The sequence below is a fragment of the Adiantum capillus-veneris genome, chromosome 5, assembly GCF_014529385.1.
Source record: "Adiantum capillus-veneris isolate H3 chromosome 5, ASM1452938v2, whole genome shotgun sequence".
Classification (NCBI taxonomy): Eukaryota; Viridiplantae; Streptophyta; class Polypodiopsida; order Polypodiales; family Pteridaceae; genus Adiantum; species Adiantum capillus-veneris.
Window position 1 is genome coordinate 167,492,042 of NC_140935.1, and position 72,089 is coordinate 167,564,130.

Genomic DNA, 72,089 nt, shown 5'->3' on the forward strand with positions numbered 1-72,089 from the left:
TTGCTAGACTTAGACTTGTAGTCAAATTTGTGGATGACAGATGTACAGTTCATGATCTCAGTTTTGGTGATGAAATTGTTGTATCTGGCCTTTTGTGCCGTGGATTGTATAAGCTTACTTTGTATGACAAGTGTGGACAAAATTTTGCAAATGCTGTGCAGATTCAAGGGCTATTTCAGATGCAAAACTTTGGCATGTACATTTTGGTCATCTGAATTTTGCCAGTTTGCTGCGTTTGCAGAAATCTGATATGGTTGCTTCTTTGCCGCCTCTTGAAGCACCTGTCAAACATGTTTGTGAAGGTTGTATTTTGGGTAAGATGTAGCATTCTAAGTTTCCAAAGGATGGTTCAGTTCGGGCCACATGCAGGTTGCAGCTTGTGCATAGTTATGCTTGTGGGCCGATGCAAACTCCGTCCTTGGGCAATTACCTTTACTTCGTGACTTTCATTGATGATTACTCCAGGCATGCATGGGTATTTCCAATTAAAGCAAAGTTCACAGTTTTTATGTGCTTCAAACAATTTTTGGAAAAACACCAATGTACAGTGCCTTATACACCTTAGCAAAATGGTGTTGCTGAGAGGAAAACATGTCACTAACGGAAATGGCACAATGTATGGTCAAAAGTCAAGCTTTTTCTGCATTCTTTTTGGCTTGAGGCCATCATGTGTGCCACTTATGTACTTAACAGGTGTCCTATGAAAGCTTTGCAGTCTATTACTCCATATGAAGCATGGCATGATAAAAAGCCTTCTATTGAGCACATGCGTGTTTTTGGCTATTTGGCATATGCTTTGGTGCCACTGTTGGCAGATACGCCGCGACGGACGTCAGCACAGTGAGAACTCACCTAACAAGATTTGTCAGCTAAGGAAGAAGCTCGACCCGCAGGCGCATGGAAGCAAGCATAGGGTGTCAACCTACACTCGACTGACTCTCGACTACTTCCTAGAGAGGTCTCTACCCAATGTCTAAGCTACAGCCTTCAGGAGTACATAAGAGGAGATTTCCTACAATGCTTTCAAGAGCCAAATACCCATCAAACGTTCTCGAAACGCTACGGAACTTGAAGGGAACCCTATTAACATCAATAGGTCACTCTCCCCAAGGTCCATGAACCAAAACCCCAGCCCTAAACACCCGGTGCAAAATAACGTAGGATGTCTAGTCCAAATTTGCAGGTCGTCGTTTCTGAAAACTAAAGTGCCTAATGTGTAGTTCTACTCAATGTGAACGCGTGGATATGCTGAAAGGCAAAAACAGACAACGTATGCTCACTGAATCACCAGATATAGCTCGTGGGTTGAGCTCGCAAAGCCAGATTGTACACACGCAATGTAGGTACTGGCGTGTAGCTCTCTTCGAGGGCAACACGTTGCACTTCTCTGCACTCGATTTTGACCATCGGTGCACGCGTAGCGTCAAGATAAAACTCTCACTCTCTCTCGTACACAGAGTACGCTCACTCACACATACAAAACTTAAAAATGACAAAAGGTTTTTTTGCATTAAGGTCAAAAGTGGTATAAATACCTTACAATCTCAAACCCTAATGTTCCAATTTATTCATTCACTTAGTGTAAATGTCAAAAATGGGATATAATCTTGGAGCTTCTGCAAGCCCCACTATTTACAAAGGTGAAATGACGGTTTTTCTCAATTAAAGAATAATTACAAAAAATAATATCCTGTCGGGCAATCATCCTCCGTTGGGCGTGTCCAGCCGCTAACACTCCCCCCCTCCTAGTTCATGTCGTCCCCGACATGGCAGTAGAGCTACTTCTTTAGTGTAGGATTTCGTGCATCTTCAGAAGAGACTCATATCGCGCATGCTGAGCCAGTAATGTCGGGCCGAATATTTCTGTATTGATGATGAAGAAATCGGTGTAGAAGGATTTTTCAAAGGCCTGGAGGTGATACGAGGGCAAAAACATGATTCTCTGATAAAGGGCATGTATCACCTCATGAGAAGACTGAGCAGACAGACCATATGCACATTTATATGTGTCTTGGAAGAAGAAGATGTTGTCCGTTGCCTGTCCAGGTTTAAAGGTTTCAAAAATCGCCAGAATGGTTTTACAGATTTTTTGAGCATGATGCAAGAGAGGTCAGGCGAGCCAGTGAACAATTTAATGGCACCCGTTAGGATTTTCACCATGTATTGCTCACTCATTCTCTCGCTTACCTTAAGCCTGGAAGCTTTGGGTAGTTGAGCCATGTGGGTTGGCTTTTCTGCAGTAGCTCTTGTGCTTTCCAGGTCCGCATCCTTGGTAGAGGGCAAAAGCTAAGGTTGTCTCTGACTCTTTTAGGAGCCTCTACCAGATGAACTAAATACTGCAGGTATTTGGTTAGCCATGCCTTTCTCCACTTTGGATGAGAGTCCACAATCAGCTTAACTCCTTCTGGTTTGGAGATGTCTGCTTTGTATAGTGGCACTATTGACTCCTCTTTAATCCGTTTGTTTAGTGTAGAAGCTTCATACTTTAGAAGAGGATATGGGAGAGAAGGTTGTAGCCATTCATGCCGAATGATATTGGCATCGAACTTCTGAATGGTCATAGACTTAAACACTCTCTGCTCCCATTCCATTACTTCTTTGGCCGTGTCTTTTATCGCCGCTTCTATTGCCTTCTGTAGATTTTCTTCTTCTTATTGTGTCAGATCCTGGGGTTCTTGTGATGGTCCCACAAAGATGTCCTCTTGCATAGTGGTGTCCACTGGATCTGACACATTTTCTATGTCAGTGCCTTCCATTGTTGTTGGCCCTGTGCTCAAGTGTTGCTCTTCAGTCTACTGTTGGCCTTTCAGCTCATCTATATGCTTCTGATATACCTTCTTTTCCTGTTGAGCTTGATCTCCCATGTTTACTAAGAGGTCGTTCAAATTTGCATTGGTTTTTTCAGCCTCTTCTAGCTTCCTCTTGGTGTCTTCATTTTCTGTTTGCAATCTCTCTAGTTCCTCGTCCATCTTCTTTTTCAAGGCTTCTAGCTCATCTTTCATGGCCTTGTTCTCATCTTCCAAACGGTTTTGCATTACTAGGGAGCCCTCGACCAGTATCAGTATTTGTCTCTTCTCTAGTGTCAACTCCTTTTGGAGTTCCTTCATCTGTTCTTCATATAGATCATTCTCTGAAGCAGTGCCAGTCGAGGTAGCAGCTTTGACTCTGGCCGGAGATTCCCTTAGCCTTTGGACGGTCTGACCTTTCACTTTCATTTGATATTTTAGCTCTATCACTTCATCCTGGCTTGCCTCATGTTCTAGCTCAGCCTTCTCCTTAGCATTCCTCAAGGTTTCAACCTCTTTGGGCTCATCAGCAAGCTGCAGTGTCAAATTGTCCCTCTCTTTCTCCGCATCTATCAGTGATTTGCTGATTTTTTTGTACTCCTTCTCTGCTCTTTGAAGATTTTGTTCCGCTGCCTGACTCTGTCTTTCCATCTCTTGGCATCTTTGTAGTGCCGCGTCCAGATTGGCTTGCAACTTGGTTTGTTTCCCTATGTTCTCTTGGTCCTGTTTTTGCAGTGAGTCCACTTCAGCTTTGATATGAACTTCATTTGTTTTGAGATTATCAATTTCAATTTCAGTGGCCATCGACCTTGCTTTGAGCCTGGTGAGTTTTTGCATCACTACATCCCAATCATTGGTTGGTGACTGTAGATCCACTGTTCTATGGCCATCTCCTTCAACTCCATTAACCGAGCGCTCTGCATATATTCCTTGGGTCTTGTGCTCGACAACTCAAAAGCTACATTAGCTGCCTCTTCTTGAGAGTACCCAACAGCTAGGAGATCAAGAAATATTCTATAGTTTCTTTCTTCTAGATCTGGCTTCTCATCTTTTGGCTCAACTTCTGCCTTCTGCTCTTTTTTCTTCTCTTGCTTGGAGTCTTGTTGCCCATCAGTTTTGTTCAACTCCTCTTTTTGTTGGGTTTGTGGAGGACTAAGAGGAGGTGGTGATGGTGGTGGGCTGGATTCTCGGCTTGATGGTGGAGTTGGTTCCTTCTTCTTGAAATCTCGATCCGCCTTTGTTTTTCTCTCTCTTTCTTGGCCTTCCTGCTCTTCTAGAAGCTGCCGCCTCACTTCGTCCACCTCTTCTTCTGTAAATGATATATTTGGGATATTCTCCGCTATAGCATCTAAGATCTCGAAGTTCTTGATATAATCTTCAAACCCATCCCTGTGAATCCTTCAAGATGATCTAGACATAGCCTCAAGGGATGGCTTCCATAACTCGCTTAGATCCCCTTTTAGCGCTCTTTCGGCTCTGAAACTTTCCATTAGTCTTTCTAGCCTTGCCGCTTTCTGTGACTTTGTTTCCTTGATTGGCACGTGTAGAGTTTCTTTCTTTCCCTTCTTTGGCTCTGGCGGCTCTTCTAGCATTGTCTCTAAACGTCACTTCAACCTTGTGGCTACCTTGGGCGCCTTAGGAGGTTCTTCTTCTTTGTCTTTCTTTAGCTTTAGCCAATCATTTTGTGAGGGAGGTAGAGGCCAGTTTCCCTTCGCATGCAATGCTCCATAAACGACTTTTGTTATCAGCTCACCAGGTACAATATAGGTGGGATTTTTGGTCCCCATCTTCACAAGATTGTCATGGATGTAAGCGGCATAGTTTATCTCCTTTGGTTTTCTCTTCTGCATTGCCCAGGTGAAAGTGGTGGCAATAGCTCCAGATGGCATCCTGTATTTCTGTGGCCACTTGGTACACATGTGGAAGTATTGATTGTATAGTTGGCTCATGATAGCCACCTTCGGGTTTGCAATATCTTCAAATGTGTATTTATTCTTCTTTTCCGAGTAGACCTTAATGTCATCTCGCCTCTTTGTCACACTGTCTCCTTTGTTAGAGATGTTAAGTGCTGCTGCCACCACCTTCTCTATGATGACAATCATTGTATTAGGCTTGCCTTGCAGATCTGTAACTCGGGCTATGCCATCCTCTTTGATTGTGGTGACAAATTTCCACACTCTTGTAATATCAATCCCTGCTGGCAAGGCTTCAAAGTAATTGTGGAGATCCAGTTTCTCCAAGTAATCCCTCATCTTGCTCCTGAAAAATTCATTGAGCTCTCGAGGTATCATGGGTAGCTCCACTGTATTTCCCACCGGATCTTTAAATACTCCTTGGTAGATTCTCAGATCATTGGTCTCTAGCAGGTCATCTTGAATCCACGTGCTTGTGGGCTTGAGGTTTCCCTCTCGGATAACAAAAGGCTTCACTTCTTCTAAGTAGTCCTTGATAGTCATCCTCTTCTTCTTTGCAGGTGATTTTGTGGCTGCCATGGATCCTGTGACACTCAGTAGTCCAAAGTTAGCATTTTTTACAGATTAGCTGATAAACTGAGTTCTGACTACCCAAATGACTTGAAAATTGAAATAAGAACTCAAAAGGAACTAGGGAAACCCTGCATGTGCCCACAATAGATTTCTGGCTAAAAAATAATGATGTAGACATTCTACGCGTACGATGTCTACCTTCTTTGTTTTTGGTGAAACTTGACAGGCTTGAGGCCCTTTACCTGTGCAACATGGCTATGTAATTGAAATTGGGTTTGGGCATCAAAAGTGCAATTTTGAGCAGATTTAGGCTTTTGGCTCACAAATTGCGTAGGATGTGCTAAACAGGTGGCAAATGATATTCAATTGGGTTGAAATTTGATATACAGGCTTCTTATACCACGTAAATGGCTCCCTTGAAGTCAATTTCTTTACAGAAGGTCAATATGACACTGGAGACATCCTACGCGTAGGATGTCTATTTTCTCAAAATGACTTGTAGTTGGTTCTGTGGGTAGTCCTTAGCATGTAGAACATGGCCCTGCTCTTAGATTTTGATTTGGATAAGCATTGGTGTTGTTAAGAGAATGTGTAGTGTTTTTAGGCTCAAAAAGTGCATCTTGGAGGTTTTGGGGGCCAAATGTGATGGGAATGGGTTGAAATTTAATACATGAGCTTGTGAAGGTGTCATAAAGACATCTGGAACTCAAAAACACCTGCTGGAGGTCAAATAGGTCATTTAGACATCCTACATGTAGGATGTCTATTTCATTAATTTTCATATCTGACCCTACAGTTAGCTTGGCAATGTGCTAATGAGTATATTGTGCAAGTTTCATGTGATTTGGACTAGTTTTGGTAGGTCTATGACCCATTATTGCCTCTATGCTCTGACTTTTCATTTTTTGATGCATATGAGGTCAACTCTTGTCCAAATGTGATGAAACTTGATGGCTAGCATGTATAAGCTATGTAGAAACTGTGTATGAGGTGAGATGTTGAATTTGGTTCCCAAACATGGCCTTGAGACATCCTATGCGTAGAATGTCTCCTGATGAATTTTATATGAGAAATGCTACTGGTACATGCCCTGAGCCCCCCTGAGTCCCCTTTAAGCCCTATTTCAATAAAAAAGTCAAAAAGATAGATAGAAACTCCCTGTTTGGCTTTCAGAGCCTCTGAGCCGTTTTCTGACTCTTTGAGTGCTTTTCGGTGATGAAATTTCTTGATGTTAGTCTCCATAGCTTCATGGTTCCTTGGTGATCCTTGCCATATGGTTTTTGTTGGCTTTGGCTTCATCGGAGCTCTGTTTGGAAATTTGTCGCTCTGGAAGCGTCCATGGTTGCATTTGCATGCCGTCGATGATTTGTGGTGGTCTACCACCATAGAACTTGGTTGTTGATGGTCTAGGAATGCCGCTCGTGAAGTTTGGTGGCAAACTGACATCTGGTTTGGCCGTGAGAGCTAGTTGACGCTTTGTGTGTCTGATGTTGTTTCTGAAGCTTAGTCCTGCTTCGGGTCGCCTTATGGCCATGTGGGCTATATAGACTTGTAGAGCATGTCGAGATGCTCCTACCCATGAGTTTTGGTAGCATTTGGGCGACTTTTCACCGCTTTACCATTTGGTGGCCTCTTGCAGGGCTCTAGAAGTTAGGGTTTTTCCCAATGGTTATTTTGCCGCCTTTGTGCATTCAAGAGTGGTCTCCTATGCTAGGGTAAACCGCCGATGAAGCCTTATTGCCTTTGGGTTAGCCGTTAGGTGGCCACCTCTACCTGTAGGTCTCTACTGCCCGTTTCCCATGTGAACCCTACACTAGTTTTTACGACAAAACATCAAACATACGCGAAAAGCTCAAGGTGGTGAGCCTACCTCTCATGTCTGGAGCTTGTCGGGTGGTCGTGCACGTCGTAGAAGCAGCTGGAAGTCCGGTTCGCTCTAGGTGGCAAGAGCTCTCTCTCAAGAAGGAAATAGTAGAAATGAGCTCTTAGTGAAGTGAAAAACTCTTATAATGGGGGTCCCCAAACCACTTTCTATGAAATTTGACATGTGCTCCCAACTTCTTGCGAAATGCGATTTAGGCTCGAAAAATTCTTGATTTGGACTCCATTTGCCTAGTTTTTGAGAAATTTGACGTTTCGGTCAAAATCTGGCCAAAACACGCCTTCTGCTCCATTCACATAATTGCACCCCCATTGTACCATAGGTTGTCCTATAGTCACTGATTATCCCCATATTTTTTGTTTTTCATTACGATCGTTTTTCACCTGCTTTTTGTATTTTTGAAAATTTTCTTCCGATAATTAGTAAAATTGAAAAGATAATAGCAAATTAAACCCAGAAAACCCCCAAAAATCATAATAACTCAAAAACATCACCACAAAACACTATATATACTCGCATGCAATTTTTATGGCCGGATTTCTCCGTTTTACCAATATTTTGCCCGAAAAAATGCTATTTTTACATATATACACACACACGTAAGGGTCTGATTTGGCGTTTGGCCCCATACACTTGTAGATTCATGTTGTATAAGGGCATATATACTTAGGTTAGTCCAAATTTTTTTGCAATCAAACGAAAACCCTTCAAAGTAGTCGAAAAACATGCCCTTTGTTGCTCTTTTTACCTTCATTGGGTCCGCATTGAGAATGCCTCCCCCCTTCCTTGTCGGAGTCCTCCCGGACGACAAGGTATCGCCTCGGGGTATGTGCAGTGCATGGGTTAAAAATTGTGCTAATGCGCGGCCTTGTAATGTGGCCCTATTTGTTGCATACTTAGTCAGTGCATGGAAAAATCAATGCTTTGCAAGAGGAGGGAATAAGCAAGATGCTTATTGGCATTCGACGTCGAGGTTTCCTGTTGGTTCTTGATTTGGTTGGCGGATTTTCTTTGCAAGTAAAAGTTGTAACTCCACAGCTCTCTGTTTGATCGTCTTTCTTGCAAATATCGCTTGGTTTGCCATGGTTGTCTCCGTGGAGAGAGTTGTCGTGGCGGAATTGGCCGTAGTCATTTTTTCTTTTGCTTTCCGTTTGTAGCTTTGTTTTGGAGGATTTTGTAGTTTTATTGCCAGATCCGTGGTCGTCATTGTTGAGTTGTTGATCGGCACCCACATAGATTGGTTTGCCGGTTTCATATGTAGTGTGTGTCTGCATGCCGGTGTTGCTTGTACAGAAGGGAGTTCCTGCTGCTTTGGTTTCGGGGTCCAAATGCGAGTCGCATTTAAGTTGTTACTGAGCATTCTCTTTGGGATCCATATCGTTTTTATTCCCGTGGTTGTTGGTTGAACTGTGTGCTTCTGTTGACTTCTTCTGTTGTATTGTGGTTTGTATGCCATGTCACCTTTATCCTTCCACACCCATACTTTTTTTTCACGTGTTGCTAACCTTGATCTTTCCACTATGGTCGGTGTTGATTTATGTTTGTAGTGAACATGGTTGGCAGTTCCCTGGTTGTTCTCCATGGATATTGTGTTGTTCTTTAGTGGCACCCATCCTTTTGGTTCTTTATCCAATGATTGTGGTGCTGTCATCTGGTTCTTCTGGGTTTGTTAAGCAAAGGCTACCACCTGTTGTTCTTGTGCATGCTGAATTTTGACTGTATCCAAATTCCAATCTATCTGCATATTATACTCTTTTTGCCAAGGTTGTCCCAACAACATGGGGTGTAGTGTGCTCGCATCCTCAACCACGTAAAACTTGTGGGGGTAAATATATTGATGTATTTATACATGCAATATAGTCCAGCCCAATGTTCTTAGAGAATGTGATGTACTACTTTCAGCACTCGTGAAGTAGAATGCCGTCGATTCAACTTGATTGCTACCCACTTTGATTGCAATTATTGGTTCCACTGTGTCTTCACCATAATTCTTTAGTCGAATAGCATTTATTTGCAAGGGTGATCCACTTTGTTTTTGTCATAGAAGTCTTCTTTTTGCAATGCGTTCTTTTGCTTCTGCTTGAGCTTCTTCTCGTATCCTCTGTTTCTCCTTCATCCGTTGTTTTTCTTGATGGATTTGTTGAAGCATATCTTGTGTTAGTGGTAAATGATACTTTTTTAACCGACACCCACTAATCCAATTTGGTATTTCTTCTCCTGCCAATGTAGCAAGTTTGACAGCTCCACTTTGTGATAAGTCACTAATCACAAAGGGTCCCATCCCTTGCTTTTTAAGTTTCTTGGCATGTTGCTTCAAGGTATAAACAAGTACATAATCACCTGTTTTGAACTCTTTCGTGCACACATGCTTGTCCAAAAACTCTTTTTGTCTTCTCTTTTTAGCATAGGTCGAAGCTACAACTCTCAGTCAAAGTTCATCTAGCTTTTCAAGATCATCTATTCTTGAAGAGAGCTCATGCCTTGTCCATTCTATGCGTTTCGCTACTCGTAGAGTTGGAACTAAAAACTCTATGGGTAATATAGCGTTTAGACCAAACACCATGTTGTACGGTGTTGTTCCGATTGATGTTTTGTAAGCTACCCTGTATGCCCATAGCGTTGACTATAACTGCTGATCCCAGTCTGTCCTTGACTCTGTACAATTTTAGTCAGAATAGTGCATAGTGTTTTATTTGTGGCCTCAGCTTGTCGATTTGCCTGTGGATGATATGGAGCAGATTTTCTATGTATGACCATGAATTCCTCTAGCAGATATTCAATGACTTCATTAAGAAAATGTGTTCCTCGATCACTAACAATTTCTATTGGTAATCCGTATCGTACAAAGACATTCTCATACAAAAGTTGTGCAATGGTCCTTGCGTCTGCTTTTTGTGTTGCCTTGGCTTCCGCCCATTTTGTGAGATAGTCCGTAGCCACAATGATATATTGGGTATGGGTGCGATATGCAGGGGGTGAAATAGGCCCCACAAAATCAATGCCCCATTTTGCAAATTCCCATGCTCCCATCATTGGCCGTAGTGGCATCTCGTCTCTCTTTATCGGCACCTTAGTTCGTTGACATGCATCACAATGCTTTACAAACTCCTCAGCATCCATATGCAATGTAGGCCACCATATTCCTGCGGTTAAGACAATTTTTTCCGTCTTATCATGCCTGAAAAATGGCATCCACTTATTCCTCCATGTGCGTGTTCTAGAATCGGCAGGTATTCGCTTTCACTTGCACAGATTCTAAGTTGATTGTCCTTTCCTCGCTTGTAGACTTGATTTCCAATTAAGTTAAAGTCGCGAGCCTCCAGCTCGATAGCCCTTTTTCGCGCTTTTGTTATGTTTTCAGGATATGTCCTTGTTGTTAAGAAATCAATGATATATTGACTCCATGCAAGTGCAATGTTTACCTGAAACAATGTCGTGTGATCCACTGGTCGTTTGGCACTACAGATAGTACAATTGTTAACATAAGCATGTGTGTCAACATACATAGTTGGCCAATAAACTCCTAATTGTTTCAGTCTTTGGTGTGTTTTTATTGTTGAACAATGAAATGCACAATCCTGGACATGTGCTTCTTCAAGATAACACTCGAATTCCTCTAGATTTATACATAATCGTAGAATTTGGTCCGAGCCTTAATGATACAGTCGTCCTGCAACCAACTGGAAGTTTTTTGTTTGTCGAATTGTTTTTTGTTTGGATCTGTCTTCCTTGTTATCAAATCTACCTCCAAAGGAAAGAATGCTAACAATTTCCTGAGACCATTTGGATATCATTTCAATATTGAAAAGATAAGCATCAGGTATGTCATCATCTACTCCTTCAGGAGCTTCCCCGTTTTGCAGCCTTGAAAGATGATCCGCCCGTAGATGAGTTTTACCCTTTTTTACTACCACTGTGAAGTCAAACTCTAGCAATATAATAAACCAGCGTACAATTCTTCCTGTATTGCATGGTTTATTTACTAGATACAAAAGAGCTTGATGATCTGTGAAGAACACAAATTTGTTTGCGAGCAAGTAATGCCAAAATTTCTTTAAAGCATAAATCATTCTTAATCCCTCTCTTTCAGTGGTTGTGTAGTTCTTTTCTGCACTATTTAGCTGCCGGCTCGCATAACAAACTGGGAAATCCGTTGTTCCATCTCCAAGTTGAGCCAGAATACTCCCAATTGCGTATGCAGATACATCAATGTGAATATGGAATATGTTTTCCCAATCTGGTGCTTTAAGTACAGGTGCTAATACAAGGTTTTCCTTAAGTTTTTGGAATGAAGTTTTACACTCCTGATTCCAGTCGAAACTGAGTAATAAACGATACAGAGGTTGTGTAATGACTGCAAACATATATATGAATCTTCGATAATATCCGCAGTGTCCGATGAAGGATTGTACTTGTTTGGCATTAGTAGGCCTGGGCAAGTCTACTATGACTCTTATTTTGTCTAGGTCAGTGGTTATGCCATTTCTTGAGACAATATGTCCTAAGATGCGGCCTTGCCTAACCATAAAAATGCATTTTTCCAGGTTGAGAACAGATTCGATATGTTCTGCACTTCTCAAATACCTTTTGTAAATGGTCAATATGTTCTTCTCGTAGAAGAGAGTGTACACAGAGAACATCCATATATATTTCTAAGAATATTCTCAAGTATTCTTTGAACGCATGAGACATTAACCTTTGGAAGGTAGCTGGGGCATTGGTTAAGCCAAAAGGCATAACTCTATACGCATATATTCCCCATTCTGTGGAAAATGCTGTTTTGTGTTGATCCTCTATTGCAATTGCCAGTTGGTTATACCCTGAAAACCCATCTAGAAAGGAATAAGCCCGTTTTCGAGCCACCCTCTCAAGTACATGTTCTGTGATTGGCAAGGGATAATTATCCCTTATTGTGGCTGCGTTTACTTTTTTGAGGTTCGCACACACACGCAGCTTTCTGTTCTTTTTGGGGACAACCACAATGGGTGACACCAAATCTGTATGCTCGATTTCATAGATGAATTCAGCATGATACCTAGGCACCAGTGGAAGTTGAGGAGATGCTACCTGAGTCTGGGGAGCATAAGGTCGCTCTCTCACATATCCCTTGTTATAATAACATTCCTCCGTCACATGGTTTGTCCATTTTTGTTCAATAGCACACCACTTTGGCTGTTTAGCGTGAGGCTTGGCATACATATTAATCTTTTTTAGTACTTCCTCTACAAGCTGCTCCTGGCTTACAGCTACTTCTCCTTTCGGTGCTGTCTTAGCGGACTTGCTTCCACTTTATTGTGAGGATGAATCGTCATCAAGATCTTTGAATTCACCCTCCTTGTAGACCGCGCAATTGTCTACAAGGTAAAGAGCCTCCTTAGTTAACTCATTTAACATCGTGCTCCTCTTCATATGTAAGTCCTTCTGGAGATCTGTGTTCCTTAGTCCTTGAATAAATATAAGCATAAGTCTGGACTGAGTTTGAACATATGGATTTGTGAGACTGTATTATGAGCTATCCCCCTTTGGGAGAATTCTTCAATAAACTCGTCAAACACCTCCTTTTTAGACTCAAAGTCTCTACGCTCCACAGAGTCAAACGAAGTAGCATCCTCCTCCTCTAAGGTAAGTCCAAACCCTGCAAATTGGGTAGGGAAGTCTAACACCTCTTCACCTCTAATTACACGCACAAAGGCTGCTACATAATCCCTAGGATCTCTATTTTCTGTGTATTTCTTGTGTACCCATTTTTGCACCTAAGAAGGTCTAATTCTACGATAGTCTACAAATCTCATCATTGGTTCTCCTCGTCCTACTCAATATACCTCCTCTGTCCTTCGGTAGTGGGAGGGTTCCTCTCCTAGAGGTGCCCCTAAGCCATAATTTTTGATGGTTTTTGCAAGAGGTGGTTCATCTCTTCGAACTCGTTCTATGGATTGTCTTCCATGCTCCGTCGACTCTTGAGTTTTTGGCTTACTCTCCCCTTGATACTGTGAATAGAGTGGTGGTTCTTGTAAATCCCTTAGCCCTCGTGCGGCTGGATAACCATCTCGGTTTCGGTCTTGTTCTAATGTCGCACTTTGTCGAAGCCATGCCTACAATGATGGTTGGGTTGCTTGTTGGTTCTGGTAGTTGAACGTTTGTTGTCAGGTAGGATGTGAGGTCGCATCGTACTCTTCTGAAAATGGATTTTTCGACTTGCTAGGGGTAGAGGTGAACCTTGGCACTTCTTCGGGGGCATATGTTGATGTTTCTGGAGCCGTTGCCTTTACTACCTCCTCTGGGAGAATACGTTTGTATTCTCGCTCGTAACTATCAACAAAAATGATATCCTTTCCCATAGAAATTTCATAAGAGAATAAGTAAAGAACCTTGTCTTTGCTTAGTTCATTTGGGTAGGGTTCCTTGCATCGAAAATAAGAGATTACTCCCTCGTTCTCATGCTTGTAAATTCCCACATTCTCATTATAGGTCGATCAATTTTTGGAGGCGTTTCTTGAGTTTCTGAAACCATTTTTCCCTTTGCCACGTTATCTCCATATCTGTTGTAATCCTTGGGGTTACTAACTATCAGATAGTGGTTCCCCCTTTCGTCTCGGAATCTATCTCCATCATCATAGACTCGAATTATCTCCAGCCTCTAAGCAGGTCTTTCTTTTATACAAATACACTTGCATCCCCGATAGTCAGAATAAACTAGGGCTCCCCTAGAGTTTGTTCCTTCTAAGAAGATTATAGTGAACTTGGCATCGTTCAAAGGGTTTTGGGAGGTACTTCCTCCTAGCATTGGTCCTTCATTGGAGAAACGTCCTGGCTATTGACTACCCATCATGAAGAAGGACTTATCTCATGAAGTGTCAGTATCACTACCCTCCTCAATGATCGGTGCTAGTGGATCTAGCCTTGCCTGAGTTACACTCTCCTCGGTGGACACTAAGCTACCTTGATCACCTTCCACTTTTTGATCTCTAGGATGTGTCTTCCTGATCTTAAATTCATCAAACTTAGCAATGCAATTTATCACAAATCCAACCACTCACCTGTCAAAGGATCAGTTTCCGCACAACTTCTTGCCTTGCCGCTGAATATACCTGGGTCAAACAAGGTCCAATTTCATTTCTGAAAGAAGTTCTGGAACTCTTAAGTCAATTAGAACATCACTCTATGTCCACAATCAACTTTTCTCTTCACTAAGCCCCTGTAGACATCCTACGCGTAGGATGTCTACCTGCTCTGTTTTGGCTGGATTTTGCACTATAGATTCCCCTTGATGTGCTGAGTTCACAACTGTTTTTACTTTTTGATTTGGACACCTATAAGCTGGTCAATTGATTAGAAATCTGTTCTAGCAGCCTGATGTTGGTCTGACCAGTCAAATCAACTCCAATTTGGACCAAAATTGACTAGAAGGCTTGCCTCAGGCTATACAACACCCTGCTATGCCTACAATTAGTTTTTGACTTCAATATCATGCAGTAGACATCCTACGTGTAGCATGTCTAACTGCTCAAAATTGCTTCAAATGCAAACCACGGACTCCTCTTAAGGTGCTGATCACTTTGGTATGCTCAAAGTTGAATTTGGAGTGCTAAATCACACAGAACACATTCTACACGTAGTATATCTATATGATCTGTTTGACCCCAAATTTGAGCCACAGCTTCCGCTTGATGTCAACAACCCAGTGCTATGCTTAGATTTTAGTTTGGATTTCAAAAGACCCCAATTTTAGCTATCTTAGCCCTTTTCAGTAAAAAATACTAAAGTCTGCTTAAAACCCAATTTTCTCACCCAATTGAGATGAAATATTTTTCATGCACTCAATAAATCATGTAGATCATGCTCATGCAGCCATCCTATGGTTCTGGTCTTAAAATAATACCTTGGCACAATTTGGGTAGGATGTCTAGCAATTTTCTTTCTTTTGGCCTTATCCTGTCAAGATATGGTCAAACTTCCACTTTCCAGGTGAAATTAGGGTAAAACTTACCTTCTAAACACATTGGTCAACTCAAATTTTCAAAATTCACACCAGAACACCCTGTAGACATCCTATGCGTAGCATGTCTAACTACTCAAATTTTTTAATTTTTTTTTACAGAAGTACTCCCTATGCTTTGCAGCTCTCTCAGAAATACTCACAGAAACTTTTGAACTTCACTTCAGCTTCTAAACACTCTTTTTTGTATTTTACAACCCTTTGATGAGCCTAATCATCAAATATAACATGCATGAAGTGCTCGAGATCATAAATCATGATGTCCTACTTACCCTACTCCTACTCATCATGTGAGATGGTGATATTGGTGTCTCGTTTGCTTCTTGGCCTCTTTGGACTCTCAAGCTATCCTTTCACCGCCTCTACCACTCCAACTCCTACTCTCTACACCACAACTTAACTAATACCTAAAACTATCTAAGTCTACCTGAGTCTACCTAAGTCGAAGGATCTAGGCCAGACACTCGCTCCCTAGACTCCTCCTAAGACCTAAAGAGTCCTTCACCCTCTGATCCTATCTAATGTAAAACAAGATTCTAGCAAGCCAGAGAATCCCTATCCTCAAGGACTAGTCTCGGTTACCTACCTAGGGTTTTCGTCCTCGGCAGTAGTGCCAATGTTGGTAGATACGCCGCGACGGACGTCAGCATAGCGAGAACTCACCTAACAAGATTTGTCAGCTAAGGACGAAGCTCGACACGCAGGCGCGTGGAAGCAAGCATAGGGTGTCAACCTACACTCGACCGACTCTCGACTACTTCCTACAGAGGTCTCTACCCAATGTCTAAGCTACAGCCTTCAGGAGTACATAAGAGGAGATTTCCTACAACGCTTTCAAGAGCCAAATACCCATCAAACGTTCTCAAAATGCTACGGAACTTGAAGGGAACCCTATTAACACCAATAGGTCACTCTCCCCAAGGTCCATGAACCAAAACCCTAGCCCTAAACACCCGGTGCAAAATCATGTAGGATGTCTAGTCGAAATTTGCAGGTCATCGTTTCCAAAAACTAAAGTGCCTAATGTGTAGTTCTACTCAATGCGAACATGTGGATATGTTGAAAGGAAAAAATAGACAACATATGCTCACCAAATCACCAGATATAGCTCGTGGGTTGAGCTCGCAAAGCCAGATCGTACACACGCAATGTAGGTATTGGCGCGTAGCTCTCTTCGGGGGCAACACGCTGCACTTCTCCGCACTCGATTCCGACCACCGGTGCGCGCGTAGCGTCAAGATAAAACTCTCACTCTCTCTCGTACATAGAGTACGCTCACTCACACAAAAAAAACTTAAAAATGACAAAAGGTTTTTTTGCATTAAGGTCAAAAGTGGTATAAATACCTTACAATCTCAAACCCTAATGTTCCAATTTAACCATTCACTTAGTGTAAATGTCAAAAAAGGGATACAATTTGGGAGCTTCTGCAAGCCCCACTATTTACAAAGGTGAAATGACGGTTTTCCCCAATTAAAGAATAATTACAAAAAATAATATCCTGTCGGGCAATCATCCTCCATTGGGTGTGTCCAGCAGCTAACAGCCACAAACACAACGCAAAAAATTGGATGATAAGGCTGTTAAATGTATTTTTGTTGGTTATAGTGCTGAAAGCAAAGGTTACAGGTTGTATCATCCGCAAACAAAACGTATTCTGGTTTCACGGGATGTAGTGTTTGTGGAAGATTCTGTTCAACCCTTGCTGTCATGTACTAGAGACAGTAATGTAAGCTCACAGGACATTTTTGACACTTTGTTGCCTTTTTTCAGTGATGGAAATACGAATGTAAGTTCCAATGAGGCAAATGTATAGCCTATGGGGGTTTCTGAAAATGTTGCAGGTCAGCCTATTACTGATGCATATGTACATGATGTACTTGATGAGGAAAGGGTTGAAAATGAGTAGGCTAGAGGTATGCCAAAATGGTTGGTGCACACTTTGCGTGATAGTAAATTGGATGCACCTTTGTCTAGTCATACTCGTTCAGGCTCTCACCATGCATCTTATGCATCAGATTGTTATGCTTTGGCTGTGTCTAGCTTACATGATGTTGAGGAGCCTCTGTCTTTTGATGAAGCACAGAATTCAGAAAATTGGATGGCTGCCATGCAATCAGAATATGATGCACTTATAGAAAATGACACATGGACTTTATGTTATTTACCTCCTGGCAAAAAGGCCATTGGTACAAAGTGGGTTTACAAGTTGAAACGCAAGCTGGATGGTGAGATCGATTGCCATAAGGCTCGACTTGTTGCAAAGGGTTATGCACAGCAAAAAGACATAGATTATGAAGAGACCTTTGCTCCCACTTGTCGTATGACTACTGTGCGTTTTCTATGTGCATTGGCAGCCCATTTTGGTTGGGATGTACATCAATCAGACATTGTTACTGCTTTCTTGAATCGTGACATATTTGAGAAAGTTTATGAAACGCAGCCTCGTGGTTTTTTCATAAAAGGACAAGAGGAAAAAGTGTGCAGATGTAAGAAGGCTTTGTATGGGTTGAAGCAATCTCCTCGTGCTTGGTATGAGAAAGCTGACACTCATTTGGTTAAACGAGGCTTTCGTAACAGTCCAACAAAAAGCACATTGTATGTAAAGCGTGAGGATGATGTACTTCTCATTGTGGTTCTTTATGTCGATTATTTGCTGATCACTGGACCAAATGAGAGACATATTGCTGAATTTAAGGCTGATTTGAATGCTACTTTCAAGATGAAAGATTTGGGGCTGTTGCATAATTACTTGGGTATATAATTTAAGCAGTGTGATGGTGGTATTGCCTTGTGTCAGAAAAGTTACATAGAGAAGTTTCTATGTAAGTTTGGACTTGAGGATTGCAAACCTATTGCCACTCCCATGGAAACAGGTTTGAAGTTGAGTCTACATGATGCTGGCGATCCTGCTGATGTCACTCTTTACCAAACTGTTGTTGGGTGCCTCATTTATGTATGCAACACGAGGCTGGATATTCAGTTTGCAGTCTCACAGGTCAGCAAATTTATGCATAGCCCAGGGTCTAAGCATTGGCAGGCTGTCAAGAGGATTTTTTGCTACCTTTGTGGCACTTTACATCTTGGCTTGTTTTATCCCAAGGGGAGATCATTGCCGCCAGGCTTACATGCTTTTTCGAACTCAGATTGGGCTGGTTGTTTTGACACGTGAGTGTCCACAAGTGGTTTTTGTTTCATGCTTGGCAGTTCATGTATATCATGGTTGAGCAAGAAGCAACCAGCTGTGGCCACTTCGAGTTGTGAGGCTGAGTACAGGACAGTCTTCACAGCTACGGTTGAGTGTGTATGGCTCAGACGCCTTATGGCTAATTTGGGTGTTGGACAAGACACTGCCAACACTATCTACACTGACAGTCAGAGTGCATTGGCAGTTGCGAGGAACCCAGTTTTTCATGCTCGCACAAAGCACATTGAGGTGCATTACCACTATGTCAGGGAAAGGCTCTCAGCAGGAGAGATCCGCTTGGCTTATGTGCCAACACAGGACAACCTTGCAGATCTTTTCACAAAGGCATTGTCTTGTGAGAAGCTTGAAGCTTTCCGCAAAGCTTTGGGCTTACTCCCCTTTGTGGACTGATCATGTCCTCAGGGCATGGCACTTCCCTTTACTCATGTGCCAGCTCTCGTTCACAGCATCACTCCAAGGGGGATTTGTTACCATATACATGTGGTAGTGATGTGTGTGAACACACTAGGACCGCCGGGGCATTTTTTTCCTCTTTAGGAGTTTTTTTTCCCCGAGCATTGTATATACGCCCATCACTCTAGGGCTATCCATCTTTCCATTGCACACTAAGTAACACACTCTCTATTGTGTGCCTTGAGCTTCCTTCGTCTTCTCCAAGCTGTGTGCGTTTCTCTGCAACCCTAAATCCAACATGCCTCTCTGTAGCCTAGTGATTTCACAGCACCCCTATCCCCTAATAATCACACACCTAGACACCCAATCTACCAACGACTACTACCCGAGCCCGTACACAACCATTCCTAATTGCACACACTTGATCGCAAAGCAAGCAGTCACGAATTTCATCCTTAACCACTCAGAGAACCTTTAATCATAGACCAACAACCCCTCACCTTCAGACATATGGAGATCACTAGCATACAGTACATTCTAATAGGGGAAACCCACTCACACATTTAATACACCAGTAGACACAAGAGAAAGATGACATGAATTTGAGAGTAGAGCAAGCAAATATCCCTGTGAATCCCTAACTTGACGCAGCCATGATCGCTCCCTTCAATGGCATGGAAACCCTCCTTTTGCGCTCTTGCCTTGGCAACTTACTTATACATGGCGCCCTCTTTGCAGTGCTCACCTTATACGCAACCAACCGCTTCTCTCTTCATTGCAACTGGTGGCTCTGCCCAGTCCATGGATAAAGGTCTCCTTTGCTTCTTCTCAATGGCAAAGCCCACCAACCTGCAAGCTACGGTCCTGACTCGGCTCCTCTGCATATAGTGCCCCTAGTGGAGCTCATCTCCTAGCATTTACAGCTCCCTACCTGTGCTTGGCATTCCTCGGACTTCCTCAGCATACGACCAGCACCTACCCTTTGCAAGACCTTGCAAACCCCCAAGGGTCGCCCCTTAAACTACGAACCATCCCTCCTTCTCATGGCTTGGCTCCACAAGTCGCTCTCCTCTCTGATCTGCAGTACATGTGCAACACTCAGCCATCTGTAGCTTCAAGTAGCTCCCCGCCACCCTCAGCCATCCTATGCATTACCCCTTGCTCACGCCTCCTCCCATGACTTACCAGGTGGCTCTCTCACCTGATGGCAATGCCTTAACCTGTCTTCATGGCCCGACACATTTGATGGCAACATTTCAATCCACTTCTCCTCACTGGCAGGTCCTGCAACCAACCCCCAACTCTCCTCTCTTTGGTTTTGGCGGCCAACCCCTGCAACTTGGCCCCTCGCCCCTTCCTCTGCAACCAACTGGCGGTATCCCTTATGCAGCCGCCCGCCTGCATCAACTGATTCTTGCCTTCCACACAGGCTGCCCTCACATGCAGCTCGCCCTTCTCCGGCCATTAGCGAGGTCCTCTCCTCTGAAAAACTGATCCCGTCCCCATGCAATGGCACACCTGCTGTATTCAACTGGCTGCCCCCACTATGCAAAGATGGCGATCCTCTTGAAGCCCTGACAGCCATCTGCACGACTTGCACTCCCTCCACCATCCAGATGGCGTCGCCATCCCATACAGACCAGTAGTCGCATTGCAGTCCACAACTCGTTTTTTTTTCTAGGAAAAAAAATAACTCCAGCTTTATGATATAAAAAATCCTTGCTTAGTCTCCTTTCATACCATAGACATGCCGTCCTAGAGCGCTCGTCGAGAGTATTCCAATTGTCATAAATTTTGAGTCGTACCCGCTTGCAATAGCCTCGGATGGACAAGATGCAGCCTATTCAACTTCAAGCACATAAAAAACCTTGAACTCTCTGAGCTTGAGCAACCATTCTGCACACACGACACCACCTGATGGGAAAACCCATCGATCTTTAGAATCCTTAAGCACTTTGATCATTAAAGCCTCTGAACCATATTTGACCTGTTAAATGCCTAATTTGGCATACATATCCCAAGGCTACCTCGTCCCTCCTGCATCTAGGAGAGGCTCAAGAACACCGCCGTCATCCTGCTTAGTTCCATATACCTGCTTCTGGCTTCTCAATGGGTAGACAAAATTTGGCTGCATCAACGTTTGGAACTCCATGAATTAATTACAGCTCGACGACCTCGGCGCTTGAAGGTCTCAAACCAATCTCAACCTGCAACAACTACTTGTGTGTGTGTGTGTGTGTGTGTGTGTGTGTGTGTGTGTGTGTGTGTGTGTGTGTGAGAGAGAGAGAGAGAGAGAGAGAGAGAGAGAGAGAGAGAGAGAAGCAACAAAATTGGCCATTGGCTATGTGTGTATAAGATTTGAATCTCAACCTACAATGCGATTGTGAAAGAGTGCAATCTAGCTGAGTGAGCCCGTGTCTGCACCCAAGGCTGTGTGTGTGTGTGTGTGTGTGTGTGTGTGTGTGTGTGTGTGTGTGAGAGAGAGAGAGAGAGAGAGAGAGAGAGAGAGAGAGAGAGAGAGAGAGAGAGAGAGAGAGAGAGAGAGAGAATGTGAGATTGCAATTGTCTGTAGCCGTTTTTCCGTAGTCGTTGTGTGTGTGTGTGTGTGTGTGTGTGTGTGTGTGTGTGTGTGTGTGTGTGTGTGTGTGTGAGAGAGAGAGAGAGAGAGAGAGAGAGAGAGAGAGCGAGAGAGCGTAGTTGGTCCCATAGCCACTCACAAACAAAGGCGAGTGAGCCCAAGTTGACGAATCCAGGAGAAAATCTAAGACGGGTGACGAGAAATTGCAAGTTAACAATGACGGCACGCGGAGTAAATTGTTGACTTTGTTTAAAGGTTTTCGCACTAAATTTCTTTGAACTTTGAAGGTATTCTCAACTTCAAAATTAGAATTTAGAGGTAATTTCAAAATTTGTGGGTGGGATTACACTAGACTTAGGTTTTTCCCTATTAACTTCATAGGCATTTTCACCTTCAAATTAGAATCTAGAGGTAAATCTCAAAATTTGTAGGTGGGATTACACCAACCCTAGGGTTTTTTGAGCACTTGGATACATAGTGTTTTTCTATAAACTTCATGGGTTTTCTCACCTTCAAATCCAGAATTTAAATTTGTAGGTGGGATTACACTAAACCTAGCCTTTTTCCTAGCACCAACACTCCGATATAAAGTGCTCTTTTTCAAAAACTTGGAAAATCTACATATGCGAAAAGTATATTTGAAGGTCTTTACGTGATTTTCCTAAATTTGGAGATTTGCCTTCAAAATTTGAAGGTCTTTACAAAAGTTAGAGGTTGCCATCAAGGGCTCTTGGAGAATTTCACAAAAAATTGAAATTTGAAAAACCTACATATGATAAACTTTAAAGACAAATTTACTATAGTTGAAGGTTTTATTATTTTAGTTTCTTAGTTTGTGTGTATGTAATGGAATTAGCCTATTCAACCTGAGAGTAGCGGAAATTAATGAGAATACTTTCGAGAAATAACTTTGTGAGCATAGCGGGTAGACATAATTGAAGATAGCAACATAATCATAGCAATTAGTTAACTTAGCATGAACAATACTTTTTGCAAGAGAGATAATTTAGAGAACATGACAACAGTTGAGGACCGGATTTATGTGGAGCCGGTCCCCCCGCCAATAGGCAATTGTATTATGATTTCTCCCATTAAGAGAGACTTGATACAATACATTCTTTGTGTTCCTTGTGACCTAGGTGATGCAATGAAGATAAACATAACATAAACTTGAAGAAAGCTTCATGCATCACAAACATAACATAAACTTGAAGAAAGCTTTAACTATCCCAAGCCTTAGTCCCAAGACCTCAAACACCTTCGAAGGTGGAGAGAGCTAGCAGGGAATGAGGGTAGGGAAGAGGAAGAAGAAACATTTCATAGGAGAAAGAACTAGTTCCTCACTTATCATAACTCTTGTGCTAGCATACATAATAGCATAGTAATGAAGAAGAAGGAGATGACAAGCTTAAGCATTGAAGCATGGCTCTTGGTTGGATTTGCACTCCATAGCCAAGAGTGTTGGTGTAGGCTCTCAACCTCTACTTGCTTGGAGAACGAGAGGGAGCTCTTGCACTTTGCATAGTACACAATGAGAGTGTTTTTTATCTAATCCCTAGGAAAAGGGCTCGCCCCCCCTCTTGTAGGGATGCTTTTGACTTTAGGTGTTCAAGCACCTTACTCACCAAGCATGACAAAGCACTTGAACTAGGGGGTATTCCCACAAGAATCTCAGGCAAGCATGTCAAGGCACCTCAAGCACCTTAATCAAGCGGCAAGTCAAGCACCTCAAGAATGGAGCAAGTCAAGCGCCTCAAGCACCTTAATCAAGCACCTCAAGCAGGACAAACACCTCAAGCACGACAAGCACCTCGAGCTTGGGCCGGGTTCCCACCTCAAGCTCAGCCCTAGCTTACCTAAGGTCAAAGGACTTTTACACACATTATTGGAGGTCTTCAATGAAGCTAACCCTAAGGTCTTATGCTCCATTGGTTAGCCTTGCTCTTTGATAGACCATCTCCCATTTGGACCCCTTTACTATTGGCCCCGTGTTGAGATAGATCTATAAGCACATATCTATATCTTAACACTTGTTCCCGTTTATTCTCCCACATTAAGTGATCAATTTAATATGAGAAAATAATTTGGGTTGGTTAGATATTAGATTTTAAGACACTACCTCTCTCTTGAAATCATAGTCGTCCTCGACTATGAGGTAGAAGAGATAAAGCCTTAGTCATTAGTCAATCGTACTTAGCGGGTAGAGGATCCCTTTTTACCCTACGACATCTTTCCAAGATGGATGACTAATCCATTTGGTGCTTGGGAGTCATAGCTGCCGCAAGCATGTCTGCTCTTTAGTCCATTTCATTCTCCCAAAGTAGAGTGACAAATTCTACTTGGTGTTTGAGAGACGTCATCATCACAAACATGATTCTAAGCATGCATACTAGTTAAATTTGTGCACAATTAAAAAGAGGACTAGTCTTATAAGACAAAAACATGAGTCATTTAAAAGAAATTTGTACATTTGCTTACTCTAATGTAGCATTGTAAGCATTGACAAGGTTCATACTATCCTTAAGTTGTACTCCTTGCATCCATCTAGCATCTTCAAAAGGATAATTTTTAAACTTAATAAGATACCTTCGGATAATCTTACCATGTCGTAGTACCTTGTCTTCACGCCGAAGGACAGCTTCGGGTTGTAGCACCTCTTCTTGGTCTTCAACTTCGGGAGGGTCTTCAATAATTGGTTCAGTTGGTGGCTCTCCTTTGTAGGGCTTAAGTAGGCTTACATGAAAGGCATTGTGTATGAGCCAATGGTTGGGCAAATTGAGTTGATAAGCCGTCTCATTGATGGGCTTCAAGATTTGGAAAGGACCATAGTATCTTTTTGCTAGTTTAGCATAATACTTTTGATGGCCTGTAGGATTTTTGCCCGTCGTTTGCCTTAATCGAGCCTTAGGAAACTTGAGTAAGACCCAATCATTTTCTTTGAACATTAAGGCTCTTCTGTGCTTATCAGTAGCATCTTTTTGCCTTTGTTGAGAGATGGATATAGCCTCCCTAATCTTTTGAAAAGATTCTTGTAGGTCACGGCTATACTCATTGGCGGCGAAGATCTTCCCATGTACTTTGAGTAGCAAGGGACTTTTAGGTCTTCCCTCTATGATCTCGAAAGGTGCTTTTCCCGTAGAAGTATGGACAGTATTATTGTAGGCATACTCTACTAGAGGTAAATACTTTTCCCATTGTGAGCGTTGATCTGCTTCGGTAACATAAGTCTTGAGTAGATCGAGTATCGTAAGATTGGCTATCTCACTTTGGCCATCCGTTTGTGGGTGATAGGCCGAAGAGAAATTCAATCTTGTTCCTAGATTTTCAAAGAGACCTTTCCATAAATTACTGGTCATTCTAGGATCTCTATCTGACACGATGGATGTGGGTAATCCATGGTGCTTGAAAATTTGAGATATGAAGAGAGTTGCCATTTGATGTGCCTTAATAGTCTTTTTGACAAGAATAAAATGTGCTTGCTTGCTAAACCTGTCGACTATTGTCCATATTCCTGTATCCCATGGATAGACTTGGGTAATCCAAAGATGAAATCCATGGATATAGTCTCTCATGGTGAATTTGGAATAGGAAATGGCTGGAGTAATCCAAGTTGCTTCCCTCTATCACACTTGGTCTTTTGGCATACTACACATTTTGATACATACTCTTGTATGTCCACTTTCATGGTAGACCAATAGAAGTACTTCTCTACTCCTCGGAGAGTAGGTTGAATACCTCTATGCCCCACATATGGAGGAGCATGGGATTCATACATAACTTTCTCATGAAGAGAATGGGTAACACATAGCCTATTGCCGTGGAGAAGATAACCATCCTGCAAGGTGAATGGTTCCTCTTTCTTCCCCAAAGAAAGGGCTGACATTATGTCTCTAAAGTCAGGGTCAGTAGCATACTCATCTATCATAGAGGATAGATCATTGTGAGTAGCTATAGACACCGCATTAACTTTTGGTCGTCGTGAAAGTGCATCGGCAACTTGATTGTGCTTACCAGCTATGTGAGCAATATGGAAATTAAATTGCGAAAGAAAATTTGCCCACCTCATTTGTTTGTCGGAAAGCTTGGTTTGCGTCATGAAATACTTGAGACTTTGGTGGTCGGTTCGTAGGATAAATAGAGTCCCCAATAAGTAGTGCTTCCATGTTTCTAGGGCATGTAGAACAGCTAAAAGCTCTTTCTCATAAATGCCCAAGACTCGTTCATCACCATTGAGCCTTCGGCTCTCATATGCTATGGCATGCCCTTCTTGAAGCAAAACCGCTCCAAGGCAATCACCACAAGCATCACATTGGACCTCAAATGGCTTTGAGAGATCTGGAAGCACGAGGACTGGTTGGGAAGTAAGTTTCTCTTTGAGTTTTTCAAAAGCATTTTGCTCCTTAGCAGTCCATACAAACTTAACGTTCTTCTTAGTTAAGTCGTGTAGTGGTCCTGCTACTTGAGAGAATTTTGCTATGAAGCGTCTATAGTATGCACACATACCAATAAAGCTTCTTAGCTCATGTAGATTTCATGGTTAGGCCATGCTTTTATTACCTCTAACTTTGATGGATCCATTTGGATACCATCCTTAGAGATAATATGACCTAGGTATTGAATCTCTTGAAGGAAGAATTCGCTTTTCTTTTGGTTGAGATAAAGCTTGTTCTCCCTCAATGCTTGAAAAATCACTTGGAGATGTTGCTTATGTTCCTCCAAAGATTTGGAGTAGATGATGATATCATCAAAGAACACTCCAGTGAATTTACGATATGGTCTAAAAATTTTCTCCATCAAATGATTGAACGTAGCTGGTGCATTAGTCAAACCAAAAGGCATGACTAGATATTCATAAAGACCAAACGTTGTGCAAAACGCGGTCTTTAAGATATCTTCATCCACTATCCTTATTTGATGATAGCCACTCTTAAGGTCAATCCTACTGAAGTAGGTAGAGCCTTGTAGCTTATCAAACAGATCTTCTACCCGAGGTACGGGAAATCTGTTTTTGATAGTGATATGGTTTAGTGCTCGATAGTCCACACACATACGGTATGTACCATCTTTCTTTTGCACTAAAAGGATTGGAGAACAAAAGGGAGAGGAACTAGGCCTCACCATCCCTTTATCTACTCGCTCTTGTACTTGCCTCATGATCTCCTCTTGTTGAGCTTGTGAGACTCGATAAGGAGGCTTGTTAGGTGGTGAGCTTCCAGGAAGGAGCTCAATGCGATGGTCATCATCCCCTCGTTTTGGAGGTAAGTCCATAGGGATATCATCGATGAACACATCTTGGAATCCTTTTAGAAAATTAGACAAGTCTAACTCTTCTTGATTCCTATCATTTACATTTGATGAAACATTAGTATCTTTTAGAGACTCTTTGACAAAAATCATGTACGCAGAAACTGAGCTCTTCATTGACTTATCAAAAGCAAGAGGATTTACAAGTGGAATAGTGCGACCACGCTCACTAGCATCTATATACATGTTCTTTCCCCTGTAGGTGAAGTAAATTCTCCTTTCAGGGAGCTTCATGTTGGCAACCATGCGATCAAACCATGGTGCCCCTAGGATAACATCCTGATGTTGGAGAGGAGAGATGAAGAAATCTTCTTTGTCGACATAGCTTTGGACATGAAGCCTCAACTTCCCAATCAAGGGAGTAACGGAGGCTTGTTGTCCCTTGAAAGCTGCATCAGCCACTACTATAGCTCCCATCTCAAAAGCTTGAATGCCCAACTTGGTGGCCAACTCTATTGATATGAAATTGAGAGTAGAGCCAAGGTCAAACAAGATGAAGACATCATGCTCTCTTCCCTTTCCCCAAGCATAGGAGAGGGATGATCCTTTGCAATGAGCATCCTCTTTTGGAGCTTCGATGGTGGAAGCCCTAGGAGTCTCATTGCGAGTATTCTTCTTGGGGCAAGAACGATAGCCATGTCCTTGCTCCCCACACTTGAAACACTTATGGTACTTGCGAAAATCTTCAAGCTCTTCAGGAGAGAGTTTGTTTTTACCTTTGTAAACTCCCTTCTCCTTGGACCGATTGTTGTTGTTGTTGTTGTTGGAAGTGACTTGGGAATTGTTTTGAGCATTGGTTTTCCCCTTTGCATCATTTTTATCTTTGTTTTCCATGGGCTTGACATTACGTCTAGCCCCTTGATGGAAATTGATGCGTGAAGCAACCATGGTGTGGTGGATTACTTCGGTAATAGTACCGGGCCGTTGAGAGTTGATGTATTCGGCCATCTCTTCAGGTAATCCCGCACAGAATTGTTGTCTTTGCTCGGCAAAGTCTATCTTTTGAAAGACAGTAGCTTTGAGATGTAAATCCCAAAACTTGTCTACATACTTGTTGATAGACTCATGAGAGAGAAGCTTCAAGCCACACCATTCGGTAAGAACTTTATCTTTAGTATCTCTTGGAAGAAATTGCTTCATGATGGAAACTCGTAGAGTTTTCCATGTCTTTGGGGATTCTCCATTGCCACGGAGGCTAGCCCACCATTGACGAGATGATTTTTGGAAGTGCATAGCTACATGGCATAGCTTGGAGGACTCTGTGAAGCCCTCATCCCCAAAGGCCGCATCAAATTGCTGGATGAAGGCCAACACTTTGTCGGTAGCACCAAAGGTGCCATCGTAGGTGAGAAAAGAGATATACTCTTTCCTCCCTCCTTGAACTTCTTTAGCTTTTGTGACCTTTGCCATGCAGGAAATGATTTGCGATGTCCTCCCCTCTTGTATTCTCTAGGAGAATAGCCATAACTTTCATCGGAAGAGGAGGAAGGTGAAGAAGAAGGAGAAGAGGGTGACCTCTTCCTAGCCCTTTTCTTCCTTTGTTTCCTCTCTTGCCTTTCAGAGTGATGAGGAGAAGGACTATGGGTTGCTCTTTTCCTCTTGGGAGGAGTAGGCGATCGTCTAGACCGCCATCTTCGTGGAGCCACATCTTCAGAAGAACTTAGACTTTCATTGCTTTCTTTCTCTTTGGATTCCTCCTCTCGAATGGGAGAGAGTCTTCTTTTGGGGGTCTCTTCAAGAGGCCTCCTAAGCTCTCTCTCCTCTTGGAGAGGAAGGGAAATTCCATAGGCACGAAGTTGTTGAGTAACTTCGGCTTGCAAAGTAGGGTTGCCCATAGCTTGTTGCAACCTAGTCACGAGATAATTCACAAACATGGGAGCATCATCATTAGCACCTTCATGTGCAAAATCAAAGCTATCAATGTTCATTCTACTCTCTTGATTATTGTCAGCCATGTTAACAAAATTTATGTATATACTTAGTGTATACTTTGGCAATTCAAAACCTTAGTTGCCACTCCTCTTAGCCTTTGAAAATTGGCTCTTAAGTATCTACACCCACGGCTCAAAGTGGTTAATTATAGAGAGTAGAGGAGTAGGTCTAACATAGCAGAGTTGCCAAGGGCTAGCTCCTTTCGGACTTCTTATGGCTCAATAATGGTAAAGCCGTAGGCAAGTCTAAAAAGACTCCATTATTAAGTCCAAAGCTCCCAAGGTGTGCACCATCCCCCACATAGTGGGCTTAACAAAACCGATATTAGATCCCAGTTCCACTTACCCTATTATAATTAACAACATCAACCATTTATAGGCTACTTAAGGACCTCTCTTCTTAAGCAAGAAAAGAGAAACCAAATGCTCTGATACCAATGTAATGGAATTAGCCTATTCAACTTGAGAGTAGCGGAAATTAATGAGAATACTTTCGAGAAATAACTTTGTGAGCATAGCGGGTAGACATAATTGAAGATAGCAACATAATCATAGCAATTAGTTAACTTGGCATGAACAATACTTTTTGCAAGAGAGATAATTTAGAGAACATGACAACAGTTGAGGACCGGATTTATGTGGAGCCGGTCCCCCCTCCAATAGGCAATTGTATTATGATTTCTCCCATTAAGAGAGACTTGTTACAATACATTCTTTGTGTTCCTTGTGACCTAGGTGATGCAATGAAGATGGAAAGCTTCATGCATCACAAACATAACATAAACTTGAAGAAAGCTTTAACTATCCCAAGCCTCAGCCCCAAGACCTCAAACACCTTCGAAGGTGGAGAGAGCTAGCAGGGAATGAGGGTAGGGAAGAGGAAGAAGAAACATTTCATAGGAGAAAGAACTAGTTCCTCACTTATCATAACTCTTGTGCTAGCATACATAATAGCATAGTAATGAAGAAGAAGGAGATGACAAGCTTAAGCATTGAAGCATGGCTCTTGGTTGGATTTGCACTCCATAGCCAAGAGTGTTGGTGTAGGCTCTCAACCTCTACTTGCTTGGAGAAGGAGAGGGAGCTCTTGCACTTTGCATAGTACAAAATGAGAGTGTTTTCTATCTAATCCCTAGGAAAAGGGCTCTCCCCCCCTCTTGTAGGGATGCTTTTGACTTTAGGTGTTCAAGCACCTTACTCATCAAGCATGACAAAGCACTTGAACTAGGGGGTATTCCCACAAGCATGTCAAGGCACCTCAAGCACCTTAATCAAGCAGCAAGTCAAGCACCTCAATCATGGAGCAAGTCAAGCACCTCAAGCACCTTAATCAAGCACCTCAAGCAGGACAAGTACCTCAAGCACGACAAGCACTTCGAGCTTGGGCCGGGTTCCCACCTCAAGCTCAGCCCTAGCTTACCTAAGGTCAAAGGACTTTTACACACATTATTGGAGGTCTTCAATGAAGCTAACCCTAAGGTCTTATGCTCCATTGGTTAGCCTTGCTCTTGATAGACCATCTCCCATTTGAGCCCCTTTACTATTGGCCCCGTGTTGAGATAGATCTATAAGCACATATCTATAGCTTAACACTTGTTCCCGTTTATTCTCCCACATTAAGTGATCAATTTAATATGAGAAAATCATTTGGGTTGGTTAGATATTAGATTTTATGACAGTGTATGCCTCCCCTTTGATCTGTAGTTCATCCTGCTAATTTCTATAAACTTTGTAGGTTTTCTCAACTTCACATCTAGAATTTAGAGGTAAACCTCAAAATTTGTAGGTGGGATTACACTTAACCTAGGTTTTTTTTAAGCTCTTGGATATATAGTGCTTTTTTCCGAATACTTAGAAAACCTCCATATGAGAAATTTTAGAGGCAAATGTCTATATTTGAAGATTTTTACATGATTTTCCTAAAATTTTGCTCTAAAAGGTTGGAGATTTACATCTAAAATTTGAAATTTTTAACTAGATTTAGAGGTTCCGATCAAGGGCCAATCCTACAAAAAATTATTATGTATGAGAAATAGTAGAAGAAAATTTACTATATTTGAAGGTAATTCATCCCTACTTGTTGGTCCCAAAGTCAGCAAAACTTGCAACTCCTCGAGCTCTCTACCTTGTGGATCCCTCTAGAGTGTGTTTTGTTGGTGTCAATATTTGGGCTTTTACTAAGGAACTTGAGAAGTCATCACTCATAGTTTCTCTTCCTAGAAAATTACATCCAAGTCACCCGCTTTGCATGCCAGCACAACTAGCTTTTTCTCTGCTTATTAAATGGCTTGAATGATGTTAACATTGGCTTACACCTTGAAGGTATGTTAGTATTATCCAATGCCAACATTTAAGAAGTTGACATAGATGAAAGAATTCATGACGAGATTCCTATCAAGGGCTCTTGGAGAAGCCCAAAAAAAAGATTATGGTTGAAAATGCTTTACTCAACATGTACACAAAGTGTGATCATGTATTGAAAAACGCACAACAAGCTCTCGATGGTATTAATGTTTGTAGTTTAAGATGTCGCATATGTCTGGAAGGATAAGGGTGAGGGTAAGGAAGCTATGAGTAGTTTTCACATGAGACAAGGCGAGGGCTCGTGTCTGGATATAATTTTGTATCCTTATATCTTAAAGGCATGTAGCATCATGCAAGTATTTGGCATAACCAAATTAGAATGGCTATTGAGGGGCTCTTTAAAAAAACCATCATGTTTCAAAATGTTTTGGTCGACATGTATATCATATTTAAATGTAGCCTCTTGGAATGCACTTATGTGACCCTTGGCACTCCCATGCTTAGGAGTTCTTACTCTTTAGGGTCACTTTTAAGGAGGCAAATATACTATATTTACATTAAATGTAGATTTTCTTCGAGCACTCAGGTACACACTGTTTTTTTCAAAAGTTTGAAAAACCTACCTTTGAGAAATTTTAGAGGCAAATCTATTGTAATTGATGGCTTTTACACTAAATTTTTTTAACACTTTGTAGGAGTTCTTACCTTCAAATTTAGAATTTAGAGGTAAATCTCAAATTTGGTAGGCTAGATTACAGTAAACATAGGTTTTTTTCGAGCATTCAAATACACAATTCTTTCTCCCAAAAACTTGGAAAACCTATCTTTGAGAAATTAAAATTTACTATATTTGTAGGTTTTATTTTGCAGGTGGGATCACACTAAACGTAGGTTTTTTTTAGCACTCATATCCACAATATTTTCTTCCAAAAAGCGTCGAAAATTTATATGTGATTACAGTAAGCGTACACTCAAATACATTTCTAGGTGTGATTGCATTGAACCTAGCCCTTTTTTTAGCATTGGAATACACAAAATCAATGTTACAAGAGATGAAAGCTTTGAGACTTTTAGTAGGGAGGGGAAGGCATCGAAGTGCCTTACACATTATTTGAAGGTGTCATTGATCCAACATCTAATGATGATGGCAAAGAGGCAAATTCTCCCTCATCTAGACCTTGTATGATGGCTAATACATTAATGGTTTCTTGAACTATTGGGAGAGAGAGAGAGAGAGAGAGAGAGAGAGAGAGAGAATTAAACAACTACAAGTAACCTAAAGAACTATCCAATTAAATAGAGAGGAGGAGGAGGAGAATATAAATAGCTATAAAGCACTCCTAGATCAATCGAATAAGGGCTAGAAAATCCTACATAACATGTGAAAACCTGCCAAGCTTGGTATTAAATGAATATTTGATGCCTCTTACATGTATAAATTTTTTTGAGAATCCATAGAGAGATGTTGTGAATCATTTTTTTAAAACGCAAAAGAGTGTATACATGTAGAAAAGTAGAATCTATATAATTTTCCACATTTGTAGTTGTAAGAATAGAAGACATGTACTTTTTAGCCACGGCAACGCGTAGGTAATCTCCTAGTCTATACTATATATGAAGCAGCTTAAAATTTTCAAGGAACGAGAGACCCTCCCCTATGTCACGTTCTGCTTCATTTCAAAGAGAACCTTTAAAAAACATTTAAATGAAAATGCAAAAGTAAAGGGTAAGAACTAGGATGGTAGAAAATGAAAAGACTTATGAGGGAGTCTTGGCAATGGAAAGTCAAAAAGACCTTAGAACTCTATATAAATTTATAATATTGAGCCCTATAGTTTTTGGGAGGCCATTTCACTGCAACCCTCAATTTCAACCCTGACCACTTGGCTTTCCTTTACATTTTTGAAGACCATAAATAAATTTTCTCCATGTGTTGCTCAATGAACCTCCCTTCGGAGTTTTGCACGGACCTATGTCGTAAATGATCTTTGACCTTGATGCTCGAAGTTCAAAAGCCAGATGCATGGGTTTGTGTGTGTGTGTGTGTGTGTGTGTGTGTGTGTGTGTGTGTGTGAGAGAGAGAGAGAGAGAGAGAGAGAGAGAGAGGACCCATTTTCTTGATGTGTGTAAATATAAGAGACAAAGTTGACATGCCAATCCCGAGGTGTTGGCGTATTGCACGAAGGCTTTCCACGTTTGCATTGCATTAGTGAAGTACATTGAGATCAACAATTCAGTGTAGGAGTCCAACAATTTTTTATGGATGTCACACATTGTGTGTGTGTGTGTGTGTGTGTGTGTGTGTGTGTGTGAGAGAGAGAGAGAGAGAGAGAGAGAGAGAGAGAGAGAGAGAGAGAGAGAATGCATGTGTAAGTGAGTGAGAGAGAGCACCATTCACTACAGCCTGTGTGAGTGAGTGTATGTGTCTTATATGTATGTGTGTGTCGCATAGAGAGAGAGAGAGAGAGGTGAGAGGGCTCTCACACCGACACTAAAGAGAGAGGGGAGGGAGAATAAGCATTGGTTTTACAATCAGCAATCGACAAAGCGACAATTTAGAATCAAAAATGAAAAAAAATGACATCGACATCTACGAAATTGAGAATTGACAAAATTGAGAGTTGACACAATTTGAAAAGTTCAATCTAACACATCCAAGGGAGAAGATGTGCAAGCCCAAGGTAGGTGTAGACCTCAACAAACGTTAAAGGTGGATGTCGGGAGGGAACTTCGATAATGCTCAGATATTTTTGAAGGTTTTATGCAAGATTTCTGTGAGCTTTGTCAGAGAGAGAGAGAAGCATAATTTTAAAAAAAACATAGGAACAATCCAAAAAGGGACATTGGTGTGTGTGTGTGTGTGTGAGAGAGAGAGAGAGAGAGAGAGAGAGAGAGAGAGTGTGTGTGTGTGTGTGTGTGTGTGAGAGAGAGAGAGAGAGAGAGAGGCATTGTTATCTTCCTAGAGGGATTCTCAGGACTATAGTTTCATTCTCCTCACACGTGGACATGGAGTTACACACACACACACACACACCTAGTGTGTGTGTGTGTGTGTGTGTGTGTGAGAGAGAGAGAGAGAGAGAGAGAGAGAGAGAGAGAGAGAGATCCAATAACCATGCTTTTCTTGGCCGCAGCAACATGCGGGTCACATACTAGTAGCATTTGAAAGGCTAGGATCTTTTTCTATTCATTCACAAGACTTTTAAGTTCCATAGGGACACTTGTCAAACAAGCAACTTGGAACGACCTTGGCCCTTGGTACTAAGGCCTTTAAAGGCCAAAAAGGACAAGAAAATCAAATGAAGTCTTCGATGGAGAGACCCATTCACAATATAAAAAGAAAACTTAATCTTTACAAAACCTTTCCTTTTAATCAAAGAGGACATGTGTCCGCCATCGGCAAGCTTTGAATCAAAGGTTCATAAATTGCATATTTTCTCTATCATAACCCTATGGTCTTCTGTAGGACAACAAATGCCTTTGACAAAGCTTGGTGGAGGTCCGTTGTCTCCATGTAGGCCAAAACACTATGTACCCCGGGTCTTAATGAGGCTAAGGTTGTGGAATCGGTGGTGGGGGTTGAAGCGTACGGATCTGGAGGCACAAAAAGGCATCATATTGTCAATGGCGTTGATTGGCAAACCGACGACCAAGGATATGAACACAGTGTCTCATGGATGGCAACATGGTGGGTTCACAATATTATAAAGTTGGTTCTTGTTTACTCCTTCACGTGTCCTTGTGTACTTTTCGTGTCCTTGTTTATGGTTTGGCATTCGAAAGCTATGCGTGCCTCTACTTTTGTGCCCAGATTCTCCGTCAATTGGTGACATTTGGTTTGACGTTACACAACGTGGGGACTTCAGAAACATGAATATAATAAGTCTCTCTCTCAATCGAGTGACGTATATAAGTAGATCTCATGATCAGTAGTACGTGGTATATATAATATATAGCTAGGTCATCATCGTTGTGGGATGATCAACGCCAACGTCAGCTCCCCACCCAACCTCAGGACTATCTGACACGGGCATGGGGCATGGGATCTATGGTGAGAGCATCGAGCGTCGTAGATCTTGTCGGCACCGCAAAAAGTAATCTCGGGTATAAAAAGTAATCTTGGGTACCCGAGATTACTTTTGGTCACATTTGGTATAAGAGTAATCTCGGGCCCATACCATCACAATAAACACGCGGGTGCTCGTGGATAGGACATGGGAGTCGCAAAGCTGAGGTCAAGGGTTCGAGGGTCGGCCTCGAAGTAATTTCGGGTGTGAAACCCGAGATTACTTTGCCACGATCTACGGCTCTCCTTCATCCCACCGTAGATCCCACCCCCTCAATGCCCATGTTAGATAGTCCCCAAGCCCACCCAACTACCTAGTAAAATAGTATCCACTCCACCCAACTAAATTCAATGGCCGGCCGGCCCCCTTCCAAGCTACCTACAATAGCTGTACAGCAAGCGTTGTTTTGGCTTGATTGAGCCTTGGACCTAATTGGTAGCTGCTAGCTTCATGCTTTCGCGAAGTATGATCACTTCAATTATTTGGTAGTTTGGCCTGGTACTGATGATATGATCAATCGCCGAAAGTAAATGGTAACGCTCATCAGGCCTCAATAATCAAGCATCGTGACTCAGCGACTCAGCCAGCCACGGCCCACAATATAATATATTGGTTGGTAGTCATCATTCTATTTGGCCCACATGCCCCCCCCGCCTTCCTCTCTCCTTCTCTGATCTCTCGTGCATGACTAGTGAGTCGTGTCTACTAGTACCTGCGTAAACCAATAGCAGCCTAGTCTTTTAATCCATTACACCATACCGTCTTATTGCATACACTTATCGAAGAGTCTAGATCAGATCTGAGGCGCAAGTGAAATTTAAATAGCTTGCAAGTCGAACCACCTGTAGAATTTGAGGAGTGGGTGGACCGTGGTACACTAGTACACAGTTGTGGTAGGTTGATTAGTACTGCGCACTCACAATCTTATACGCTCATTAATGTGCCAGTAATTATAGTAGTGCAGTAATTATAGTAGTGCACTGACAATCTTGCAAAAACCGGGTTGAGGAATGGGGAATTGTGTGCATGGTGCAGGCGCGCCTGGGAAGCTGCCTCATAGCAGCTGGGGGGTCGCATCAAAGGCAGCCATCATCGAGTATCCAAGCGGGCAGCAGGAATTTGTCGGCGGCGGCCATCGGACTGTGACTGCCCATCAGGTAATGCTGCAAAACCCTGGCTTCTATGTTGCCAGGGTGAGTCCTCCTCCAGCTCCTTCAGGAACAGCGACAGTAACCATCCTCTCAAAATCCATGGCCTGCCTACATGAAGCACCCCTGCATCTGCCTGCATCCACAGCGCCCACTACTTCTCGACACATTCGACCCTCCCTTTTGGCCACAGATGCTCCCCTCCATGTCGGCTCTCACTACCGTCTCCTCACCTTTGAAGGTACCGCCAATTCTCAATATCCCTCGGGAAATTACATTCGCATGTTGAAAACGTGATCACTAAGATTACTGGTTATTATCATCAAGTTTTTGCATTTTTAAGAATGGCCATCAGCTAACAGCTTACGATGTGGTAATTGTCTGCAATCTGCAGAGGTCTTCTACCAATTTGCGAAAACCAACAGGGTAGACTTCATGTTCTCTCCCCTGGTCAGGACGTCATCCAGGAGGATGCATTCTATGACATCTGCGTCTAAAGCCAGCAAGAAGAGGTCCATCATTAACATTCTCTCCTTCAAGTATGTTTTCACACCCAAAACCCCAAAGCTAAAGGCAAGAAAGACCAAAAGAGAACCCAAAGAAGTAGCTCCTGGGTGTCCAACTTTCTCATCACTATAATCCAGCTGGAGCTCATGTCATTTTTTCAATATTGAACCTAATTTGCTCATTCCTGAAGGCACTGGTGGTGAGTCTTTTGTGTGTATGTACTATCCATTGCATGCTCGTGGTCTTGAACCTCACAATCTTGGCTATAGAAAATTTAGTTGGAAATCTAGCATATTGTTTCTTTACAATCCTCTTTTGTTTTAAACCAATGTAGGACTTATGTGCATTGTTGAGAGTCTAGAAGAAGAAGAAGAGAATTTTAACGTTGTAGTAGGAAACTATCGAGAGAGAGAGAGAGAGAGAGAGAGAGAGAGAGAGAGAGATCAGTTTGTTGTACTACATGATCCCTGGTAACAATCCATGATCGTAGTATTGTTTGAAAGCCTTCCCAACTTAGATCTCTGTCATGAAAGTGCCTCTTTCTCAAGTATGGTCCACATGTGATATGAAGGCATGGATGCCTGTTTAAAGTGAGAATCCAAGAAGGGCAACCAACAGCCGCAGGTAGTTAGTTAGAAGCAAGAAGCAAGATTCAAGAAGTACAACAAGTATAGCGAGTAAGGATAAAAGGAAGGCAATATCCAAACGTTGGGCGTGTGTGTGTGTGTGTGTGTGTGTGTGAGTGAATGGTTGCCGAGCACCATTGTAATATAGTATTGAACGCTTAGCCTTGTATGGCCCAGGTCTACAACTTCTACTTAGTCATTTCTAGTATTTATGAATAAACAAGTGATGTGTTAATATTCAATTGTACATCTTAGAGAGGGCTCTGTCACTTGTGTGTAATGGAAATGGTCCATAAACATTGAGAATAGCGGAATAAAGAAAACCTGTAGTGAGTATTTTTATGAGACTACTTTGAGAAGATAAAGAGTAAGCTTAATTAGCGGTAGTAACATAACCATTATACTTAATTAACTTGGCATGAACAATACTTTATAAGAGAGATAATTAGAGAACTTGACAACAGCTGAGGACCGGATTTATATGGAGCCTGTCCTCCCTCCAAAAGGCTTTTGTATTAAGGAGAAATTTGATACAGTACAAACTTTGTGTTCCTTAAGACCTTGATGGTGCTGTGAAGATAGATAGATTCATGCACCACAATTATGCCCGTAACTTAGCTAATTTAAAGCATTAACTTGTTCTTGGCCTCAATTCCAAGACCTCAAACAACTTCGAAGGTGGAAAGAGCTAGCAGGGAATGAGGACAGGGAAGACGAACAAAAAACATTTTTACGAGAAAGAAATAGTTCCTCACTTATCATGACTCTTGTTGCATAGCATAGCATAATAACATAATAATGATGATGAAGAAGATGGCAAGCTTAATAATTGAAGCATGGCTCTTGGTTGGATTTGCATTCCATAGCCAAGAGTATTGATGTAAGCTCTCAACTTCTCAACCAGCTTGGAGAAGGAGATAAAGCTATTGCACTTGGCACTTCACACAATGTGTGTGTGTGTGTGTGTGTGTGTGTGTGTGTGTGTGTGTGTGTGTATGTGTGTGTGTGTGTGTGAGAGAGAGAGAGAGAGAGAGAGAGAGAGAGAGTATCCCCCTCAAGAAAGCCCTCTACTTGCATGGTCGACCCCCTCTTCTAGCTCATGCTTGTGGCTCATTGGCTCTCTTTGCTTAGCCAATCACAAGCTTTGATCGCAACTAGCAATAGAGGTAGCCTCTAACAAGTTTTCTCCTTTTTCCTTTGAGAGAGTGGACTTGATAAAGGCTTAAGCAATTAATTTAATTAGCTAAAATCTTATTGGACTGCTTTAGAGGCCAACCAATAGGCCTTAGACACCTTATGAAGGCAACACAGAGAGGAGCTTGACATGTGTCTTTGTTGCCTCTTAAGACTAGGCTTGCCTTGAGTATGTGTGTTTTCTCTCATGCTCCTACAAGTAGGGCTCGCCCCCCTATGTAGGAATCCTTGTTGACCTTTTGGAACACCTTAAGCCCCGCTAGCTCCTTAGTCATGAAGCACCTTAAGTACCTTAGTCATCAAGCACGACAAGCACATCAAGCACCTTAGTCAGCAAGCACTACAAGCACCTCAAGCTTGGGCCGGGTTCCCACCTCGAGTACAACCCTAGCTTGCCTAAGGTCCTAGGTCTAAGGACATTTGATACTAACCTTTGGAGGTCTTTAATGAAGCTAACCCTAAAGTCTTTAAGCTCCATTAGCTAGCATTGCTCTTTGATAGACCATCTCTCATTTGGACGTATTGACTTTGGTTCCGTGTTGAGATAGATCCATAAGCACATGTTTATATTCTAACTCTTGTTCTCATTTATTCTCCCACATCAAATGATTAATTTAATATGGAAAAATCATTTGGGTGGGTTAGATATCAGATTTCATGACATTACCTCTCTTGAAATCATAGTCGTCCTCGACTACGAGGTAGAAGGGATAAAGCCTTAGTTATTAGTCGATATTTTTAGCAGATAGAGAATCTCTTTTTACCCTACGGCACCATTCCATGATGGATGACTAATCCATTTGGAGCCTAGGAGACTTAGCTGTTGCAAGCATGTGTGCTCTTGAGTCCATTTCATTCTCCCGAAGTAGAGTGTCAAATTCTACTTGGTGTTTGAGAGACGTCGTCATCACAAACATGATTCTAAGCATGCATACTACTTAACTTTGTGCACAATAAAAAGAGAATTAGTCTTATAAGAAAAAAACATTGATAATTTAAAAGAAAGATTTACATTTTTTTACTCTAATGTAGCATTGTAAGCATCGACAAGGTTCAGACTATCCTTAAGTTGTATTCCTTGCATCCATCTAGCATCTTCAAAAGGATAGTTTTTGAATTTAATAAGATATGATCGGATAATCTTACCATGCCGTAGCACCTTGTCCTCATGCCGAAGGATAGCTTTGGGTTGTAGCACCTCTTCTTGGTCTTCAATTTCTAGGATGTCTTCAATAATTGTGCTTGTTGGTGGCTCTCTTTTGTAGGGCTTGAGTAGGCTCACATGAAAAGCATTTTGTATGAGTCAATGATTGGGAAATTTGAGTTGATAAGCCATGTCATTGAGTGGCTTCAAGATTTGAAAAGAACCATGGTATCTTTTTGCTAGTTTAGCATAATACTTTTGATGGCCCGCAGGATTTTTACCCGTTGTTTGCCTCAATCGAGCGTTGGGAAACTTAAGTAAGACCCAATCAATTTCCCTGAATGTTAAGGCCCTTTTGTTCTTAGTAGCAACAACCTTTTGCCTTTGTTAAGAGATGGATATAGCCTCCTTAATCTTTTGGAAAGATTCTTGTAGGTCACGGCAATACTCATCGACAACGAAGATCTTTTGATGTACTTTAAGTAGCAAGGTACTTTTAGATCTTCGCTCTATTGTCTCAAAAGGTACTTTTCCCATAGTCGTATGTATAGTGTTATTGTATGTATACTCTACAAGGGGTAAGTACTTCTCACATTGTGAGTGTTGATCTACTTTCTGTAACATAAGTCTTTAGTAGATCGAGAATCGTAAGATTGGCTATCTCAATTTGGCCATCCGTTTGTGGGTGATAGACCGAAGAGAAATTCAATCTTGTACCTAGATTTTCAAAGAGACATTTCCAAAAATTACTGTCATTCTAGGATCTTTATCTGACACGATGGATGTTGGCAATCCATGTTGTTTGAAAATCTGAGATATGAAGAGGGTTGCTATTTAGTGTGCCTTAATAGTCTTTCCAATCTCTACTCATGGAGGAGCAATATGCCCTCTATTTTTATGTACCCTGTACTCTCAAAGCCTATCAACAACTAAAAACCAATGGAGGTATACATGGTCCACACCGTGAAAGTTGTCATTATCCAGATGAGATATGTAGCTCATCTTACATGCCAGATGCTTACAAAGATTTCCAAGATGATTATCACCTTCTTGTAGGAATTCAAAGACATTGATGTAGCAAAACACACTTGGCAAGTGTTCCTTGAAGGCATTGAGGGCATTAGCTAAAAGCCCCCTCCTTAAATATTCTCATGGGGATGTACGCAAGGCTAATGTTCCTCCCCTTTCACTACATGTGCAAGCGTTCGAGGCGATCTTCATGATAGGGTTCTTTGAAATGGACTCCACCATCTTTAATCCTCTAACCAAGGATCTTCAGGCAAGACACATAGCCTACCAGAGCACTTTACTAAATAATTCATTTAAACATCTTTCAATCCAAGCCGACATAGTTTCTCAAGGTGTCAAGTTGACCTGGATCACAAAGACATTAGAGAAGTGGCAGTTTGACTACGAAAGAGCATCAGGAAAGACTTGCACGAGGATGTGTAATGGCTAGGAAGGAGGGAGTGTTTGGAAGATGTATCTCATGGGCATCCTCCTAGCCAGCCACACCTTGCCCAAGTCTAATTTTTTTATGTAATCTATATTATTTTTCTTGAATAGCCCTGTAAAAGAGACATTATGATTTTTGAGCTGAATGATATTTTGAGCCTAACAGCCTTGTAAGTTGGCCATTGGTCATATGAAAAGCCATAGTTATAAATCTCAAAAAGCCTTAGTTTGAAAACAACATTGTAACATTATCTGTTTTTGAAGAGCTTTTGTACATACAACTGTGAGCGGATGCTCAGTAGGAGCTTGTAACTGAATTTTTTCATGATCTGGTAATCAAAATTTGATTTCAAGAATTCCATTGTGTTTCTTAATCTCATGCTCTTTCATTTAAATATAATCATTCTCAGTTTTGTTGTGGTTTGATACTATGTTTTTGTGAGATAGATCTTCAAATTTGAGTGCCAAAATGGTTGATTTTTTATATTTTGACCATAGAGAAATGTTGCTAGATCCTAGGGCAAACTATCTAAATTGTTTTGTTGCAATTTTTAGTTCTGGGACCATGATGTATCAGGATTTTAGTACCTTGTTAGATGACCTCCAGAATTGTAGATTAGTGCCCTTACATCTTATATACCTTTCCCCAAAGTCTTGTTGCGATCGGAGTTCATCTGGTTAACAAAATGGCGTGATGACCTAGAGCGTCGAGATAGGAAATATGCTAACTTTCCAAATTAGAGAGTGATGGTTTGATGGTTGTGTTGGTAGTTTAGTTCACTAGGTTCATTTCTTGAGTTTGACACCCTTAAAGAGTCTATGTGCCGCCCATCCGAGCCACTTCCCTTAGTATTGACATTATGTTTGTGCTAGATAGCTATTCTACAGACGTTCAATCGTGGAGACCCACTAACAACCATATTTGTTCTTGCTAGTACCCAACGTAGGATTTGAATGCTATTCAGGTACTCTCTACCACCAATTTTGGTACTCTTCTAAATGCATGATTTATAATCTAAATGATTGGAATGTTTTGATGTGAAAGGTTGAGCTCTCTTGGACTGTTTTCATGTGAGTTCGAGCTCTACCAAAGATTCAAGAGTAATCATCCTTCAATGCAGGTTTCATTACCATACTTTGCTCAAAAGTTGAAAAAGCGATATACTTGTTGCTGTGAATATCATGTCTAGATTATATCTTTCCAAGAGGCTTTTGATGTGATGTGGCAAAACAAGTTTGGGCACCATGAAAAAGGACATCTTTGTACGTGCTACATTTGTTGTGCAAGGGGTAATCTAGCTGAGTGTTCTGCAAACCAAGTAGTATGTCAGCACGTTAGTAATCTGTGCAAATATATATTGTACCCAAAGCTTCTAGACAGTGAGTACCATGCAAAGAAATGTCTGTTTGGAGATTTTCCCAAATGTGGGGTAACCAAGTTGAATTTTTTCTCAAACTAGATTTCTATGGGTTGATTGCAAAGGTTTTTTAAGGATGTCAGGACAAAACAGATTGATGGCACTAACAATGAGAAGAATAGAAAAGACTTGATTGTGAAGAGAATGCAAAGTTATGCTTTTTTCACCTCTTTTTAGATCATCTCAAAAGCTTCTTCAAGCATGACTTCCTCTTTAGGTGGTAGGCCCAACAATTCAAAGACTGCTCACTAAACTTTCCTAATTATGTTGTTGTATCGGTTGTTGATTTTGCATAGACTTATTCATTTATAATACATAATGAGATTCAATCCATGCATTGGTGGTCAACCTAGGTAGCCATATTGGTGCACATCACTTATATGAGAAGCTCAAAAGGTGTTGTTGAGAAGACACTATATTTCTACATTTCAGATGGCAAGCTTCATGACATTTCGTTTGTTTAGCATTGCTTTTTGCTTCATGATAAGTGGTTGAAACAACAAGGGTATGACTTGCAATATCATTGGGTGTGGTCAGATAGTGATGCCTCACAATTTAAGGCATGGAGACCTTTATATTTTATGGCAAGGTACTATCAATTGATAGGATTGCACATGATGCATAACTTCTCCACTGTAGGACATGGAAAAGAAGAGCATTATGTTGCAAGTGTTGTCATCAAGAGAATCCTCACTCATGAGGAGCTAAAAACAGAAGGTTTGCCCATAAAATATACAAGGGATGTCGTTAATTTTCTTAATGTAACATTTCAACCCACAAGGAAAGAATATAGGTGAAATATTCAGAGAGTATTTTTGCACGTTTCAAAGGATGATATGCAATGCAATCTATTGTGGGATTGTTAGCCCATTACAGGTTCTCGCTCGTTCCATTGTGTTGATGGATATCCAACATAAAACTTATGCTCTCTATGCCGTCAGAGACTCTCATGATTTTGTAATTCACATGTGCTGGTGTAGTGGAGGATGTGAGGGGCATGTCGGGGACCGCTGACTGCACCATCTCCAAATGGATACACCACAATTTTTGGCATCCCTTCTGCTTGAGACCTCACCAACACAGGAGGACTCCTACTCTTCGATGCCAACTCAAGGAGGTGATAACATTCACTTTTTCTTATATGGATCCCTTAATTCCAAAACATCTTTCCTTATCGGTTTAACTTTACAATCAAAGTCATCATACTAAATTTGAACTCAACCTTCTAGGGTAACTGATGGGAGCTCTCTAATTCACCCTTCGTTCAAGGTCACTGACGCTTTTTTTCCAGTTATTATTGAGCATAACTATCAGTGTGTATGCGTGTATTTACTAACTACAAAAATCTATTATTTCCAAGTTTGATGCCTAGTCCGTAGATCGGAATCCCTTTCCCCATTCGTGACTTACCTTAATGGACAACACAAAATTGGGCTCAAATTTATGGCCAACAAGTTAACCCTCTAAAATCCACCACCCTTCCATTGAACCCTTTGATAAATGCACATTTCCAAGGTATGACTATGATACTTGAAAATATCATTCCAATCATGTCAAACCAAGAATACATTTCAAACATTTGAAAGTAGCATGCAAAGTGTTGCATACCCTTACAAGTGTGCATTTATCGGGTCATTCCCATATTTTTCCTTTTTAGAATATTTTACTTTCTTTGTTGTTTAGTATTATTAAAGTTATCTAGTTATCTTTCAAGCAATCAAATATACTTGTTCAGAAATATCCCTATCCTCATCCCAGGACTCGGAGATCCTATCTCCTCCACCACATGTGGAGACGAAACCTTTACACGATTTTCAATTCTTATTTTTCTTTATTTTGTTTGGGAAAGGCTTACAAAATTAATCTACTCTAGGTTTCTTTTAGATAAATAATCCGAGAAGTACAACAAATTTTTGGCTAATGAGGAGAATTATGAAATAGCCCATTTAGGTTCCTAGCCTTTCCAAGGTTCCTTTTTACCAAGCAACTAGAAGATTTTTGTAGTTAAATCACATCTTCCTCCCTTACCCGATCCTTTCTTGGATCCGTTTTTTTTCCTCTTTTTCCGTCGATGTCATGTGCATATGCTCTCTACAATGACCTTTGCTTTGGTGTGAGCCATGAGTTGTAAACACAAAAATTTAGAATGCACCAACTTGCAATCTTAAGGAAAATAATCTTAAAACTTTCTTTGATTGATTATGAAATAGTAGAGTATTGTTTGTGCAAGAGTAGAACCCTTCAAGGAATAGTAGTGTAAGAAGAAAAAAAAGCAAAATTTCTAAGAGTGGACATGTTCATGTAGTGAAAAATTCTCATGCAATGGAGTATGAATGATTAACAAATTCTTCTGTAAGATGAAATGCAAGCTTACCTCTACTACCGTGGAGAGGGTTAATCATGTAGCTAGGAGAGGCTTAAAAGTTTTGGGATTTTCAAATTGACAAGAGGGGGATAACCTGAGAGATACCCCTCCCTAGGGGTCTATGCACAAAATATACAATTTACATCTTTATACAATTTTTAATATACATCAGAGTTACGAAAGCATTTGCATAGGAAAGGAGTTCTTAGTCCCCGACCTAGCATGAAGTTTAGGCCATGAGCCGAAATGCATCTAGAGGGACCTAGCAGCTAGTGCTACCCCTGAATGGGTGTGATGGATGAAAACATACTCAAAAAAAAAAAAAAACATTGTGAAGGGTGAATATATGTGTAGACCACATTGCGGAGAGAGAGAGAGAGAGAGAGAGAGAGAGAGAGAGAGAGAGAGAGAGAGAGAGAGAGAGAGAATATAGTGGAGGGTGAAATAGAGTGCACACAGACACGAGAGGATGACAACAGAGAATCTTTAAATGCCCCATCTGAATGTAGCAGGCAACCATTTATTAATGCAATAACAAAAGCTGGATATACCATAACATAAAAAACAAGTATAACAAAATAACTAGCAGAGCACTGGACCCTTTGTAGGGATCAATCGGTCCACCCATCCACTTCCGCTCTACTATGGACAGGGAGAATTTTACTTTGCTAAGAGCGAGCCAGAACGCCTCTAACCTACCTGAGCCAAACATAGGCTAAGGTCGCTTCGCCTCCCACCATGAACCCGAACACTGAAAGAATCCAAAATACCAGCAGATGGCAGGGTATCAACACCAACCATACCATTTTAGGTGCCACGTCTCTTTGATGCCTAGCATCGGGTGTTTAGGCAAAGCCAAGGCAAGATCCCCGACGCGTTAGCCGTGTAGGTCGTTCAACACCCGACACACTAACCGTGTAGATGAGCCTAACCAAAAACAAGAAGACCTAGGAAACACCCCCGATCTAGCAATGCCCTAGGTCAACGACCCTTTTATCTAAGGCTAAGCAATGTAGGTGATCCTAGTCTAGTAGCGATGCTGTCATGAGAAACATAACACATGAGTCTAGTCACAATAGCATCTTTTGTATGCACAAACAATATTTTCCAAACAACTAGACTGTACAAGGTCTCTACCCTTATACGTCTACCATAAATCATCCAAATCACTTAATGATCCAATCCCAAAACCATAAACCATAATCCAATCACATCACACGGGTGAGCACTCCACACAACTCGGGTGAGGCACAACCAATCCTGCATAACCACTTTAGAACATAACATGGCTGAAAAATTTCGGCAACATAATCATATCCAAAAAAAAAAAAACCAAGAGGCCACACCGGCTTCCACCATAAAAATCACAACCATAATCCATAAGGGAATCTCTGCCCTTAACCACAAATCACATTCACACTGAACCAACTCCCATGCTTGGAGTTTGACATATCCATTGTAGTCAATCTAAGTCCACACACATGGCCCTTAAGAAATGAGCCTTTTATGCATAAAAAAAGTCCGACTAGCAACTAAACATGATATAAAAATCTCATTTTGACAAAATTGATGCATTATATCTGCATTGCACCTCTTTAGCATATAGAGCTAGCTTTGACCTACAAAGATGGGAAGCAATCATATCCATGCACATGAGGCATCCATATTTATCCATGAGGTTCCATACATCATGTGATATCATTTCATCACCATATTCATGATGCAAAACAGCTCTGACCCTTAGGTCGACCATAAACCATAACTTCACACGTATGGGAGAAACAACTTTTTGCAATATTTGGGAGCATACATAACATGCAAATGAAAGTGTTTTTCAAACCAACACATCAAGATCAACTACATAATCTAGACTAATACCTCATCTCATCACTTTGCCCATATGATAATGATGCAACAAACGATAACATAGAAAGAAACCCACTTTATTCATATTTGCATATGCGGTTCGGGTTGACTAACCATATACCCTCACATAAGTTTATGGACATCTAATACTTGAAATTAACTCACCAAAATAAACCATAAATCATATATAAACAACTCGATTAACTCAAGATGTCATATGATACTCCCCTTTGGTAGCACCCTTAAGCACCTAGGTAAACCCAATTATATGGAACAATTTATAGCTCGCATACCCAAAGTGATAACGAACACCTAAATACATTTATCATAAAGTTTAATCAAGCTTTTCAATTGGCTAAGTGAGTTTTCCCATCCGGTGAATCTATATGGTGGTTGTCCAAGGAGCTTGGAGTCCAAAATTTTGACGAAGTGCAGTGGGCAGCAAGTTGTTTTTTGACCATATCTCTTAACTCATGCGTGATTTTCATATGACACCCGGGAGAGAAAATATTCTAAGTCATGTGTTTTATCTTTGGTTTTAAGTATTTGGGCTGATTCATAACGGTTTTTGAGTTATGAACAAAATAGTATTCCTACCACTTTTATGAAGTGAAACGAAAAGCACTTTTTATGCACACATGTGATCAGAAACACATTGTGTGCATAAACCAGTGTGTTAAACATGATGAAATAATCATGAGGAAACTTCATACGCACTCGACAATAGACATACACTCGTATATGAAAAAACGATCACCGAGAGGTATCTACTCTGAAAAAATGACATAGATAGAGAGATGATGATGGCTGATTCATAACGGTTTTTGAGTTATGAACAAAATAGTATTCCTACCACTTTTATGAAGTGAAACAAAAAGCACTTTTTATGCACACATGTGATCAGAAACACATTGTGTGCATAAACCAGTGTGTTAAACATGATGAAATAATCATGAGGAAACTTCATACGCACTCGACAAAGCTATACATACACTCGTATATGAAAAAACAATCACCGAGAGGTATCTACTTTGAAAAAATGACATAGATAGAGAGATGATGATGGCTGATTCATAACGGTTTTTGAGTTATGAACAAAATAGTATTCCTACCACTTTTATGAAGTGAAACGAAAAGCACTTTTTATGCACACATGTGATCAGAAACACATTGTGTGCACAAACCAGTGTGTTAAACATGATGAAATAATCATGAGGAAACTTCATACGCACTCGACAAAGCTATACATACACTCGTATATGAAAAAACGATCACCGAGAGGTATCTACTCTGAAAAAATGACATAGATAGAGAGATGATGATGGCTGTGGAGTTTAGAGCTTCTCCCCGTGCTTTATAATTGATTAGGGGTTGTCAAAAGGCTTCTTGCTTTGCCGCCAGAGAGCGGTGATGAGAGCTATGTAGAGGTTCTCACCGCGAGAGCCTTCAGAGAGCGCGTGCACCGTGAAACGAGAGAGGAGGTAGTCAGCAAGTAGAGAGAGAGTATTCTTCTTCTTCTTCTTCACGTGAACGAGAGAGAAGAACTTATGGAGATGGTGATGAAGAGATTGCACCACTCTGTATAATAGGTACATATTGCCTTGCGGTAGTAGATGCAACTGACGGCACTGAAAATTGACCATTGCAAATGATTTTATAGGCACTCGAAAAAGCTGGAGTGAACCGCAAGCCAAAAACTAGCGATACCTTCTCAGCTAGGAATAGCTGCAAGCTTTTGGGCACTTTGCTACGAAAAACATGGCACAGCTTTTGACAGTCAACTCTTCCACTTACCATTCAATTTTTACAGTAAGATAGGCTAATTGAACATTATCCGGCCAACTAATGAAACCGTGATAGACTATGCCACACCATGATGCCTCAACATAATTATGACTTTCTCGTACTGCTTCGACGTATTTATTACGATACTCCTTTTTATAAAAAGAATTCTTGTAAAAATCCTGTTTCTTTCTTTGAGTGGTCTTTTTTAAATCCGATGAAGACTAAAATTAATATTTTTATGTTTAGGTCATCCTAAAAAGCATGTTGTTTTTCAAAAACGTCGAAAAGCACAAAAAGCTAAAAATAGTGTAAAAAGCACACACAAAAGACCTAAAATTGGATCACTGGTTCCCCTTGTCCATTGAAATAAGAAAGTGGACTTGCTTTCCACTAAAAAGCACTAAAACTCAAAAAAAGCTAAAAATAGCGTGAAAAGCTCTCGAAAAGCAGATTTTTACAAAATTGAACCATAGCTTTCTCGAAACTCGTACGTTAAGGATCCGGCCCTGCTTTTTGCAGAAAAGCACCAAAGAGCATAAAAAGTATAAAAAAGCTAAACATAGTGTTTTCAAAACTGAACCAAACGTCCATATGACCTACTAGAACATGGAACGACCTTGCTTTTTACTTTAGAACATTACAATACTGTCAAAAAAATCTGACAAAATGGACATTGGAATCTATTTTTCTTATTTTTAAAAGAGACCCAAATTTTAAAGATATACATCCTCCCACACTTGAAAAAATTGAGGTGTCCTCACCTCGACATAAAGTCTAGGTAATTTAATCTCATTATATCATCACGTTCCCAAGTGGCATCTTCCTCAGGATATGTCGACCATTTAACAAGGTGTTCAATAATGATCCGATTATGTAGAGGCTTAGTTCTACTTTAAAGTATCACTTTGGGATATACTTCAGAAGTTCCATCGGTAGAGGTAGACAATAAAGAATCATCAAGAATGTGTTGTGGATCAGGTACATACTTCTTGAGTAAGCTGACGTGGAAAACATCACGTGCTTTTATCTGTTGTGGTAACAAGAGTATGTAATCTTAATCATTAATCATTTCTGTGATTACAAAAGGTCCACAGTATCTGGCACTGAGCTTCTTACATTTAACCATTGATAAAGAGCTAAGTTTGGATTTTACTCTTAAAAATACCATAGCTTCCAGCTTCTTCTTTAAAGAGTCTAATTGATCGTTTAGGGTCAGCATAACTTTTCTGTCTATCTTGAGCAGTCTTAATATCTTGTCATATAAGATTGGTTTGTAGTTGCATTTCATCCAACATTTCTTTGGATGCTTGAATCCGTATGAGAGGATTTGTTCATTTGAGTGGAGTAAGACACTCATGTCCATACAACGCTTGCAAAGAAGACATCTCAATCGAGCGTTGAAATGAGGAATTGTACGCAAATTCAACCAAATACAAATATATGGACCATTTATCATGCTCATGCATATAGTAAGCTCCCAACACGTCTTCAATAATTTGATTGGTCCTCTCTGTTTGCCCATCAGTTTGAGGATGATAAGCAGTACTAAAGGCCAATTGGGTTCCTGTAGCTAAGAATAAGGCTTTCTAAAAATTTGAGGCGAACTTTGCATCGCGATAAAAAATTATACATCAAGGTAAACCATGATACATGAAGACTTGAGCTATATCCTTAGCCGTTAATGTTGTCTCGACCGAAAAGAAATGGGTCATTTTTGTAAGCATATCAACAATCACAAAAATAGAGTCATACCCCAGATGTGTGGGAAGTCCTATAATAGAATCCATGGATATACATTCCCATTTCATTTGTGATGCATCAATAGGTTGAAGCTTATCGAGGTATCGAACTGTTCAACTTTAATACGTTGACATGTTAAACATCTTGTAACAGAATTCAACACATCACGTTTTAGTCCTAGCCAAAAGAAACTCTCTCTTACAATATTGTACATCTTAATGTATCCTGGGTGTCTTGGTATAGGTATATCGTGAGCTTCTTGTAGTATTTGAAGTTTGATCCCACCTTGATTTGGGATACAAAGTCGGTTACTGAAGTAAAGATCATTGTCTTCAACGTGGAAGCCTTTGATTTGCCTCTTTGTCTTCTCCATGCGATTATTTAAGTTTATCAAGTACTGTATATTTATGTAATACGAGTCTTGAGATATACCTTCTCGAATGAGATCAATTAAGGAGGTAGTAGAGGTTGTGACAGCCGCTACAATACTGTTTCAACTTAAGGCATCAATCGTAAGATTTTCCTTCCCAGGTGTATATTCAGTTCAAAAATCATATTTACATAATAACTTCATCCATCTTCATTGCTGCATATTTAGATCAGGTTGGGTGTAGATCCACTTCAAGCTTTTATGATCGATATGTATTTCAAATCTCCTTCCAAGAAGATAATGTCGCCATACTTTAAGCTCATGTACAACAACCAATAATTCCAAGTCATGTATAGGATAGTTCAACTCATGCGTACATAACTTACAAGATTCATAAGCTATTGGTCTTCCTTCCTACGATAGAACGCCACCAATTACTTGTCCACTTGCATCAATGAGCACAGTGAATGTCTTTGAGGAGTCAGAAAGCTGTAATATTGGAGCATTCACCAAACCTTCTTTGAGTTTCTCAAAACTAGCTTGAGCATGTTCATTCCAAGTAAACACTTTAGCCTTCTTAAGTATTAGTCAATGGAGATGCAATCTTAGCATAGCCTTCAATAAATGTATGATACCATCCTATTAAACCAAGAAAGCCACGTAATTCTTTTACCGTTTTTGACATAGGCCAAGCTACAACAACTTTAATCTTACTTGAATCAGTAGAAACACCATCCTTGGATACAATAAATCATGTAATGGAAATGGCCTATGAACTTTGAGAATAGCGGAGTTAAGAGAATTGGAGTGAGTATTTTTGTGAGATTATTTTGATAACATAGAGGTAAACTTAATTGATGGTAGAAACATAAACATAGTACTTAATTAACTTAGCATGAACAATACTTTTTCAAGAGAGAGTATTAGAGAACATGACAATAGTTGAAGACCCGATTTACTTGGAGCTGGTCCCCCTCCAAAAGGCGTTTGTATTATAGATTCTCCCATCAAGAGAGACTTGGTACAATACAATCTTTGTGTTCCTTGTGACCTAGGTGATGCAATGAAGATGGAAAGCTTCATGCATCACAAGCATAAAACACATTAACTATCCCAAGGCCTCAAACACCTCCGAAGGTGGAGAGAGCTAGCAGAGAATGAGGGTAGGAAAGAGGAAGAATAATCATTCATAGGAGAAAGAAATAGTTCCTCACTTATCATCACTCTTCTTACTTATCATAGCATAATAGCATAATAATGAAGATGAAGAAGATGGCAACCTTAAGTATTGAAGCATGACTCTTGGTTGGATTTGCATTTCATAGCCAAGAGTGTTGGGTAGGCTCTTAAATTCTCAACAAGCTTGGAGAAGGAGATGGAGCTCTTGCACTTTGCACGTCACGCAATGGGAGAGTGTGTTTGTATAGGAGAGTATACCCCCTCTCATGCTTGGTCCACTACTCTCTCTCTCTCTCTCTCTCTCTCTCTCTCTCTCTCTCTCTCGTATTATTTAAATATATCATTAGGACACGTGTCCTCTTTTCCCTCTTTGAAAGAAAGAACTTGATTATTCATTTTTATGCATCTAAATTCTCATTGGACCCCTTTAACGTCTATCCAATAGGATTCAAGCACATTATGAGGGTCAAATGGGGAGGATCTTGACATGTGTCTTTTATGCTTCTTAAGATATCATGTTTGAGTTGAACACTTCAAGCATGAAAATCATTTATGCCCCTTGAGAGATCATGTTTGAATTGAACACTTCAAGAACCTTAGTCATTTAAGCATGAGAGGTACCTCAAACTTGGGCAAGGTTCCCACAAACACCTTACGAACCTTAGCAAGCATGACAAGCACGCTTGGGTAGGATTCCCACCTCAAGGTTAGCCCTAGCTTGCCTAAGGTCAAAGGACTTTTTAACTTCAAGTTTTTAGAGGTCTTTAATGAAGCTGACCCTACGGTCTTTAAGCTCCATTAGGTAGCATTTCTCTTTAAAGACCATCTCTCATTTGGACCCCTTTAACCCTGGCCCCATGTTAAGACATATCCATAAGCACATGTCTATATTTCAACCCTTGTTCTCATTTATTCTCCCACATTAAATGATCAATTTAATATGAGAAAATCATTTGGATTGGTTAAATATTAGATTTTATGACATTACCTCTCTCTTGAAATCATAGTCGTCCTCGACTATGAGGTAGAAGAGATAAAGTCTTAGTCATTAGTCTATATTTCTTAGCGGATACCTTTTCACCCTACGATATCATTCAAGAATGGATGAATAGTTCATTTGGTGCTTGGGATACGTAGTTGTTGCAAGCATGTTTGCTCTTTAGCCCATATCATACTCCCAAAGTAGAGTGACAAATTCTACTTGGTGTTTGAGTGACGTCCTCATCACAAACATGATTCTAAGTATGCATACTATTTAAATTTTTGCACAAAAGAGGATTAGTCTGTGAGGTTCCCACCCCGTCATCTCAAATGACGGTTCTGATGGTCAACGTGGTGGCCATTAGATCTATAGCGGAAGCAAACAAAGTGGTTTAAGGGATCAACTAGCGGACGAGCTCTCATCACCAAGTGAATTAAGTCGAGCCTACTAGCGACGAGATCTAGTTCCACCCCGCAGGGGAAAACGTGTCTAACCAGTTATCGGTCCTAAGACTCACCTTCCAAAAGGAGAGAACTCTCGAGTGCCTTTTTTCCCATTGCTTTCAAAGACACGTACACTTGTGACTTCACTGCTTTTGGTGCAATCAGCAATTCTAGAGTCATTTACCATACTATGGGGACAGAGAGTTCCCGACCAATCGGGACCACACTTCTCAAAGGCATTGGCAACCCAAGCCAAGCCCCCGCTTTCTACCCCATACTCACACTTTGTCTTGTGTGTCCTAATTACTAACACATTTGTTGTTCAACATATATATTCATTGATTAATTTCAATTCATAGGTTGTGTTAAGACAGCCCTTCAAACAGTTTTTCAAAGCGTTACCAAAACAATCTTTTTAGTAAAAATTCACTCAATAACTCATTTCATTTAAACTTCCAATGTCCTGGAGGCATGTAATTCCCCAGCGAGTGTTAACTCCACCCGTTGTCACCTAGTTGCCCATACAACTAGATTTTTCCACCGCATAAACAACACGACATGGACATCCCACCGCAAACAACGCAAGTCGTGGGTATCCACCGCAAAGAACGCAAGACATGGATCAAAGCCCTAAGCTAGGTAATCCTAGCTACTGCGAGAACCTCGCGAGCTACCCCCTTTGATCAAGAGGGGGATCAGGACTAAATCAACATTGAAATTGAAAATGAACTGGCCGAGTTCATTTTCCCTATCAAACAGTCTTTCCTACTTCAGACAGTTTATTCCAAAAACATTCTTTCCTACTTGAATTTAAATACACTAATTAAAATGATATGGTCCCCGTTGGATTACCGACATGTTTGGGTAATGATATCTTACCGAAATGCAATGTTATTAAATTGTACTTGAATTAAAACTTAGGTTTACCTCGATAATTTCCTCCTCATTGCTTCGTGGGATGACCGGTACTTGCTCGACCATGGGAGCCTTCCCCTTTCCGTTGGTGTTGCTCGTCCCGGCCTCATGGACATGAGATCTACCAAAACGGGTCCTCTTTGGGGTCATTTTTACTCACTACTTAAGAATATGATTTCAGAAAAGAGACTAGAGTACGGTATACCATGACAATCCGCAGTTGGTCAGATAGCAATATGATCAACTTTAACAAGCATTTCTTCTTATACGGAAGGAGCAGAATCATTTCAGGGGTATGATAATTACTCTTCTATCATATTCTATCTTGGAAAAAATTTAGATTAACATTAGTTGATCTAAGTTTTATTACATTGACAGCATCTTCACATGATCTTATGAGAATTGGCCTTAAAATTAGATGTTTAGCTCGGCAATTGGAAAATTCAGTTTTCTGTGATTGCTTGCTTAATTAGAGTAATTGAATGATGAATTTGCTATACTAATTGCTTCTCTAAGATGAACAAAAAAGTACATAATTATCTTGTGCACATGCGAAAGAATTTCCTTTTCGATAATAAAAATATTTTAAGAGGGTGATTAATTTCTCTAATTTACACATTAATCTCTTGTAATTAGAGTTTAATCCTTGTTAATTAAATTTATTCCTAATACAATGGCCGATTGAAGTCGTTCAAATTGCTACTTTGCTAGAGATTTAACTTATTCCCATCATTCATGCATTGAACTAATTGGCTGGCAATTCACTATTATTAATCATGGATTAATTGATGATTAAGGAAGTTGATTTGATGCATAATTATCTAATTGGATTAAGATAGTGAAATAGATTAATCACATATGTGATTTAGAGAGTTTACTACTGGATAGAGTAGCTAGATTTTGCATAGAATTAGCAGGAGATAAGGAATTCATAGAGAAATCGAGATGAAAACATAAAATTGACTTTGGATTATCGTATATCGAGCTAATTAGACCAGAAATGTTGATCCGATGAAGCCTAATTGACAAGAGATTGGCAGCACCTCCTCCTCTTAATCCGCTTCTAGAGATTGTGTATGCCGGTAGCACCTCGCCCAATGTGTGTGTGTGTGTGTGAGGGAGTGTGTGTGTGTGTGTGTGTGTGTGTGTGTGTGTGTGTGTGTGTGTGTGTGTGTGTGTGTGTGTGTGTGTGTGTGTGTGTTTGTATTGAGTATGTGTGTGTGTGTGTGTGTGTGTGTGTGAGCAGGTCCTTATATAGTGCTTAGTCGCATGCAAATCGAAATCTGCTACTAAATGCATGTGAGTGAGCACTTGGTCTTTCATAGGCAGCTTGGGTGCATGGCTTGCAAAGTGTCTATTTAGCTTTTCCAACTGTCTCTCACACTCTCTCTCATGCTTGGTAAGTCTCCCACAAGCTCCTAGATGAATGGGGGCGCCCTCTAGCTGCTAAAGCAAGCCTTGAGTGGCCTAGAGCCTGTGCACACAGCAGCCCCTGAGTGTCGGTGCCCCCGCTAGCCTTAGAAAAAAAAATCATTTTTAACCTTAGACGGTCGTTACAACTTGGATTTTAATTCCGAAACTTGCTGTGCTAAGACGGGAAAAATTTTACCAAAAACTTACTATTTAAAAAAAAAATCACAAAAATTATTTTTGTTCATTTTTTAAAGCTATATAACATTCTACAGGGATGCTCTTTAGCTTGGGGTCAGAGATCTTACATCCTCCCCAACGTGAAAAAATTGAGATGTCCTTTATGAGCAATGGTTCGTCCTCCCAAGTAGCGTCTTCTTTCCACTTCACAAGGTGCTCGGTAATAGTCCTGTTTCGTACCTTTCGTTACCTTGATTCAAGGACGTAATCAGGTTGAAGTTCGAGAACTCCTTGTGCTGGCCTAACTATCTGATCTGAATCCAAGAGTTGATCAGGGTTAGGAATGTAGGGTTTGAGTAGGCTGACGTGAAATACATCGTGAACCTTTACATTTGCGGGTAACCTGAGCTTGTAGGCCTGGTCACTCACAACCTTAGTGATTTCAAAGGGTCCACAATATCACGGGTTTAGTTTCTTATACCTTCCTAATGATAAGTTGCTTTTCTTTGGTCGGACTCGTAGAAAAACTTTTTCTCCTTCCTTGAAGGTTGGTTTTGATCAATTCTTATATGTGTAATGCTTTTGTCTATCATGAGCGGCTTGGATATCTTGGCGAATGGCTTTAGCCTGAGCCTCCATGTCTTCTAGCATCTTCTTAGAGGCTTCTACCCTGATGGTTGGGTCTGAAAAGTTAAGCGCTGCTAAACAGTCTTGTCCATAAAGAGCTTTGAAGGGTGCCATTCCAATGCTTCTGTGTTCGGAAGAATTGTAAGCATATTCTACCAAAGGAAGATATTGTAACCACTTCTTACAAACAATAGGCCCTGAGAATGTCCTCAATGACTTGATTTACTCTTTCAGTTTGCCCATCTGTCTACGGATGATACGTTGTGCTGAAGGCTAATTGTGACCCAATAGATTGGAAAAGAGAAGTCAAAAACTTTGATATAAACTTGGTATCTCTATCATTGATGATACGCTTGGGTAAACCATGTAACCTAAAAATTTCCTTGATGAATACTTGGCTAATATCCGAAGCACTAAAGGTTGTCTTTACAGGTATTAGATGAGCCACTTTTGTGAGCATATCAACAACCACAAATACAAAGTCATAACCTCCTGTAGAAGGTAATCCTGTAACAAAGTCCATACTGATGCATTCTTATTTCATATGGGGTATGTCAAGAGGTTGAAGCTGCCCTAGTAACTTGATTCTTTTGGCTTTTATCCGTTGACAAGAAAGACATTGCCTCACATAGCGAAGTATGTCTCCTTTCATTCCGGACCAAAAATAACTCCTCCCCATAGTACGAAGAGTCTTAGCATAACCTCGATGTCCTGATGTAGGGCTATCGTGTGCTTCATACAGAATAGTCTTCTTTAAAGCTGGGTCTCTGGGTACACAGAGTCTATGTCTGAAGTAAAGACATCCTCCCATAAGGGAGTAATCTTTACCTTCAGGCATCTTATTCTGCTGGATTAATGATACTATACGTTGGTATTCTGAATCTACCAAAGATGCTTCTTTAATTCTATCCCAGATAGGGTTATTTGGAATAGAGATAGCTCCGAGAAAAGATTTTCGGCTAAGTCCATCTACAACGGCATTTTCCTTCCCTGGTCTATACTTTATGTCAAGGTCATATTCTTGTAAGAGTTCTATCCATCGCCGTTGTCGCATATTGAGAATAGGTTGAGTAAAAATCCATTTTAAGCTCTTGTGGTCTGTAACTAGCTGAAACTTGCGTCTGAGAAGATAATGTCTCCACAACTTCAGCGCATGTATAACCGCTAAAAGTTCCAAATCATGAGTAGGGTAATTCTTCTCATGATCCCTCAGCTTTTGTGAAGTATACGCCACCTGTCTTCCTTCTTGAGTAAGAACTCCGCCCAAAGCAAATTTGCTAGCATCGGTCGCTACTTCAAATTCCTTACTAAAATCTGGAAGCTTTAAGATAGGAGCTGAGACTAAGAATTATTTTAGCTTAGCAAAACTAGACTCGTGCTCGATCTTCCACTTGATCCTCATTCCTTTCTTCACGAGTTCCATCAAAGGTATAGCAATACGTGCATAGTCCTTGACTAAAATCCTGTACCATCCCGTTTTTCCAAGAAATCCTCTTACTTTGCTGACGGTGGATGGTTCAGGCTAATCAACGATATCCTTGACTTTATCTGGGTCCACTGAAATCCCTTTGGCTGATATGATAAATCGAAGATAATTGACCTTTGGTGAGCAGAATGTACAGTTGCTCGCTTTAGCGTAAAGTTGGTGCTCTCGAAGAAGATCCATGGAGTCTATCCAGGAGTTTGTCAATCCTTAGAATTGGATACTTTTTTTTGACAGTTAACTGGTTCAGTCCACGGTAATCTATACATAGCCTTAAGTTCCCATCCTTCTTCTTCTAAAAAAGAACTGGCGCACCCCAAGGAGAAGTACTGCGTCGAATGAATCCTTGTTCAATGAGTTGCCTAAGTTGTTCCTTGAGTTCTATGGTCTCTGTAAGTGACATTTTATAAGGTCGGTTTGAGACAGGTTCACATCCAGGAATAGTCTCGATCTCATGATCTACCTCTCTATGTGGTGGAAGATTCGTAAGGTCTTCAGGGAATACATCATCATACTCCCTAAACCAATTTGGTCGAAGTCTAGCATCTGATTGGTCCACCTTGTTGAGCTTTACCATATAATTGGCTACCCCTTTCTCAGTACCTTCAAAAGTCTATTGGCCTTAACTAGAGTAGCCCATTTTTCCCCTGAATTGAGAATTCATTACCCAAGTTATCTGTAAAGGTAAAGTTACCTTGTGCACGATGGATGTGGGCCTGATTTTGCTTTAGCCAGTCCATCCCTAGTATCCCATCAAAGAATCCTAAAGGTAAGGTTTGAAATTGAGCAGAAGTTGGGTGTCCCCCTAGATCAAAGTCGATTATACCTGCAGAGTGTTGAGATACTACTTCCTTGCCGTTTGCTAACTCTACAACTAATTTGATTGTTGGATACTTATCTAGCTTTAGCTTCCTCATGCATCTAGGTGAAAGAAATGAAAGAGTACTACCACAATCTATAAGGAAGTTAACTTGTTCACCTCTGAGAGATCTTGGCGTATGAATAACTGCGTATTGCTCGCAACCATTGGGGTTGTCAATTGCAGCATGCAAGGTTGCTCTCTCCTCTGCTTCATCTCCCACAGTTGGTTGTACCACTGCGGCATTCACGCTGGCGGTCACGCCCTTGCCCTCTGTTTACCCTTCCACGTCCTCCTCTTCCATTAGGATGTCCTCGCCCATAGACATTTAGAGCTATGGCATTGGCGCTGGTTGCTTGAGTCTTCTTGGGGCATTTGGATCGGTAATGCCCGAATTTGTTGCACTCATAACAACGTACATTTGGAAATTCCATAATTGCGGTAGTGGCTACTATTGGGCATTGTTCGTATGCTTGGTTGGTTGGTCTATTATTCCAAACCTTTGTCCTTGCCCTTTTTGCCAAATGATTCCTCTTATTATGATTGACCTTCTGAATTTCCATAGCTAATGGTTTAGCTCTTAGCAAGGCATCTTGAAGAGTTGCCGGTCTGAGAGCTTTTAGTCGATTGTTCAAGGGGTCGATGAGCCCTTGGCAGAACCGCGCTACTTGCTGATCCAAGGTCATTCTAGGAGCATATCTTCAAAGAGTAACAAACTTTGAGTAATAATCCTCGATTGAAGAAATCGACTGACGAAGGAGAAAGAACTTGTTCATCTTCAAGGTTTTATAAGCGAGTGGTAAGTAACACCCCATGACTACAGCCTTGATGTCTTCCCACAACTAAGAAGATCCCTTGATGTTCAGATCTCTGCAATGGTGTTTCCACCAAATCTTGGCATCGCCAGAGAGGCGGAACATTGCGAGCATGGTCTGGTTCTCGGGTTGAGTCCCTACAGCCTCGAAATTATTCCATCGCTTCCATCCACACTTCCGCATCTCTCTCCACATTAGCTCCCTCGCCCTTAAAGGTCGGAGGTTGGGCTTGTTTAAGGAGGAGCTTCTTTTCTTGTGCTATCGAATAGAGAGCGACAGGTGGTGCCTACACGGTTTTACACGGAATTTGATACGATTGCTAGAATTCAATATTTAAATAAACATGAGACTTTAATAAAATCCAAGTTTCAAATCACCGAGAGACAAAAGCTCTTCTTTTATTGATAGAAATTTTATTACAATTGTAACCTTTTGAGGTTTAGGATAACTTTTGATCAATTTATTACATGGCATTCTAGGATATCTATATGATACGTCTGGCAGGCTGTCTTGGGATATAATGATACAGACGATGTTTATGTGTTGTCACATTCTTACAATCCTCTATTTCTCCTAATAAATAGTCCCTATACTTATCCTTAAGTGGGTAGTAAAATAGGGTGTTCATACTCTTGGATAAGTGTCTTGGAACACCAAAATTTCTAACTCTATTTGCTGGAATTACATCAGTGACCTTGTCCAAAGCCACTCATTGAGGGTTTGCTCGGTGCTGTCAGAAGTAGCAATAATGACGCCCGAATGTGAAGGCAACAAGTAGTATAACTACACTACTCTCAATTCTTCTCCCCAACGGATTTTCTTTAAGTCGGTAGCCAGGCATCCTAACTTTCGAGCATTGATGTAGTAAATTCCGCCTTCGTGGGTCCAGTCGATCTCCCATCCTTTATCAATGTGAGTGGGGTGCGGTGTATTGACCTTTACCAGCATCTCCACCATCACGTCTCGCCGAAAACAATAATTTGGGGAACGACGTGCTTGCTTGTAAATAAGCTTAAAGACTTGAAACTTTTGGTATTCAAGTGCGGGATCTTCCTGCAACACCAATGCAAGGAGTTTGGATTAGCTACCTAGATTTCCTTAGTTCTAAAATTTTCAAACAATATGGATTTTAGTTCCCAGTCTATCCTAACCTTGCTCTGATACCAGCTAAGAGGTCCCCACCCCGTCATCTCAAATGACGATTCTGATGGTAAACCTGGTGGCCACTAGATCTATAGCGGAAGCAAACAAAGTGGTTTAAGGGATCAACTAGCAGACGAGCTCTCATCACCAAGTGAATTGAGTCAAGCCTACTAGCAACGAGATCAAGTTCCACCCCGCAGGAGAAAGCATGTCTAACTAATTATCGGTCCTAAGACTCACCTTCCAGAAGGAGAGAAGTCTCAAGTGCCTTTTTTCCCATTGCTTTCAGAGGCACGTACACTTGGGACTTCACTGCTTTTGGTGCAATCAGCAATTCTAGCATCATTTACTACGCATACTATGGGGACATAGAGTTCCCGACCAATAGGGACCACCCTTCTCATAGGCATTGGCAACCCGAGCCAAGCCCCCACTTTCCACCCCCACACTCACACTTTATCTTCTGTGTCCTAATTACTAACACATTTGTTGTTCAACATATATATTCATTGATTAATTCCGATTCACAAGTTGTGTTAAGACAGCCCTTCAAACATTTTTTCAAAGCAGCACCAAAACAATCTTTCTAGTAAAAATTCACTCAATAACTCATTTCATTTAAACTTCCAATGTCCTAGAGGCATGAAATCCCCCAGCGAGTGTTAACTCCACCCGTTGTCACCTAGTTGCCCATACAACTAGATTTTTCCACCGCATAAAAAGCACGACACGGACATCCCACCGCAAAGAATGCAAGTCGTGGGTATCCACCGCAAAGAACGCAAGTCGTGGGTATCCACCGCAAAGAACGCAAGACGTGGATCAAAGCCCTAAGCTAGGTAATCCTAGTTACTGCGAGAACCTCGCGAGCTGCCTCCTGTGATCAAGAGGGGGATCAGGACTAAATCAACATTGGAATTGAAAATGAACTGGCCGAGTTAATTTTCCCTAGCAAACAGTCTTTCCTACTTCAGACAATTTATTCCAAAAACAATCTTTCCTACTTGAATTTAAATACACAAATAAAATGTCGTGGTCTCCGTTGGATTACCAACATGTTTGGGGTAAAGATATTTTCCTATCTTACTGAAATGCAATGTTATTAAACTATTCTTGAATTAAAATTTAGGTCTACCTCGATAATTTCCTCCTCATTGCTTCATGAGATTACCGGTACTTGCTCGACCATGAGAGCATTCCCCTTTCCGTTGGTGTAGATGACCGGTACTTGCTCGACCATGGGAGCCTTCCCCTTTCCGTTGTTGTTTCTCGTACCGGCCTCATGGACGTGAGATCCACCAAAACGGGTCCTCTTTGGGGCCATTTTTACTCACTACTTAAGAAGATGATTTCGGAAAAGAGACTAGAGTACAGTATACCATGACAATCTGTTGTTGGTCACATAATAACATGATTAACTTTAACATGCATTTCTTCTTATACGGAAGGAGCAGAATCATTTCAGGTGTATGATAATTACTCCTCTATCATAATCTATCTTGGAAAAAATTTAGATTAACATTAGTTGATCTAAGTTTTAATTACATTGACAGCATCTTCACATGATCTTATGAGAATTGGCCTTAAAATTAGATGTTTAGCTTGGCAATTGGAAAATTTAATTTCCTGTGATTGCTTGCTTAATTAGAGTAATTGAATGATGAATTTGCTATACTAATTGCTTCTCTAAGATGAACAAAAAAGTACACAATTATCTTGTGCACATGCGGAAGAATTTTCTTTTCTATAATGACAATAATTTAAGAGGGTGATTAATTTCTCTAATTTACACATTAATCTCTTGTAATTAGAGTTTAATCCTTGTTAATTAAATTCATTCCTAATGCAATAACCGATTGAAGTCATTCAAATTGCTACTTTGCTAGAGATTAACTTATTCCCATCATTCATGCATTCAACTAATTGGCTGGCAATTCACTTTTATTAATCATGGATTAATTTATGATTAAGAAAGTTGATTTGATGCATAATTAACTAATTGGATTAAGATAGTAAAATAGATTAATCACATATGTGATTTAGAGAGTTTACTACTAGATAGAGTAGCTACATTTTGCATAGAATTAGCGGGAGATAGGAATTCATAGAGAAATCGAGATGAAAACATAAAATTGACTTTGGATGACCGTAAATCGAGCTAATTAGACCAGAAATGCTGATCCAATGAAGCCTAATTGATGAGAGATTGGCAGCACCTCCTCCTCTTAATCCGCTTCTAGAGATTGTGTATGCCGGTAGCACCTCACCCAATGTGTGTGTGTGTGTGTGTGTGTGTGTGTGTGTGTGTGTGTGTGTGTGTGTGTGTGTGTGTGTGTGTGTGTGTGTGTGTGTGTGTGTGTGTGTGTGTGTGTGAGCAGGTCCTTTTATAGTGCTTAGTCTCATGCAAATCAAAATCTGCTACTAAATGCATGTGAGTGAGCACTTGGTCTTGCATAGGCAGCTTGGGTGCATGGCTTGCAAAGTGTCCAGTTAGCTTTTCCAACTGCCTCTCACACTCTCTCTCATGCTTGGTAAGTCTCCCACGAGCTCCTAGATGAGTGGGGGCGCCCTTTAGCTACTAAAGCAAGCCTCCAATGGCCCAGAGCCTGTGTACACACTAGCCCCCGAGTGTCGGTGCCCCCGCTAGCCTTAGAAAAAATAATTATTTTTAACCTTAGACGATCGTTACAGCGTGGATTTTAATTCTGAAACTTGCTGTGCTAAGACGGAACTAAGGTGCATGATCCCGAGTACCTACCATATTTAGCGACTCCCAATGTTCGGAAATGCCTTTTTTTAAATTCTCAGTACGGATGCAGTTTGTCGAGCCGGTCAAAACTAGATGGGTCAAGTGACCAAAAACTTACTATTTTAGGAAAATTTTCACAAAAATTATTTTTATTCATTTTTGAAAGCTCTATAACATTCTAAACATCTTGGCACCGAGAGATTTAGAAAAACAACCAAAAAATAATAACTTTTTCAGTATGATTATTTTGTAGTACAGGGGTGCTCTTTAGCTTGGGGTCAGAGATCTTGCATTCTCCCCAACGTGAAAAATTTAAGATGTCCTCATCTCAAGAATTTATTAGGATAATCCTTTATGATCGTTGGTTCGTCCTCCCAAGTAGCGTCTTCTTCAGGATAATCTTTTCACTTCACACGGTGCTCGATAATTGTCCTGTTTCGTAGCTTTCTTTCCCTTGATTCAAGGACGTAATCAAGTTGAAGTTCGATAACTCCTTGTGCTGGCATAACTATCTGATCTAAGTCCAAGAGTTGATCGGGGTTGGGAATGTAGGGTTTGAGTAGGCTGACGTGAAATACATCGTGAACCTTTACGTTTGCGGGTAACTTGAGCTTGTAGGCCTGGTCACTCACAACCTTAGTGATTTCGAAGGGTCCACAATATCTTGGGCTTAGTTTCTTGTACCTTCCTAATGATAAGTTGCTTTTCTTCGGTCGGACTCGTAGAAAAACTTTTTCTCCTTCCTTGAAGGTCCGTTTTGATCGATTCTGATCTGCGTAATGCTTTTGTCTATCCTGAGAGGCTTGGATATCTTCGCGAATGGCTTTAGTCTAAGCTTCCATGTCTTCTAGCATCTCCTTAGAGGCTTCTACCCTGATGGTTGGGTCTGAAAAGTTAAGCGGTGCTAAACAGTCTTGTCCATAAAGAGCTTTGAAGGGTGACATTCCAATGCTTCTGTGTTCGGAAGAATTGTAAGCATATTCTACCAAAGGAAGATATTGTAACCACTTCTTACAAACAATAGGCCCTGAGAATGTCCTCAATGACTTGATTTACTCTTTCAGTTTGCCCATCTGTCTACGGATGATACGTTGTGCTGAAGGCTAATTGTGACCCAATAGATTGGAAAAGAGAAGTCCAAAACTTTGATGTAAACTTCGCATCTCTATCACTAACGATACGCTTGGGTAAACCATGTAACCTAAAAATTTCCTTGATGAATACTCGGCTAATATCCGAAGCAGTAAAGGTTGTCTTTATAGGTATTAGATGAGCCACTTTTGTGAGCATATCAACAACCACAAATACAGTCATAACCTCCTGTAGAAGGTAATCCTGTAACAAAGTCCATACTGATGCATTCCCATTTCATCTGGGGTATGTCAAGAGGTTGAAGCTGCCCTGGTAACTTGATTCTTTCGGCTTTTATCCGTTGACAAGAAAGACATTGCCTCACATAGCGAAGTATGTCTCCTTTCATTTCGGACCAGAAATAACTCCTCCTCATAGCACGAAGAGTCTTAGCATAACCTGGATGTCCTGATGTAGGGCTATCGTGTGCTTCATACAAAATAGTCTTCTTTAAAGCTGGGTCTCTGGGTACACAGAGTCTATGTATGAAGTAAAGACATCCTCCCATAAGAGAGTAATCTTTAGCTTCAGGCATCTTATTCTGCTGGACAAATGATACTATACGTTGGTATTCTGGATCTACCAAAGATGCTTCTTTAATTCTATCCCAGATAGGGTTATTTGGAATAGAGGTAGCTCCGAGAAAAGATTTTCAGCTAAGTCCATCTGCAACGGCATTTTCCTTCCTTGGTCTATACTTTATGTCAAGGTCATATTCGTGTAAGAGTTCTATCCATCGTCATTGTCGCATATTGAGAATAGGTTGAGTAAAAATCCATTTTAAGCTCTTGTGGTTCTTAACTAGCTGAAACTTGCGTCCGAGAAGATAATGTCTCCACAACTTCAGCGCATGTATAACCGCTAAAAGTTCCAAATTGTGAGTAGGGTAATTCTTCTCATAATCCCGCAGCTTTCGTGAAGTATACGCCATCGGTCTTCCTTCTTGAGTAAGAACTCCACCCAAAGCAAATTTGCTAGCATCGGTCGCTACTTCAAATTCCTTACTGAAATCTAGAAGCTTTAAGATAGGAGCTGAGACCAAGAATTCTTTTAGCTTAGCAAAACTAGACTCATGCTCGATCTTCCACTTGATCCTCGTTCCTTTCTTTAGGAGTTCCATCAAAGGTGCAGCAATACGTGCATAGTCCTTGACAAAAATCCTGTACGATCCCGTTTTCCCGAGAAATCCTCTTACTTTGCTGAGGATGGATGGTTGAGCTAATCAACAATATCCTTGACTTTATCTAGGTCCACTCAAAGCCCTTCGGCCGATATGATAAATCCAAGATAATTGACCTTTGGTGAGTAGAATGTACACTTGCTCGCTTTAGCATAAAGTTGGTGCTCTCGAAGAAGATCAAGTACTTTGCGAACATGTTTTCCATGATCTGCCTCGTTCTTAGAATAGATCCGAATGTCGTCAAAGAAAACCAGGACAAAATCATCCAGATAAGGTCTGAAAATATCCTGCATAAGTCGATTGAAGCTTGCAGGAGCATTTGTTAGACCAAAGGACATTACTGTGAATTTGTAGTGTCCATATCTAGTGTTGAAAGTTGTCTTTGGAATGTCTCATTCCTTGATCTTGATTTGGTAATATCCTGACCTTAGATCATCTTTGTAAACATTTTGGTGCCATGGAGTCTATCCAGGAGTTTGTCAATCCTTGGAATTGGATACTTGTTTTTGACAGTTACCTAGTTCAGCCCACGGTAGTCTATACATAGCCTTAAGGTCCCATCCTTCTTCTTCTGAAAAAGAACTGGTGCGTCCCAAGGAGAAGTACTGGGTCGAATGAATCCTTGTTCAATGAGTTGCCTAAGTTGTTCCTTGAGTTCTATGGCCTCTAGAAGTTACATTTTATAAGGTCGCTTTGAGACAGGTTCACATCAAGGAATAGTCTCGATCTCATGATCTACCTCTCTATGTGGTGGAAGATTCGTAAGGTCTTCAGAGAATACATCATCATACTCCCTCAACCAGTTTGGTTGAAGTCTGGAGTCTGATTGGTCCACGTTGTCGAGCTTTACCACAGAAATTTGTTGCCCCTTTCTTAGTCCCTTCAAAAGTCTGCTGGCCTTAACTAGAGTAGCCCTAGGTCTCCCATTTTTCCCCTGAATTAAGAATTCATTACCCAAGTTATCTGTAAAGGTAAAGTTCTCTTGTGCACGATGGATGTGGGCCTGATTTTGCTTTAGCCAGTCCATCCCTAGTATCCCATCAAAGAATCCTAAAGGTAAGGTTCAAAATTGAGGAGAAGTTGGGTGTCCCCCTAGATCAAAGTTGATTATACCTGCAGAGTGTTGAGATACTACTTCCTTGCCATTTGCTAACTCTACAACTTAATTTTCTTGTTGGATACTTATCTAGCTTTAGCTTCCTCATGCATCTGGGTGAAAGAAATGAAAGAGTACTACCACAATCTATAAGGAAGTTAACTTGCTCACCTCTGCGAGATCCTCGCGTATGAATGACTGTGTATTTCTTGCAACCATTGGGATTGTCAATTGCAGCATGCAAGGTTTCTCTATCCTCTGCTTCATCTCCCACAGTTCGTTGTACCACTGCGGCATTCACTCTGGCGCTATTCAGTTCGTTGTACCACTACGGCATTCACTCTGGCGGCATTCAGTTCGTTGTACCACTGCGGCATTCACTTTGGCGGTAGCGCCACGCCCTCGCCCTCTGTTTACCCTTCCACGTCCTCCTCTTCCATTAGGTTGTCCTCGCCCATGGACATTTAGAGGTATGGGATTGGTGCTAGTTGCTTCAGTCTTCTTGGGGCATTTAGATCGGTAATGCCCAAATTCGTTGCACTCATAACAACGTACATTTGGAAATTCCATAACTGCGGTAGTGGCTACTATTGGGCGTTGTTCGTATGCTTGGTTGGTTGGTCTATTATTCCAAACATTTTTCCTTGCCCTTTTTGCCAACTGATTCCTCTTATTCTGATTGACCTTCTGAATTTCCATAGCTAAGGGTTTAGCTCTTAGCAAGGCATCTTGAAGAGTTTCCGATCTTTGAGTAATACTCCTCGACTGAAGAAATCGACTGACGAGGGGAAAAGAACTCGTTCATCTTCAAGGTTTTACAAGCGGGTGGTAAGTAACACCCCATCACTACAGCCTTGATGTCTTTCCACGACTGAGAAGATCCCTTGATGTTCAGATCTCTGCAATGCTGTTTCCACCAAATCTTGGCATTGCCAGAGAGGTGGAACATTGCGAGCATGGTCTGGTTCTCAGGTTGAGTCCCTGCAGCCTCGAAATTATTCCATCGCTTCCATCCACACTTCCGTATCTCTATCCACATTAGCTCCCTCGCCCTTAAAGGTCAGAGGTTGTTGGGCTTGTTTAAGGAGGAGCTTCTTTTCTTCTGCTACCGAATAGAGAGCGACAAGTGGTGCCTACACGGTTTATACGGAATTTGATACGATTGCTAGAATTCAAGATTTAAATAAACACAAGACTTTAATAAAATCCAAGTTTCAAATCACCGAGAGACAAAAACGTAGAGACAACATCTCTTCTTTTATTGATAGAAATTTTATTACAATCGTAACCTTTTGAGGTTTAGGATCACTTTTGATCAATTTATTACATGGCATTCTAGGATATCTATATGATACGTCTCGCAGGCTGTCCTAGGATATAATGATACAGACGATGTTTATGTGTTGTCACATTCTTACAATCCTCTATTTCTCCTGAGAAATAGTCTCTATACTTATCCTTAAGCGGGTAGTAAATTATGGTGTTCATACTCTTGGATAAGTGTCTTGGAACACCAAAATTTCTAACTCTATTTGCTGAAATTACATCAGTGACCTTGTCCCAAAGCCACTCATTGAGGGTTTGCTCGGTGCCGTCAGAAGTAGCAATAGTGACACCCGAATGTGAACGCAACAAGTAGTATAACTGCAAAACTCTCAATTCTTCTCTCCAACGGATTTCCTTTAAGTCGGTAGCCAGGCATCCTAACTTCCAAGCATTGATGTAGTAAATCCCGCCTTCGTGGGTCTAGTCAATCTCCCATCCTTTATCAATGCAAGTGGAGTGCGGTGTATTGACCTTTAGCAACATGTCTATCACGTCTCGCAGAAAATAATAATTTGGGGAACGACGTGCTTGCTCGTAAATAATCTTAAAGACTTGAAACTTTTGGTATTCAAGTGCGAGATCTTCCTGCAACACCCATGCAAGGAGTTCGGATTAGCTACCTAGATTTCCTTAGTTCTAAAATTTTCACACAGTACGAAGTTTAGTTCCCAGTCTATCCTAACCTTGCTTTGATACCAGGCGTGAGGTCCTCACCCCGTCATCTCAAACAACGGTTTTGATGGTAAACCTAGTGGCCACTAGATCTATAGCGGAAGCAAACAAAGTGGTTTAAGGGATCAACTAGCGGACGAGATCTCATCACCAAGTGAATTGAGTCAAGCCTACTAGCAACAAGATCATGTTCCACCGCGTGGGGGAAAGCGTGTCTAACCAATTATCGGTCCAGAAGAAGAGAAGTCTCGAGTGCCTTTTTTCCCATTGCTTTCAGAGGCACGTACACTTGGGACTTCACTGCTTTTGGTGCAATGAGCAATTCTAGCGTCATTTACCGTACTATGGGGACAGAGAGTTCCCGACCAATCGGGACCACCCTTCTCATAGGAATTGGCAACCCGAGCCAAGCTCCCACTTTCCACCCCCATACTCACACTTTGTCTTATGTGTCCTAATTACTAACACATTTGTTGTTCAACATATATATTCGTTGATTATTTCCGATTCACAGGTTGTGTTAAGACAGCGCTTCAAACAGTTTTTCAAAGCGGCACCAAAACAATCTCTCTAGTAAAAATTCACTCAATAACTCATTTCATTTAAACTTCCAATGTCCTGGAGGCATGAAATCCCCCAGCGAGTGTTAACTCCACCCGTTGTCACCTAGTTGCCCATACAACTAGATTTGTCCACTGCATAAAAAGCACGACATGGACATCCCACCGCAAAGAACGCAAGTCGTGGGTATCCAATGCAAAGAACGCAAGACATGGATCAAAGCCCTAAGCTAGGTAATCCTAGCTATCGCGAGAACCTCGCGAGCTGCCCCCTGTGATCAAGAGGGGGATCAGGACTAAATTTGAACATTGGAATTGAAAATGAACTCGCCGAGTTAATTTTCCCTATCAAACAGTCTTTCCTACTTGAATTTAAATACACTACTTAAAATACCGTGGTCTCCGTTGGATTACCAACATGTTTGGGGTAATGATATTTTCCTATCTTATCGAAATGCAATGTTAATAAACTGTACTTGAATTAAAATTTAGGTCTACCTCGATAACTTCCTCCTCATTGCTTCGTGAGATGAACGGTACTTGCTCGACCATGGGAGCCTTCCCCTTTCCGTTGGTGTTTCTCGTCCCGACCTCATGGACGTGAGATCCACCAAAACGGGTCCTCTTTGGGGCCATTTTTACTCACTACTTAAGAAGATGATTTTGAAAAAGAGACTAGAGTACGGTATACCATGACAATCCGTTGTTGGTCAGATACCAACATGATTAACTTTAACAAGCATTTCTTCTTATACGGAAGGAGCAGAATCATTTTAGGGGTATGATAATTACTTCTCTATCATAATCTATCTTGGGAAAAATTTATATTAACATTAGTTGATCTAAGTTTTAATTACATTGACAGCATCTTCACATGATCTTATGAGAATTGGCCTTAAAACTAGATGTTTAGCTCGGCAATTGGAAAATTCAGTTTCGTGTAAGATTGCTTGCTTAATTAGAGTAATTGAATGATGAATTTGTTATATTAATTGCTTCTCTAAGATAAACAAAAAAGTACATAATTATCTTGTGCACATGCGAAAGAATTTCCTTTTCTATAATGACAATAATTTAAGAGGGTGATTAATTTCTCTAATTTATACATTAATCTCTTGTAATTAGAGTTTAATCCTTGTTAATTAAATTTATTCCTAATGCAATGACCGATTGAAGTCGTTCAAATTGCTACTTTGCTAGAGATTAACTAATTCCCATCATTCATGCATTCAACTAATTGGCTGGCAATTCACTATTATTAATCATGGATTAATTGATGATTAAGGAAGTTGATTTGATGCATAATTAACTAATTGGATAGAGATAGTGAAATAGATTAATCACATATGTGATGTAGAGAGTTTACTACTAGATAGAGTAGCTAGATTGTGCATAGAATTAGCGGGAGATAAGGAATTCATCGACATATCGAGATCAAAACATAAAATTGACTTTGGATTACCGTAAATTGAGCTAATTAGGCCAAAAATTCTGATTCGATGAAACCTAATTGATGAGAGATTGGCAGCACCTCCTCCTCTTAATCCGCTTCTAGAGATTGTGTATGCCGGCAGCACCTCGCCCAATGTGTGTGTGTGTGTGTGTGTGTGTGTGTGTGTGTGTGTGTGTGAGCAGGTCCTTATATAGTGCTGCTTAGTCTCATGAAAATAGAAATCTGCTGCTAAATGCATGTGAGTGAGCACTTGGTCTTGCATAGGCATCTTGGGTGCATGGCTTGCAAAGTGTCCAGTTAGCTTTTCCAATTGCCTCTCACACTCTCTCTCATGCTTGGTATGTCTCCCACGAGCTCCTAGATGAGTAGGGGTGCCCTCTAGCTGCTAAAGCGAGCCTCCAGTGGCCTAGAGCCTGTGCACACACACCAGCCCCCGAGTGCCGGTGCCCCCGCTAGCCTTAGAAAAAAAAATTATTTTTAACCTTAGACGGTCGTTACAGCTTGGATTTTAATTCCGAAACTTGTTGTGCTAAGATGTAACTAAGGTGCATCATCCCGAGTACCTACCATATTTAGCAGCTCCCGATGTCGGGTGACCAAAAACTAGACGGGTCGGATGACCAAAAACTTACTATTTTAGGAAAATTTTCACAAAATTTGTTTTTAATCATTTTTGAAAGCTCTATAACATTTAAACATCTTGGCATTTATAGATTTAGAAAAACTGCCAAAAATAGTAACTTTTTGCAGTATTATTTTTTTTTTGTAGTACAGGGGTGCTCTTTAGCTTGGGGTCAGAGATCTTACATAGTCCTATAAGAGAAAAACATTGTTCATTTAGAAAGCATTTATATTTTCTTACTCTAGTGTAGTATTTTAAGCATTGACAAGGTTCATACTATCCTTAAGCTGTATTCCTTGCATCTTTCTAGCATCTTCAAAAGGATAATTTTATAACTTAATAAGACACTGTCGGATAATCTTACCATGTTGTAGTACCTTCTGTTCATGCCAAAGGATAGCTTTGGGTTGTAGCATCTCTTCTTGGTCTTTGATTTTTGGAGGGTCTTCACAATAATTGGTTCTCTGGTTGGCTCTCCTTTGTAGGGCTTAAATAGACTCACATAAAAGCATTGTGTATGAGCCAATGGTTGGGCAACTTGAGTTGATAAGCCTGTAGGATTTTTTTCCATCGTTTGCCTCAATCAAGCCTTGGGAAACTTAAGCAAGACCAAATTGTTTTCTTTGAACGTTAAGGCCCTTCTGTGCTTGTCAGTAGTAGTAGCTTTTTGCCTTTTTTGAGAGATGGATATAGCCTCCTTAACCTTTTGAA

General features: G+C 40.9%; 1 protein-coding gene across 1 annotated transcript; it reads left to right on the forward strand.

The window, feature by feature from the left end:
* The first annotated feature begins 35,810 nt into the window (after positions 1–35,810).
* Positions 35,811–36,879, forward strand: LOC147458516 (uncharacterized). Its single transcript, XM_086511859.1, has 2 exons — positions 35,811–36,324; positions 36,478–36,879. Exons 1-2 carry the CDS (start codon positions 35,946–35,948, stop codon positions 36,720–36,722), a joined length of 624 nt encoding a protein of 207 aa, XP_086367985.1. The 5' UTR covers positions 35,811–35,945; the 3' UTR covers positions 36,723–36,879.
* Positions 36,880–72,089: the final 35,210 nt, after the last annotated feature.

Bases quoted from the DNA above. Each gene is read 5' to 3' on its own strand.
- LOC147458516 (XM_086511859.1), top strand. From the start codon at position 35,946: ATGGGGAATTGTGTGCATGGTGCAGGCGCGCCTGGGAAGCTGCCTCAT. The intron at 36,325-36,477 runs GTACCGCCAATT...TGCAATCTGCAG, and splicing joins CCGTCTCCTCACCTTTGAAG to AGGTCTTCTACCAATTTGCG.